This window comes from Canis lupus, chromosome 5, assembly GCF_048164855.1.
Source record: "Canis lupus baileyi chromosome 5, mCanLup2.hap1, whole genome shotgun sequence".
Classification (NCBI taxonomy): Eukaryota; Metazoa; Chordata; class Mammalia; order Carnivora; family Canidae; genus Canis; species Canis lupus.
Window position 1 is genome coordinate 80,340,135 of NC_132842.1, and position 68,263 is coordinate 80,408,397.

General features: G+C 58.1%; 2 protein-coding genes across 3 annotated transcripts in view; both read left to right on the forward strand.

Annotated features, from left to right (window-relative positions):
- Window positions 1-719: 719 nt before the first annotated feature.
- IFFO2 (intermediate filament family orphan 2) lies at window positions 720-45,063 on the forward strand. Of its 2 annotated transcripts, XM_072828099.1 has the most exons (9): window positions 720-1,399; window positions 34,016-34,076; window positions 35,317-35,412; window positions 36,627-36,767; window positions 38,026-38,165; window positions 42,084-42,204; window positions 42,316-42,408; window positions 43,246-43,376; window positions 44,606-45,063. In XM_072828099.1, exons 1-9 carry the CDS (start codon window positions 735-737, stop codon window positions 44,709-44,711), a joined length of 1,554 nt encoding a protein of 517 aa, XP_072684200.1. In that variant the 5' UTR covers window positions 720-734; the 3' UTR covers window positions 44,712-45,063. The 2 variants fall into 2 exon arrangements, with proteins under 2 accessions (XP_072684200.1, XP_072684202.1); XM_072828101.1 differs by lacking the exon at window positions 36,627-36,767 and having other exon boundaries at window positions 44,606-44,858.
- Window positions 45,064-52,332: 7,269 nt separating this feature from the next.
- ALDH4A1 (aldehyde dehydrogenase 4 family member A1) overlaps window positions 52,333-68,263 on the forward strand; it is a 24,049-nt gene continuing 8,118 nt past the window's right edge. The window contains exons 1-8 of the mRNA XM_072828102.1: window positions 52,333-52,490; window positions 61,120-61,213; window positions 61,787-61,879; window positions 63,315-63,362; window positions 64,178-64,333; window positions 65,321-65,470; window positions 65,700-65,774; window positions 66,706-66,893. Coding sequence (XP_072684203.1) covers window positions 52,426-52,490; window positions 61,120-61,213; window positions 61,787-61,879; window positions 63,315-63,362; window positions 64,178-64,333; window positions 65,321-65,470; window positions 65,700-65,774; window positions 66,706-66,893 — 869 coding nt within the window. The 5' untranslated portion in view covers window positions 52,333-52,425. The remainder of the gene's footprint in view (window positions 52,491-61,119; window positions 61,214-61,786; window positions 61,880-63,314; window positions 63,363-64,177; window positions 64,334-65,320; window positions 65,471-65,699; window positions 65,775-66,705; window positions 66,894-68,263) is intronic.

Consider the following 68,263-nt stretch of genomic DNA (forward strand, 5'->3'; position numbering starts at 1 on the left):
GCCAGGCGGGGGGCGGGGCCCGGCGCGGGAGGGGGCGTGGTCCGGCCGGGAGCTGGGCGGAGCCAGCGCTGCAGGCAGCCCGTCAACGCCGCCCGGGGCGCGCGGGGGGCGGAGCCACGGGCGCGGGGGCGGGGCCCGGCGCGGGAGGGGGCGTGGTCCGGCCGGGAGCTGGGCGGAGCCAGCGCTGCAGGCAGCCCGTCAACGCCGCCCGGGACGCGCGGGGGGCGGAGCCACGGGCGCGGGGGCGGGGCCCGGCGCTGCGGGCCGCGGGGGCGGGGCCTCGGGCTCGCGGAGCGCCGCAGAGGGAGGCGGGATGGGCGGGGCGAGGGCGGGGGCGGGGCCGGGGTCTGCAGTGGGCGGGGCCCGCCGCAGGGGCAGAGCCGCCGGGAGTCCTCTGCGCGCGGCTGCCGCGGCGCATCCACAGCGCCCCTGACAGCCCCGGCGCCGGGACCCGCGCCCCGCGCCCCGCGCCCGCGCCCGCGCCCCGCGCCGCCCCGCGCAGCCTTCCGGCCTCCCGCGCGGCCCGACTCCCGTCCCTCGCCTCGGCGCCCACACCCGGGGGCGGCCCGGCCCGCTGTCGCTGCGGGGGCCGCGTCTGGCGCGCATCTGGAACCGCCCGGCCGGCCGCCCTGGAGCCCGCGCCCGCCCTGGCCCGGCCGCGCCGGGAGCCCTGCCCCGAGCTGGAGCCGCACCTGGAGCCGCGGGCCCGGGGCCCTGAGCCGCGCAGCCGGCGCATGGTCAACTCGCTGCTGTTCGGGGAGATGGCCTTGGCCTTCGGCTGCCCGCCGGGCGGCGGCGGCGGGGGCTGCCCCGGCGGCGGCGGCGGCGGCGGCGGGGCCGGGCCGGGGCCGTCCCCGGTGACGGCGGCGCTGCGGGACGACCTGGGCTCCAACATCCACCTCCTCAAGGGGCTCAACGTGCGCTTCCGCTGCTTCCTGGCCAAGGTGCACGAGCTGGAGCGGCGCAACCGGCTGCTGGAGAAGCAGCTGGAGCAGCAGCAGAGCGAGCGCGAGCGGCGGCTGCGCTACAAGACCTTCTCCCGCGAGCAGGCCGTGCAGACCGGGCCCGAGCTGCTGCGGCCGGCGGCGCCCGGCGCGGGACTCGGCAGCGGCGGCGGAGCGGCGGCGGGCGCCAACGCCAACGCCGTGGCCCTGGGCGGCCTGCCCCCCGGCGGCGGCTCGCACCCGCAGCACTACGGCCGCCTGCCCGGGACCATCTGGAGCTACACGCAGGTGCGGCGCACGGGCGGCGGCGGCGTGGAGACCGTGCAGGGCCCCGGCGTGTCGTGGGTGCACCCCGACGGCGTGGGCGTGCAGATCGACACCATCACGCCCGAGATACGCGCGCTCTACAACGTGCTGGCCAAGGTGAAGCGCGAGCGCGACGAGTACAAGCGGAGGTGAGTGGGGACCCGCCCCTCCCCCTCCCCTCCCCTCCCCTCCCCCTCCCCCTGCAGCTCGCGGGGCGGGGAGGGGGCGTCCGGGTCCACGGAGGCCGCGGAGTCAGTCCGTGCGGCGGGAGGGGCCGGGGCGGCCAGCTGGTCCTAGCAGGTGGGCTGGAAGCCGTGTTTGCAGCGCGCCCTGCACACGCTCGGACAACTCACTTACTGGCTCCAAGGATGGGGCTGGGTGCCGACTACCGTAGGGGACACTTCGGCGCTGTCATTGGTCCGGGCCGGTTGTTTTCTGGGTGACATAATAAGCGAGCGCTGGTGTTTTATGTGATCTCATTTAGCGCTCACGCCAACGCAGCGTGTAAGGCCTTCTTATCCCCATTTTGTAGATGAGGAGACTGAGGCACGGGCGATGCCGCCGGGCTTGCCTAAGGGGGCTTGGCCGATAGTGGCAAAACCGGGATTTGAGCTAGTGAACTGAACCACTTTTGGCTAGTTCATCTTCCTCTCTAGGTATTTTCCCAAGGATGTAGGAGGCAGGCTCCCCTCCCTCCATGGGTGAAAAGAAAAAAAAAAAAAAACTTAACCAAACCAACCCCCCAGGCTTTAAAAAATATATATATATATTTTTTGGTCCCTTGAATTAAATGAGATCATGTGTTTGAAAATAGGTAGCTCTGTCCCTACCAGCTAGGGCCGGAGTCTACCATCTTGCTCCAGCTCTGCAAGGGTCCAGTTGGCAGGGTTGGATAACCAGACCTCCACCAGACTGGCCGCAAGCTTTTAAAAGCGCCTCTCTTCACCCCTCTTCTCCCCACCCCCTACTGTCATGAGCACCAACAGCCACAGCCCTAGAGGCTCACAGGAGGTGAGAACGTTGGTCTGGACACTGGATGTTGATTGGACCCAGACCACCATCTCTGGCTGGTGTGCGAGGCTGACTGCCTGCAGGACCGGCCTGCACATTCCTGCCTAGTCCCGATCCCCCAGATTCCCCAGCCGGGAAACCGACTTTGCTTCCTGCCTGCAGCCTGGCTGACGGGACTGATGGCTCAGCTTTCCAAGAAGAGGAGAGGGGTCTGTCTGTGTAGTCTCTCAGGCCCTGGTGGGGGCAGGGCCCTCTGCTGTCCCAGGCACGGGCAACTCTGCATTGGGAGCCTCCGCGGCTTCCGACTCTAGGGCTTGGAGGGTGTTGTGAGAAGCCTCCTTCTTTCCACTCCTTGAGTCCTGGTGCTCACATGAGCAAAGAAGTCCGGTCAGGGAACGTGAGGCGTGGATCTCCTTCATCACCTGCCGGGGAGATGGTCGAACCATTTGGAAGCCTGTTTGCTCACTGGAGAGAGATAGGAGTAAGAACATCTACCCCCCAGCTGCAGAAGGGGAGAGTAGGTTGGTGATGCTTTTGGGAAGGTATAGAGTAATCAGCTGATGTTATTAAAGGTGATAGGCATTGGCAGGCCAGCATGGACCAGAGGCCCGAGATGAGAGATGAGACGAGAGTCTGTCTCATGCAGGGTGGGCCTGGCTCTCTGGGGGGAGGTCTTACACCCCGCTGGGGACCAGCCACTCTCTTGGGCCCATCTTCTCTTGAGGCCTTGAGAATGGCCTGGTTCCCTGCCTTGGCGGTGGGGAGGCTACCTCTGTCTCTGTGGGCAGCTTCTCTGGGGTGGGGTAGGGGAACAGGCACTTGCTCTCGATGGTGAAACACAGAGGGATGGGCCCTTCTGTCTCCCAGTGTTGATCGTGTCGTCATGCCTCAGGCTTGTGCTGTGTTTGTTTTATTGTGTGTGCTTTTTGGACCTGGCTACTAAGGAGATGGAAAAACTGTGCCCAATCTCAGAGAGAGATAGGTTGACGTTGAGCAATGCTCTGTTCAAGTTGCACGCAGGGCGTGGGGTGTGATGTCAGCTTCTGGCGCTGGCCTGGAATGAGACGGGCACTGCTGGGGCAGGTGGAGTGTGGGTGCCTCTCCTCCCGCCCGCGGGGCTGCATGAAGCACCTTCCCTTCCTCCATATTTTGGTGAACTGGGGAGGTGCATCTTTTCTGAAGTTGATTCTGGGCTCAAGTTGGATTTTTCCAAAGCAAGTGACTCCCTTCTTTGGGACTCCGTTTCCCTATCTGTAAAGTGAGGGGTGAGTGGGCTAGCACTGTGCTCTTTGAAGCCCCAGGCTTCCTTGGAGAGGGTCTTGGAGTTCCTCAAATATTACGTAAGACTTAATATTTTAAATTATATTACAGTGTTAATGCGGTTATAAAAATGTGCTCACTTTTAAGTTCTTAATGTCAACTCATTGTTAATTGTTCACTTGTTAGTAGTTGGCCTCAAGTTAAAGCCACCCTCCTGTCTTCACTATTTGTCTGAAGAGTACTCTGAGATTGCAGAGCAAACCGCTAAAAACCCTTCCCATTTGTAGCTACTTATCTGTGTGAGTCAGGATTTTCCTGAAACTCTGCAGCCAAAACTGGAGATAGAATTAAACGGAATGTGGTACTGTCATCCATGGTCCCTGTTCTAAATGTTAATGAATCAAAAATAGCCTCATCAACTTTACTGATAGAATTCAGAATAAGTAACTGTTCTATTATGCGAATTTACAGTATAAATGTATACCAGTAACATTCTGTTTTTACTTGTTTCTGTATTTGGGTTTCTCATGAGAATTTCCTTTGGGAGGAAGGCAGGCATCTCAACAATTTAAGGGAAAAAATTTAAAAACCACTGGGCTAGATGATCTCAAAAGGTCTTCCCAGCCTTGAAAAAATACAATCTTGAGTTTGAGCTCCCAAGCCCACTTCTGGTCTCCTGTCCATAAGAGATGTCAGAGTCTGGAGGGATGGGACCACGGTGTTTGCTCGGGCTGTTGGCCACTGAAGGCTTTAGATCCTTTCCGGCTGTCTAGCACAGAGCCCCAAGCAGTGACCAGTGGAAGGGGTCTGTGCCAGGGAAGGAGAGCTTTGAGGGTTTCCTCCGGTTTACCTGGAGGAACTCACAGCCTTGGACACCCCCACTTGCTTCCCCAGAATGCAACCTGGTGCGCGGAGCTCTGAGTTCTCCAAGCTGGAGGCATTTCGGTTCTACCTCTGGGATTTGTGGCCTTATCCACGTACCTACCATCATCTGTATTACTACTTATGTAAAACTATTCTTCAGCAGCGTTTTTGAGGTGTAATTTGCATATCATCAAGTCCTCTTATTTTAAGCGCACAGTTCAGTGATTTTTTTTTTTTTTAAGTAAATCCACAGAGTTGTGCAACCATCACCACAATCCAGTTTTAGAAAAATTGCATCACCCCCAAAAAGAGCCTTCATGCCAGTTTGCAGTTAATCCCGATTCCCACCCCGGCCCAGGCAACCCTGATGTGCTTTGGGTTTCTATAGATTTGTGTTTTCTGGACACTTCATATAAATGCAGCTGTAGCGTATGTAGTCTTTTGTGTCTGCCTTCTTTCACTTAGATAATATTTTGGAGCTTCACCCATGTTGTAGCCTGTTTCCTTTAGATTGCCTACATTCCTTTAGATTGGTGACTATTCCACTGTGTGGACAGACCACATTTTGTTACCAGTTCACCTATGTAGTCAGTAGAATTAATTAATTAATTAATTTATTGTCAGTGGAATTTAAATGTGAAGAGTCACTCGTGTCCCCCCTCACATCCTCTCAAGTGCCATCAATGGCATAGGAACCATGCCTTGGAAACACCAACCCAAGGCAGAGCCCTTGGCCTGGGGCGCCTGGACCCTGGCTTTGGTTTCCCCTTGGTCCAACCAGCTCTGAGCTCTTGCCTGTGAGGGAAATGTGGTTACCCAAACTGTACTGTCGACAAGGTTGTCAAGCGTTGATTTGGAAACCAAAACAAACATCTCTGCCCTGTCACCATCCAGCACCACCAAAATGTCCTGTTCTGAGTTTGCAAGCTGGGGGCTTTTCGCTGGAGATACCCGCTGAGTCTATCTGAGCTTGAAACAAGTGGGGATTTCTCTGCATCGCATCCGAGACACTCAGACTCCTGGTCTGGCTCTGCTACTAGGTGCTGTGTGACCTCAGGCCGGTTGCTGCCCTCTCTGAGCCTTAGGTCCTCCACCGTTGCAGGAGGGGATTCCTTTTGGTGAGCCCTCCCAACTTGCCCTATACTTTTGTTCTGTGACTCAAGGGGGTCCAGGTCGAGGCTGTTCATCCTGCCTTGCGGACTGGCAGCCCTCCCCCTCTCCTGCCCCAGGCCCGGTGTGGTTTGGAACCGTCTGTCTGGGTTTCCCTCCCTCCCCCTTCAGGTTGCCAAGTGCTGTGCCCCTGACTTGAGTTGGCATGAAGGGCTTGGTTTGTTTTTCCCTGGTGGTTGGGTGATCAGAGCTTTGCTTGAGAGCCAGGAGGGAACATAGTGATCATTTAGCCTGATGGTTCCCACAGGGGCCTTTTGGAGCCTTGGGATCCAGAGCTGCGTGCCTTGGGGCAATTCTGGGGACAGGGCATGGGGGTGCCGAGCCCCTAGGATCTGGCCCCCATCAACCACAGCAACTCTATTTCCATGACTGTCAGATTGGTCTTCTGAGGAAGGTTCAGTTGGAAAACAGGGTGCTACAGTTTAGAAAACAAAGAAGAGAGGGAGAGAGAGAGAAATCGGTGATTCAGCTGAGTTACTTTCATTTTTGAGGTGGGGAAACTGAGGCCCAGAGGGAGCCGACTGACCCACAAAGCTGAGTTGCCAAGACCTTGCCTGCCATCGAAACCTTTCCCCACCACTCTGAGGTGATGCCCACATCCTCCGCCCTCGGCTGGGTTTTGGGAGAGTTTGCGCCTCCTTTTCGTGTGTCTGCCTTGAAGCATTTTTTAAAAAGCTACTTTCAGGGATGGGAGGGACTTTTGTCACAGCTATTTCTGAGCAGGAGCCGGAAGGGGCTGGGCTGGCGGCCTGAATGAAGGGCTCCAGAAAGGGCTGGTGGGTGAGCCAGCTGGAGTGTCCCCTGCCTTTCCCCATCACACCCTGGGAGGCCCCTGAGCAGGTGTGTGCCGGCCCCCGAGTGCCCCAAGGCTGGAAGAACTGCTCCGGAAAGCAGGCCGCAAGGCTTTTCGTTCCCTGCCTCTTGTGTTATTTCTGAAGCGGTCACCGGCACGGATTCTTCATTTCTCTTTTCCCTGGGAGGCAGCCTGGGATGCTGGGGAAAGGGTTCAAATCCCGGCTCTGCCGCTCTCTCGGGGAGACTGCGGGCAACTGCTTAACCCCTCCGAGCTGCCGGAGCCACCGCTTTCTGTAAAAGAGGGGGGATAACGTGGCTCCCCTAGCAATCGGGGAGGGCCGAATGAGCTCCTGTGATCAGGATCCGGGTGGGGTCCCCTCTCTGGCTCCCCCCCTCCCCACACACAATGTCTGTTCCCTCCGTTTCATAGGGCTTTCCTGGCACGGCGCTGGGCCGCCCAGCACATCCATTTCGGGACACATCGCAGCTCTGTGTGTCCCGTGGAAGGCGCCAGCGGTGGTGTCGGGGGCGGAGGGAAAAAGGGCGACTTCTTTGTCCAGCATCTAAGGAGGGTGTTCTTCCTACTTTTAGCGGTTGATTTGTGCCTCCGGAAATCTCTGACCACCGCCCGCCCCTTTCTTCCAGCCTCCGTTGAAAGAAACACACAAACCCCCTCCGGCGGCTCCTCGGCGGTGCTGGCATTCTCTTTGGGGACATATTTGGGAGGGATTTTCAGAGCCTCAAGCCAGAGGCTGGGAACGAGGTCCCAGAAAAGAAAGGGAAGCAGGAAGCCGGGAGACAGCTGACGCTGAAGATTCCTTCCCTGCGGAATGTGAGGCGGGGCTTTCGCCTTGGCCACCGGATGCAAGGCCCCTGCCCCCCCCTTGCACACACACGCACGCGCGCGCACACATGTGCACACGCACCCCCCGGGCTCCCACGCTCTCAGCCTCTCCAGGCCCGTGGCCCGCTCCCCCCGCACGTGTCGGTGTTTGAAGGACACAGAAGGGTAGACCGAGGATCTGAACTTGCTCTTTGCCGCAAGGAGATGCGTTGACTTCTAGGGGGATCGATCGCAACTGTGCCGTGCATCAGGGATACCGCAGGCTGTGGACTTTGCGTCGGGAGTCCGGGCTTTTGATCACACCGGGGAGGCCAAGCTGGGCTGGTGTTGTGTTGGTTTCCCCGGTTGTGGGTGGCTGATGGCCTGGGACAGGGTGGAGGTGCTGTTGTCCCCTCTGCTCGGGATCAGGACTTCGTCCACCAGGTGTGCCGGAGCCATCGCTACCTCTCGGGTCACGGCAGCCTGCACCGTGAATCTCAGTTGTCTGGGGTGTCTGCGCCCCCCCAGTGACTGTAAGCCCGTAGGGGCCGGCTCCCGGTCTGCAGAGCCCAGCCTGAGCCTGGCCAGAGTCCATGCTGAGCAAGCGTTTTGCAGGGAGGGAGGGCGCTGTGCCTGGCTGCTGGTGCTGGTAGGCCCCCAGTGCGGCTGGGGGATGTAAGGCACAGAGGACACAGATGGTCGACACAGGCTGCACATCTAGTGCAGGGAAGGGTGTGAGTTTGGAGGCCCGAGACCCACCCTCCAGGCCCCACATAGCAGTTCTGAAAAACTTGAATAACACCATCACTTGGTGTCAGATGCTGGGCTCCTGGAGCAGGAGTTAAAACCTGAGATTGGGTTACTCACTTTGTCTCTCTGGGTCTCAGTTTCCTCATCCGTGTCCCAAAGTTGTAGGCAGGGTAGATGGGCCCGGGCAGCCACGGCACTTTATAAACGGGGAAGTTCTAAAAGAGTTCCATGGCAAGATTTCACAGGGCAGAAGCGCAGGTCCCCTAAGGGGGGAGTGGTACGGGCTTCGGGAAATGGGCAGAAATCAAGAACCAGGCTGGAAGCTGGAGGGAGGGTGGTCCCTGCCTTTGTCAGCAGCGTCTGGGTGTCACGTAGCCTCTGGGCATTGCTGGTTGTGTGGTGCTTAGAGGATTCTGGGCCAGATGCGGAGCTGGGGAGGTTTTCTGAGGCTGCTCCCCGCCCGCCAGAGCAGTGTCCTCCCACCTCCAGTGGGCACGGGGCGTTCGGCTTCCTGGGCAGGATGTGGTTACTTGCCCTAGTTCCTGGTACAAGAGAGGGTAGTTGTCACCCAACAGTAAATCTGGCGAATGCCTCTGGTTCACCTGAGGGACTGTGGCCAGGCTGAGCCCCTGGCTGGTGACACGGGGCAGCTCGAGCCCTGTGGAGTCCCAGCTTGCCTGTGGTGTGATCTGAGCTTCTGCTTGCCCACCTGGAAATGGGGGTGGTGGGAAGATGGGCCTGCCCAGTGCCCTGTGAATCCTGTTCACCCTGTAACTTCATCAGAGTGGTCTGGAATCAGGACACCATTTAGTCTTGTGTACCTCTGTTTGTCACTCTCTAAAATGGGGATAAATTTTCTTAGGAGTTCTGCTTCCCAGGGTTGCTATAAAAATCATTTGAGGTAATGGAATGTGAAAGCATGTTGAAAAAGGCTTAACAATAAATGACTTCATAGCCACCATTGACTGAGCAACTACTATGTGCTGGGCTCTGTGATGACTTCTTTAAGTAAGTGAGAGTTAATTATCAGATATCCCCAAGAGGTGGGAATTAATTATGCCCATTTTACAGATGAGAGGTTCTTTTTTTTCTTTTCTTTTTTTTTTTTTTTTTTAAAGATTATTTATTTATTTGAGAAAGAGCAGGACAAGCAGACTCCATGCTCAGTGCAGAGCCCGACACGGGGCTCGGTCTCAGGATGCTGAGATCACAACCTGTGCCGAAACCAAGAATTGGATGCTTAACTAACCGAGCCACCCAGGCGCCCCGAGGTGAGAGGTTCTGAGGGGTGGAAGAAGTCTGCCCCAGATCTTGTGGCAAGTCCAGTCTGGGTCTCTAGACCCTGAGCTCAGTGTTCTTCCTGGGGGGAGACAAGCTGGCCAGGCCTCACGCCACCTGAGGGCTGCTGATGGCTGGTCCGGGGTGAGGACGCAGGCTGAGGCATGGGGTCCCCCCAGCGCCTGTCACAATATTGCCACGACGGGTGTAGAACAGGAGGCGGCTGCCACACTGGGAAGACTTCCTGCTATCGCTTGACAGTAATTATTTCTTGAGAAACCAGTGAGTCACTGGCAGTGGCAGGCAAATGAGCCTCCCGGGCCACTATAGAGGGCGGTTCAGCCCCCCTGCTCTTTGGAGGTGACCGTGGTGGGGGACCGGACTCGAGGTAGCAGAGAGTTCCTGGCCAGCCACAGAGGTTGGCACACGGAGCCTGGTGGGCCTGGCAGGGGGGAGGGACGGAGGGGGACAGCGAGCACGGATGATCACCTGTCTGGCACTTTGCACATGATCTGATCGCATGCAGCCCTGTGCCAACTCTGCAGATGGAAACCCAGGCTCAGCGCAGAGAAGTAACTTGCTCCAAGTCACACAGCCAAGCCGGGGCGACACGTGCGTCTCAGATTCTAAGTTAATGCTCCTTTGATTGTGCGCCGCACCCCCGGCACTCCCAGGGCAGCAGCCAAGGGTTCTCGTGAGCTTATAACAAGCAGGAAAGAGCAAAGGGCATTCTGGTGACCGGAGGGAAACTGGCCTTGGCCTTGGAGTTGGGTCTTCCGAGCTTGTGCTTTTGGTTGGTTCTGTGAACCTTGCCCGGGTACAGGGAACCTGTTACAGTCATTCTGTGCCTCCTCTCGGGGAAGATGAGCCTGCTGGGTGTGGATGTCTGAGAAGCTGAGGTTCTGTTCTGACAGTGGCTGAGCACGCTCCGTGTGCCAGGTCCCGTCCTGGGCACTGGGGGTGGAGCACACAAAGCCCCCCACCCCCACCCCCCCGCCCTCAGGAGCTCAGAGCCTGGGGACACAGGCAACTGTGACTGTGCCATGTGACAAGTACCTGCTCAGGTAGTACCTGTGCACCATAAGGACACAACAAATACTAATTAATTAATTAAACAGCTATTTATATAGCATTTACTCTTTGTCAAGCTGCATTTAAAGCCTCTTAGGGACGTTTGATTCATGTAACCTCCTAGTAACCCTGTGTTAGGTACTGTCGTCAGCCCGTGTTAGAGAATGAAACTGAGCCACAGAGGCTTTGACAGAACTCGGCCCGGACACGGCTAGCAGGTGGGAAGTGAAGATTTTAACCAGGAAGTCAGGCTCTGGATTCAGCCTTTTATGCTGTACCCGGGAAGGGACATGCCCACTGCAAGGAGCTTCCGTGCTCTGAGCCTCAGTTTTCTTTCTTTCCCTTTTTTTTTTAAAAAGATTTTATTTATTTATTTATTCATGAGACACACACAGAGAGAGGCAGAGACACAGGCAGAGGGAGGAGCAGGCTCCTCGCAGGGAGCCCGATGTGGCACCCAATCCCGGGACTGGGATCACGCCCCGAGCCAAAGGCAGACGCTCAACCGCTGAGCCACCCAGGCGTCCCTGAGCCTCAGTTTTCACTTCTGTGAAATGGCCAGAGTTCCTCTGACCTCACCGAGCTGTTTGCAAGATTAAATGCAGCGATGTCTATGGAAGCACTTTATAAACTATCGAGTGTTTTGCCCTTGGGGTCAAAATGATGAAGAAGCCTGGGTCCTGCCTACGCACACTGCTGTTTCCTCCCCAGCTTCCCTGGCAGCCTGGTGAGGTTCCTCAAAGCCCCGGGAGGTGTCCCGTCGTCGCCTTGCCTTTGCGTCCTAGCCGCCCCTGGATCCCGGGACAAGCCGTGATGGGATGTTGGACAGAACCCCGCAGAACCCGACGGCTTGCAGCAGAGCGTTTGTGTGCGAGCTGGAAGCTGGGAAAGGAAGAGGCTGAAGAGGGTTTCTGCTGCTTCTCAGCTGCGTGAACTTGAGAGCGTCTTTTGCGGCTCTGCGACATGGGGACAGTCCTCTGCGTGGGGGGCAGGGAGAGTGCATGGGGCAGCGGTGCTCAGACACTGGCAGCTGCCATCGTGTTACTAAGCGAGGCTGGGGGTTCTGGGGAGAAGAGCAGGGCTGAGGGTCCCCGCTTGGGCAGGACCCCCCCGCCCCCCCCCAGGCTGCGCTGGCTGGGGGCTGCCTCGGGGCTCTCCCTGAGATGCTGGCTCAGTGCGCTCCGGCCTGCGTGCTCTGACTTCGGGATGTGCCGGTTCACACAGCCCCCCGCTCATCTGCTGCTCGAGGGGGACGCCCCCGCAGTGGAGACACTGCCTTCCGCCCTCTTAACTGGCCATTTTTATTACTTGGGTTATTTAAGACGGTACTTGGCTCGCTGCCGCCGGTCGCCGTCTTGGGGGAGGGGAAGAGCTGCTGGTCTAAGTGGACCTTGTGAAATTCCCCGGCAGACAGGCTCCTCTCAGGGCAGGGTCGGTGCATCTTCCCAGGGCCCGTCCGTGCCTCCTTTCTGCGCCCGGCCTGCTGTGGTCATGGGCAGAAGGCCATGCTGGGGGCGGGGGATGGGGGGATGGGGGGTGGGGAGGCACTGACCGGAATAGCTTTGGGGGAAGCTTGTTGCAAAGTCAGACCGCAGGACCAGAGGGCCTTGGAGCTCTGGGTGGGACCCTGCAGTGCTCACAACCCAAGGGTTCCGAAAGGTGCTTGAGCCAGCTTGGGGCCAGTCAAGGAAGGCTTCCTGGAGGAGATGTCACCTGGGTTGTGTTCGGGAGATCTAGTAAGAGTGCAAGAGAAGGGAAAGGTGCTCCAGGTAGAGAGAGCAGCTTGTGCAAAGGCCTGGAGGCGAGGTTGCCGTGCCAGTGAGCAGTCCAGAGCCCGCTGCTTGGGCAGGACCTTGCCTGCCTGTCATTCCTCTTCCCCTTCTCGTCCTCCCTCCCTCCTGCCTTCTTGGCTCTCTTTGTTCTGCTTTGCTGCCTCTCATCCCCGCTCCTCTCCCTCTTCCCCTTGTCTCTTGTTTTGGTCTTCACTTGCTGTGCTGGTTCTTACCTCCCCATCCTCTGTGTGAGGCGGGTCCTGTTCCCGTGCCTCTCCCCACGCGATGCCAGGCCTCTGTGGGGGGCTCTTTGTCTGCTGCCGGGGCTTTGTGAGCCTGTGTGTGCACACACGTGTGTCTCGGAGCCTCGGTCTACACCCTGTGGACTCGGAGCCTTGGGGTCAGAACCCTGCCTTTGGCCACCCCAGGCCCTTTGTACTACCCCTCGTATATCACAGAGGGGGGCAGGAGAGGCTCCTGCAGCGAGCGATGGCTGTTGGGTCTTGTAGGTCAGTGTTGTCGCAGGAGACCTCAGCCCCCCACTCCCGGTGCCCATCAAAGAGGAGCCTGGGATCAGACGCGGGTAGGAGCATGGGGGCCAGGAGGCTCAGCTGCTCCCCTTACCTCCCAGGTCTGCTGCCCTGCCCATCCCTCTGCTCCCTCACACCTGTGACTCCATCTCACCCAGGCGGTGTGAGGCCTCTCAGGTCGCTCAGTCCATCCGCCTGCTTCCAGGCAGCCTCCTGCCCCCATCACTGCACATGACTAGACGTGCCTTTGTCTTTTGAAAAAGCACCTTCTGAGAGCTCATCCCTCAGTGTTTTATATAGTTTTCTCTCCACCCCCACTCACATCCCCATGACCATGTTCAGATGAGAACGCTGAGGCTCAGAGAAGGAGAGCTGCTCCTTTGAGGTCACACAGCAGAGTTGGGTTTGAAACCCTGGAAGTCATTTAAGAAGGGGGTTTTGAAAACTCCTGGAGGCTGGGGCTCTTGGGGTGAAGAAGTCTCAGAGCCAGAGACCGAGCCCGCCCCTGAGCCAGCATCTGGGTCCTGGTGCTGCTGCTGAGCCTCTGTCAGCCTAGGAAGGGACATCGACATCGGAGGACGCAGTGGGCTTGTCTCCTTAGAACAAAAGGAGGGCACCTTGGCTTGTCTCCTTAGAACACAAGGCACTGCCCTGGCCTCAGCCCGGCGGTCTCGGGCCATTCACTGACCGACTACCCATCTTGTGTAGATGGGATGATGAGACCCCCAGCGCTGTCGATAAGCCTCGCCCAAGAAGGGCTCTTCCCATCCTCTTTTCTCTGGGCTGGGCCCTGGAGTGGGGAGGTCAGAGAACTTTGCCTTACGCACTGGGGTTGTGTGAACCGGAAAGCCGGGTCCCCCAACCCCACGGAGATCCCTGGGCCGGAGATGTGGCGGACAAATAGTTCTTTTGCGTGCGTACAGTTTTATATGGAGACCCCTAATATCCTGTTGCGATTGGTTTTCTATTTGTCTTTAGAGAAAACACTGACCGTTCAAACGGCCAGACTTATCCAAGTTGGGGAAACTGAGGCCCCAGCTCAGCAGGCTACAGGCAGAGCCGGGATTCACCTGATGGCAAGTTCAGGGGATCCCCCCGCCCCCGACTCGTAGGCTGTTCCTTTCTGTGCCTTGCGGCATGATAGATCCACAGGCTTCCGCTCAGGTGGGGGCTCTGAGTCTGACTTGAGACCATCCTGAGCCGCAGGTCTCTCATCTGTAGAGTGGGGATGACATCCTGAGCTCATCCTGAGCTTCAGTAATGGAGCTCCAGTGAAATAGTGCCTGCCGGGTGCAGAGTGACGCGCTGACCCCCAGCTGATACTGCTCTGTCCCTTCTGGCCTGGTCTTCCCAGGCCCCAGACCCCATAAGTAAGGACTGCCTACTTCCTCCCCGCTTCTGGCTACAGACCGGCCTTTTGTGTTCAGGGCACTTCCTCTCCCCAGCAAAGCCTCCCGCCTGACCAGCAAGGAGGAGGTCACATCCCCTCTCCTCCCCAGCAGATTGTCAGCGCAGGGTCACTGGTGGGGCAGGACCTAGCCGTCCAAGGCTGTCCTGCACAATGTGTTGCCTGGAGCCTGCGGCTTCCAGTGGCCTTGTCGGATAGGGGAGAGTGTCTCAGTTTCTGTCGCCCAGACTGGACGGGGGGGCGGGGGGAGCTCTAGGTCCCAGACTTCTTGTATGTGACCTCCAGCCTCAGGAGGTCACATCCCTGGCCTGAGGTCTCACCATGAGGCAAGGGCAGAGCTGGGATTTGAACCTGAGTCCGGCAGATTCTTCTGGACTGTTTCCCGCCACACTCACAGGCTCAGTCTTCCAGTCTGGGCAATGGGCTGCGCGTTCTTAGCCCTGGCCCCTGGGGTGAGATGGAGGAGCTAGAAGATAGAGATTTAAATCCCCCTTGGCCTCTCGGCAGCCGGGGTGGGGGGCAGATAGATGTGTCACAGGAGGATGGCTTCTGGGTTCTGGTCCAGCCCACAGATTGCCTCTGTGAGGCCTTGTGGGTAAAGTGCGAGCTCCCAGACCTTGGCAGCGAGGTGACGTCGAAGGCCGTGTTAGCATTGTTTTTCCAGGGTTGACGTCAGGGCAGCTGGTTTAGAGTTTCGTCTCTTGGACAAAGGCTGCTTTGTAGCTTCTGCCTGTGTGAGCCCAGGCACATCACCCCCCCAAGGTGGGAAAGGAGACGGAGGGGATTGCGGGGCCCGGGCAGAGAAGCCCTGGCAGGCGCGGCCCACCCTTGGCTCCTCCAAGAAGGAAGCCAGGATCCCATGATCCCAGAGCGCTCATCGCACAGTTTCCCTAGAGCATCTCTGGTGCCCAGTGAGGTTCGCAACTTCATGGACGTGTCCTCTTGAAATCCCAGCGCTCTGGGAGGGGGACTGTGGTCATGCCCGTTGTACAGATGAGGACACGGAGTCTCGGCGTGGGGAGTGACTTGCTGCTTGTAATAGCTAGAAAGGGGCAGAGCTGGGATGGGAACTCGGGTCTCTCTGGCTTTAAGGATCACCGTCGGGGGACGCCTGGGTGGTTTGGCAGTTGAGCGTCTCCGCCTTTGGCTCGGGTCATGGTCCCGGGGTCCTGGGATGGAGTCCTGCCTCGGGCTCCTCACGGGGAGCCTGCTTCTCCCCCTGCCTGTGTCTCTGCCTCTCTCTTTCTCTGTGTCTCATGAATAAATAAATAAAATATAAAAATAAATAAATAAAAGATCACGGCCGGGTTCTGCCGCTGTTGGGCCTCATTTCAAACCCAGCTTTGGAAGTGCACTTCAGAAAGCCAAGGTGCCCTGGAGGATGGCTGGAGCAGATGAGTCTCATGGCTTTGGGGGTCCAGAGCTCCTGTCCTCAGGATTCAGGGCTGAGCCACCCTGATTCATGCCACTGTTCCTGGAGCATGTGTTGCATGTTCAAGTAGGCACGGGCAGGTGTGTGCACATGTATGTAGAAAATAGAGAAGGGGACTGGATGCTGAGGCTCTGTGGTTGTGGGAAAGCGAGCCGAGGAGGTCCTGTGGGCAAGTGTAAGGCATCATCCTGGGGGATGCCTAGGACCTTCTGCTCTTCCTTTTTAGGAATTACCCCACTTAATTATGCAGCCATCTCCCCATCCCTCCATCCATCCATCCATCCATCCATCCATCCATCCGTTTGCAGGGCCCCTGGACTCAGGCCTTGTGCTTGGGCCCCCGGCGGTGATGCTGCATGCACCAGAAAGGCAGGCTCTTGTTCCTAGCCAGCTTGCCGAATGACTAGTGGTAAATCAGAGCTGCAAGAGGCTTGGCAGATGTTTAGTTTCTCCCCCGACGCACACTTGAGAGAGGGGCAGGGACTTGCCCAAGGTTGCACAGCAGCTTGGTGGCCGAGCTAGGTCTCACAGCCAGGTCTGTGCTCCCCCCGCAACGCCCAGCCCCTCTCTTCCCTCTGAGGCCCCCACTCCTGGGTGGGCAGCCCTCTCGCCCAGCCCTGTCTCCTCGCCTGTTTTGATGTGTTCTTGGGCTTTTCTGGAGACCCCTGCAGCCTCTGTCCTGAAAGACACCCGAAGACTCCTGCTGGATCCCTGTGTAGGTAGGTCCCGGGCTGGAGCTGAGCTTGGCTGTGCTTTGCCCAGTGAGGACACCTCGTCTGGAACACCAGGTTGGCAGGGCACCCGAGTGCAGAGATTCTGAGGCCCTGCTTTACTTCTCCTTGTGGACACCAGCTTGCTACCCCCAGGGGTCTCCAGAGGTCACCCATTCCCCCCTTGCCTTGAGGTTTGGAACCTTTGCAGATCCTACTTAGAGATCTTACTGCCTAGGGAGGACATTCCAGAACCTTCCCCTGGAAGTGCCTCGTAGCTCTTTCCTGGTCTCTGGCCATAATCCCATATGCTGCATTCCATGGGTAGGGGAATGGGTGGGCATCAACCACCTGGAGAAGAGGGCACCACACCCTGCCTCCCCCGCCCCCCCCGGGGGCTATACGTTTACCCTCTTCCCTCCTAAGGTCCCTCTTGACTCATGCACGCTTGTTAGGGCATGCTCTTTGTGTAGGAAGGATCTGGCTGGTCCCTTTGGGATCCCACCAGTTCCTGGGAGGGTGGCACATGCCCCCTCCCGGAGTCCTGGAACTCTCGGAGCTGGAAGGGATCACCCTGGCTCCACCTTTCCTCATGTGGAAACTGAGGCCCAGAGAGGTTGAGCAACATGTCTAAGGCCATTCAGCCAGCCTGGTGGGGTGGGGTCTCCTCTTTCACAGGGCAGTGCTGATTCTGGGGTTTAGGCCAGGGAGTGGGTTTTCTAGCCTGATAAAGGTGGCTGGTGGCCTTCTAGCCTGGCAGTCCCTGCCCCACATGTGTCCTGGGAGCCAGGCAGCTGTTTCCACTCGGTTCCACAGGGCTCCCCGGCCAGGAATCAGTGCCCTCCCCTGCTTGCCCTTTGGGTTGGCACATTCCTGGCGGTCCGGGACTGCCCTCAGGGCCCGGCAGCGGCACCTCCTCCACTCCCACCTGTCCCAGGGCTCCCTCTCACCCCACTGCCTCCCTGATTCCCTTTTGGCCTCAGGGAGGCCGCTCACCTCCCAGGTTGGAGGGCAGGGAGCCTGAGTGCACAACGGTGACTGAGTTGCCGAGGGGACTCGGACGCCTGTGGCCGGGACAAGAAGGGGTTAAGCAGTCTGCCTGCTGGGGCTGGACACCCAGCTGGTGTCCTGGCCCCTCAGGCCGACCAGGCCATCTGGCTTGACAGACGCCACACCGTGTTCCATCTGTCCCAAGGCAAAGTCACCAGGAGGAGGCCCGCCTGCTGCCTTTGTGGGCTTGCACGGATGGGCGTGGACTCGGCTGTCTGTCCCCTAGGAAAGGGCCCACTCCCGGCAGGCTGCCCTGGGGGTGGCTGGCCTACGGGTTTCCCAGAGGCAAGAGGAGGGAGAGCCGGGATGGTCAGAGCTGCCTTGTACAGACGGTCCAGAGAGGTGCTGGGATGGCCCCGGGGTCACACAGTGAGTTAGTGCGGGTGAGCGGCAGGACTTGCACCCAGGCCCCCTCGCTGCTCTACCCCATGGTCTCAGCTCCTGAGCTGATTCACCCAGTAAGTACCAGTTGAGGGCCTACTATCTGCCCGGGTACTTAGAGAGTCTGGATCCCAGACAGCACCCCCATCCCGGGATGGGGGAGGGAGCCCAGAGGATGAACCATCTGCAGGGAAGAATGGGATGTCTCAGCCGAGCCTCGGACCCTGGACCTGGAGCCACCCCCAGCAGCTGGAAGTGGGGCCCACTCACTAAGATGCTGCTTGGTGTTCCCAATCTTGTATGATTCCCACAACCTGGGAGGTGGGAACTGCTGCTACCTCCCACTTCAGGGATGAGAAAACCAAGACTCAGAGGTAAAGACTCTTCTACTAGGTCACCAGCTTGGAAGTGGCTGAGTCTCTCTGTCTGATGTCGAAGTGTTTTGAGATAAGGGGCAGGGAAGCCGTGTGAAGGGCCTCATCCCTTCCCCCACACTGCTCCTTCTTGTCCCTCCGTCTTGGGCTGTCTCCGTTCCAGCTTCTTGCTCAGTCTGGGCCTGGGGTTGTGTGGCTGGGTGGGTGGGGGGGGAGCAAATCTCAGGGAGAAGAGAGGCCCTCATTGGGTCTGAGCTGAGAAGAGAAGCCGTGCAGGTTCCTTGGCAGGGTGGGGGTGGTGACCCTTTGCCTCCTCCTTGGCTGGGCACCCGGCAGCATCTGAGCAGTGCTTGGGGGACCCCCTTTGGGGGATCACTGGTCTCTAAAGGGCTCCCTGCCCACTGGAGGGCTCTGGAGGCTGAGCCAGGCCTGTGGGAACCTCGCTTCAGGGGCTGCACAGTCAGGGCCAAGCTGGGCCCAGCCTGGCAGGTCAGTGTGGGAGCCCCAGCACCTTGCCCTTGGGGCTTGGGGGTGATGCAAATCAGGGTCCATTCTGACCCCTGGGAGACTGCGGTACATACCTGCTGACCTCCTCCCTCCTGTTCTGAGGCCAGCTGGCATGGAGAAGGGAGCCCAGGCTGTGAGATGGTAGAGACTGTGTTCTAATCCAGTATTTGCCATGCCATCAGGACAGCAGGGGCAGGTGAGTGTGAGCTTGGGCGCCGGAGTAGACCCCCTGCGTTCGTGTCCTGGCTCTACCACTTTTGAACTCTGTGACTTTGCACAAGTCACTTCCCCTCCCTGGGCCTCAGTTTCCTCATCTGTAAAATGGGCAGAATAATAAGCACCCACCTCCTAAGCCTGTTGGGAGGCCTGACCATCGCAAGCTACCACTTTATGATGTGAGCTGTTTTAATTATGTGACCTTGGACAAGTCACCTCTCTGTGAGGCTCAGTTTCCCCTATCAGCAGAAATGAGAGGCTCCAGTAAGGTCTCTGCCGGAGGCTCTCCTGTCATAGCAGGTCCTCTAGGTGTCGGGTCCATTTCAACCCACTCTGTCCGTGGGAAGGATGCCCCAGCCCTGGGATGGGTGAGAGGGACACTGTGTGCGTGTGTATGTGGGGGTGTCCCAGTGCCCTCCTCACTGGCTGGGCCCTCATGATGATGGGAGGCTGGTATTAAGCAATGAGTCTGTCCCCTTGAGCTGTGTTTAGTCACTAATCCCTTTCTTGGTGCAGACGATGGCACACTAATCACCTGTCCAGCCAGGCTTGGAGCTGCCCCGGCCAGTTGTGACAATTAGGATGCTGTACGCACGGACAGTGTCTTCCCAGCCATCCGCAGTTGCACAAGCCCCACATGTAACAGGCTTCCTGGGCCCGTGTCGTTCTTCCCTCCTTCCTCCCTGGCAATTGTTCCGTGTGTTCCTCCCCTTACTCTGGCATGGCAGGAAGCATCCAGGCTCTGGGTTCCAGTCCCTGCTCTGCTGCAGCGTGGCTGTGTGTGACCTTGGGCATGGCATTTCATCGCTCTGAGCTTTAGACTTCCCATTGACAAATGCTTCAGAGCATCCCCTTCTGACATCTTGGGATCCCACGTTCTGAGATTTTTGTTTTCCACACATGGACTCTACTGTGCTTGCCTATCTTTGTATAACCCAGGTGGGGGTCATTCTCCCCCATTTCATGGATCAGGTGACCAAAGCTTGGGGAGAGCACTTGCTCAAGGCTGCAAAGCCTTGGTTTTGTTTTGTTTTGTTTTGTTTTATTTTATTTTATTTATTGTATTGTATTATTTTATTTTATTTCATTTTACTTTATTTTATTTTATTTTATTTTATTTTATTTATTTTTAAAAGATTTGCTTATTTATTCATGAGAGACACAGGCAGAGGGAAAAGCAGGTTCCCTGCAGGGAATCTGCTGCAGGACTCGATTCCAGGACTCTGGGATCATGACCTGAGCTGAAGGCAGATGCTCAACCACTGAGCCACCCAGGTGTCCCCAGAGCCTTGGTTTAAATCCAGGGTGGGGTGTGTGCCAACTCCTGTCCGGCGGGCTCTCCTTGGCTTCCTCCCCTTCTTTGTGCAGGCTGTAGATGTTAAGGGTAACCTGGACTCGGAGGCTGCATGCCCAGGGCTGCTGGGGTGCACAAGCGCTCCCAGGGAGTGATGTGGCTTCCATGGGAGATTACACGGAGCTGCAGACCCACAGTGCCTTGCGCTTACCTGCGGGGGGGCACAGTTGCTCGGAATAAACAACGGGAGACCCAAAGTGCACATTAGATTTCCAAAATAGCCTGGGGAGTTGCTGTTTTTCCTCAAAGCTGTAAACAGAGCTCTGGGTGGGGCCTCCCCGGCCTCCTGGGCACAGACCCTCTCGAGCCTCCTGCTTTTCGGCCTGGGTGCCCAGAACCCCCGCTGGCTTCTGGACTCGAGCAGCAGCAGGGGCTCCAGTGCTGCTAAGGGTGCCCGATGCTGGGGAGGGTGGTGGGGTGGAGCAGCATCTCTGGGGGCTTGGCCCGGCCTGAGCAGGAGGGCAAAGTCCTGTGGGTAGAGCGCTGTGAGTTCACCTTGCTGTCATCTGTCCCACAGAGGGTAGGCTCAGGTGACCAGGTGAAAGAAGAGGATAGTAGCAGAGCTGGCAGGTCGGGGGAACTGAGGCTGATGGGGAGAGGCAGGCAGGAGGTCATGCCTGAGGCCACACAGTAAATCAGTGCTGTACTGACTCCAGATGGGGTGTCCCAAGAAAGGCCCTGGAGGTGACACAGTCAGTATACCCTTTATCCAGGAAACGTTTTGGTGCCTACTGTGTCCCAGGCTCTGTGCTGGGCTCCAGAGTTGGGGTTGGGAACAAGAGATGGGCCTGATCTTTTGAGAGTTAAGGAGAGGGAGACCCAAAAGTGAACGGATAACCTGAGTAGCAAGTGGCTGGGGCTTTTGGAGCACAGAAGTAGGGCACTTGACCTTGACCAAGGAGTCAGCAAAGTCTTCCTGGAGGAGGGAGCATATAAGCTCGGTACTGAGGTTGGTATAAGATGAGGAGGAGAAGGGAGGGAGAGGTGACAAAGGGGGCAGCTAGAACAGAGCCCTCCAGGCAGGGTGTACAGCACGTGCACAGGCATCGGAGGTGTGAGGCGGCTTGGCACACCTGGGGCAGAACGTGCCACGGGGGACGCTGTTTTATCTTGCCCCATGCTAGCACAAGGCTCATCACACACTGGGTGGAAAACCTCCACCCTTTCGGAAGAGAGGAATCGGGCCCATTTCTCCGATGGACCTGAGCTCCCCACACTTTGCTCCCTGGGGAGGGCAGAGTGCTACCCTAATGATGGTGAGGAAGGGCCGTATTTATGGCGGGGTCTTCCCCTATCAGCCTTTTGATTACTAGGGAAACTGAGGCCCCAAGCCGTGTCGCTGCAGGAACTGGGGCGGGGACCCAGGGGCCCTGCTCTTCCTCGGCTCCCTGAGCACCTGTCCCAGCTCCAGCAGCAGCTGAGCACACACAGCACCCTAGAGGGGCACACAAGCCGTTTCTCAGTCTGCCCCCTTGGCCCCAGGGCTCACTCCACCGAGATAACTGGGCAAGATGCACAGACAGGTGTGTGCCAGGATGATGTCCGCAGCGTTGTGTCTGTGTCCCAGACTGCTGGGACTTGGGAATGACAGTGCAGGACCCGGTCGATCAGTGGGGCCACAGCCACCTGCCGCGTGACCCGCCCAGAAGGATGCCTGCTGTACATTAAGTGGAAAAAGCATGCTTGAGCGCCACATACGATCGGATCCCATTTTCACTTTGAAAAGCTACGCTTTCATAAGAAAGCCCTGGCAAGGATGTGCAGCTAAGTAAGGGTGAAGAGGGTTCTCTCGGGGAGGGGGGACTGGGTGGGGCTTTGTTTTGTCTCACTTACCCGACGTCTTTCTCTTCCTTGTGTAATCCTCGTGAAGTGCGCGTGCAGCCTGCCGCAAAGGGAGAGGCAGCAGGCATTTTTGTCTTTTTAAAGCTTAAACGATTTTGATTTTTTGACTGCTGGACACACGACCTCATTCACAATCTAAAAGATACAGGAGAGGAAGTTCCCGCACAGGCTAAGACACGGATGAGCCTCGAGGCCATTGCACTAAGTGCAATATGCAAGTCACAAGCAGACAAATACCGTGCGGTTCCCCTTCCGTGAGGTCCCTAGGGTAGTCCCCTGCTCAGAGACAAAGTAGAAAGGTGGGTGCCAGGGGCCAGAGGAGGAGGGCACGGGGAGCTCGTGTTCAACGGGCTCAGAGCTTGTTGGGCAAGGTGAAGGGTTCCAGAGGTGGATGGTGGTGATGATCGCACAACAGCATGTGTGCACTTAATGCCACTGCACTGGACACGTAAAAACGGTGATGGTGGTAAACTTCGTATTGTATCGTGACTTAAAGACACAGCAAGGGGCAGAGTGACCAGCCTCCCTCCCACCCCTGTTCCCCCCCCACCCCCGCCACGTGGTTCCCTCTGTTTTCCAGGTGGTTGGTGCTTCCTGGTTTCCTCCCTCCTGTCCCTGGGTCCCCTCCATCCGTGGACAGTGCAGAGATGCCTCCTGGCTCTGATGGCCCAGGAGGAGCGGCCTCTTCCATCCCCGCTTCCAGGGCACGAGGCAGCCCAGACCTTCCTGCCCTGTGGGTCGAGGGATTGAGAACCTGAGGGTGAGGGAGCCAGAGATGCTGCTGGAGAGCCCCTCTCTGGGGGGAGGGGGATACTCTCATTCCACCCCCTCGCCCCCCTAGCCCTTGGCTCCCAGAGTGGGGCACCTGGGAAGTGTTTGCTGAAACTGTCGTGGGGGGAAGAAGGTGGTATCCAAGCCCACAGATAGACGGAGCTGGGCTGCAGTGGATGCTGTGGGGCTGCTGGGCTCTGTGACCCTGAGACAGCCATTCCCTGGGGCGTCCTTGGGCCGGGTCTTTATGTCAGTGCCGGGATGCGCCGCTGGATTGGACACCAGACAGATGAAACAGTCGTCCTGTGTCTTTGTTTGATGGCTCTGTGTGTTACCAGGCATTGATAGCGAGGGTTCGGTTTGGCATCCAGGTATCCTGTCTGGCGCCCCAGGACCCTGGCCAGTTCCCTTAGTGAACTGCCACCCCAAGCCGAGCCACCCATTCTCCATGGCGGGAAGACCACATCCCATGGCTCATCATAGCTTCCATCAGTTGAGCGTTTACTAGGACCTGGGCTCTACTAAGTACTTCTCGCATCCAGACTCGATACGCCAGCCCCACAAGGTAGGGGCTTCCATTTGCACCCACCTTAGAGCTGGGAACCTGGAGCTTTGCTCAGAGGCACACATCTGCCCTTCCTAGCATCCCAGTCTGGCGAAGGAAAGTGCCTGGGGGCCTGATGACACTACAGCCTTCCCCTGGCCATGGTTTCCGTAGAGCTGCAGGGCCAGAAGGCACAGACCACAGATGAAGAGACTGAGACCCAGGGAATGCTCAGGGCTAGTTCATAGCAGCAGGACAGGGCAGGGAAGCAGAGCCTCCATTTATCCAGAGCTTGCATATATCCTCTCCTTCACGGACTAGAGAGCCCCGAAGTGGGTCCTTCATGATCCCCGTGTCACACTGTCCAAAGAGGGAGGCTCAGAGGCAGGAAATCATTTGCCCAGAAGCCTGTGGCCGGTCATGTTGGGATTTGAACCCATTATCCGTCTGACTCCAAAGCCAGTGCCTCTTTTGCTGGTCGTGCGCTAGTCGTCGGGGTGGGTGGGTGGTGGGGCCGCCCGCGGATTGGACGCGGCTGCTGGAGGTGGAATGCTAAGGCCTTTCTCCACCTGGGTTCCAGGGTCTCAGAAGTGAGTAAAGCGGGCAAAATAAATACCCTGGCTGAGCAGCTCTTTTCCAAATCAATGACCGAGACCCCCGCGAGTCCACATCTGTGCATCTGACTCCGGGATGGGAATCCGGGCGTGTTGGAGGGCATGGTGGAGAGTGGGATTTATGGAGCTGGTAAGACACATTTGCCCCTGAGAGACTGCTCAGCCGGGAAGGTCACATGGACTGGGCTGGACCTGGAGCCAGGCATTGCACCTGGACCTCTCTTTGCTCCTCGGTGAAGTGGGCATGAGAACCCCTGGCTCACAGAGCTAAGGTGGGAGAACAGTGACTAAACCAGCACATATTATGCATTTTCCAGTCAATGCACTTAACATTCCCTTCTCCTAAGAGAGCAGGTGTGATGGGAGAGGCAGAGAAGTGACAGTTTACAGCTCCCTGGATGCCATGAGGAAGGCGTGTGCCAGGACGGGAAACCCCTGATGGGTGAGTAGTGACTCACCCTGGGGATGTCAGGAAGGGCTCCCTGGAGGAGAGGATGAAGGTGCAGGAAGCCTGGAAGAGGTTGGAGATGGTGCCCCTGAAGCCTCATTGTGGCCTATGATTTGGGATGCAGGTTCCTCCTTGCCATGAGATGCCCTTTGAGTGACTTTCCGTCACTCAAGTGGTCTGGTTTGTTGGGGGGTAGGGCCCACTCAGGTGTGGCTTCCAGCAGCGCACAGGCTGCTGCCCAGCATGCAGCTCTGGATTACAGGCATGCAGAGCCGCCAGGTCTCTCTCTGTAGGTGTTTCAATATGTGGCGCCAAAGCGGGAGTGGCGCTGGAATCCGGGTGAATGTGGACACTGGGTAACCGGAGCAGGTGACTCATAGAAACAGTCGAAACCTCAGATCGGCACGGGGGCAGGTGACCAGGGGCTTCTCTGAGCCATGAGAATGCCTTGTGCCTGCTGGGTGGTGTCTTGAGACTAGTTGGGCTCTGGCTGCCAGGACCTCTCCTGCCTCGGTTTCTTCTGCTGTCAGGGGGCCGTTGTCAGGTCAGACAAAGGGCTGAGCCCATGCCCATTCCTCCATATCTGGGGGCATGGAGGGCAGAAGCAGGGAATCGGCTGGGTCTTGTGGGCAGCGGAATTGGCAGTGCCAGCATCCAGCTTCTTTCCCTCTGCTACACCCACCCCCGTGTGTCCCGGTCACCCAGCCAGGTGATGGTGGCATTGAGCTCATCATCATCATCATCATCATCATCATCATCAACGTGATTATTGTGGCAGCATAGTGGTTCTGGAGTCAGGTAGTCCTGGGTTCAAGTCTGGCACCTGCAGTGTGGTCCAGGACCACTCTCTCAGTCTCTGGACCTCTCTGATCATCTGTCATTGGGAGGTGATAAGGATGAGGATGGTGACACTTGAGTGGTGGCCCTTTTCTAGGCACCTGTCATACATGAGTCCGTTGAATGGTTGCACAAAACCCTATGAGGTGGGTGGTTTTACCGAGGCTCAGAGAAGGTCGGTAGCTTGCTCCAGGATGGATAGCCGGGGTTTGATCCTAAGACCCTCCAGAGCCCCTGCCCTTCTCCCTGCTGCACACACTGGTTTGAGCTCCAAGACTGACATCCAAGCTGCCTTGAGACCTCGTGGTTTATCAGATTGCTTTGTGGTCAGTGTCAGGCTTTTGAGGCTTTTGCCCCGGGACCATAGAAATTCTTTTCTGTCCTGGCTGTTTGGGCTCTTAAAATTTATCTAGGGGGATACCATTGCACCAAGAATGGGACAGTGATGCTGGAGGAGGGAAGGGACTTGCCCAAGGTCACACAGCAAGTTAAGGACAGAGACAAGACCCGCCGCAAGGCTGCTGCTATGTTGCCTGAGGAAGTGTGGGCCTGGGGAAGGGGATGCAGCTGAGGGCTCGCCAGCCTGTCCCTGCCACCTCTCTCAAGACCTGGTGGCTCCCATGGAGAGCCCCAGAGGCCAGCCAGCTGCCCGTGGCCACCGAGGAACAAGGAGGGAGAATCACCTCCGCACTGGGAAAGCCACGGGCAGCTGAATGGCAGTCGTAGCTCTCGCAGTTGCTTCCAGATCCCCGGGGTCGGTGGCTGGGGCCCTACCGCCCTGTGTCTCCCTCCCCTTTCCCGCCGGGCGAGCGCAGGCAGGGCGACACCAGTTACAGGGCTGCCTGTGTCCCTTCACTTGAGCTCACTGTGTCCGTCCGACCCCAACCGTGTACCCACAAAGTGGGACTGCCACTCCCACGTCACGGCGGGGGACACTGAGACGCCTAGGTAGCGGGGAGCGGGCTCCCAGGAATCCCAGAGTAGCAGGTGGCTCAGGCAGTTGCCTGCCCTTCTTGGCAGGGTTGGTCGAGACTCCCTGCATCTCTGATGCTGTGAGGCCCGGGCCGCTCGTGGCAAGCCCTGCCCGCTGGGCTGCCTGGACGGGGCCGCCCTTTCAGGGTGCAAGCAGGCCCGTGGGTGCGTGCATGTGTGCGTGCGTGGGGGTGCGGCATGCGGGGGAGGGGTATGCACCTGGTATGGGGCTGCCCGACCGCGGCCCACCCCAGCTGCGGGCCTGTGCTGCGCCTTCCCGGGCCATTACTGCCCGCCCCTAATGGGATCGGCTGCCCTGGTTAAGTGTACACATTAAATTAATACCTCCTCCATGGAAACAATCAGTTGGCATTTAATTTGTGTTTCCTTCGGAGAGTGGAGTGCAGCTGGGCAGCCGGGCAGCTGATGGGCACGGCTGCACGGGGTCCCTTCCCTGGGGTCAGGGGCTGGGTGCAGGCGGGAGCACCGAGTGCCCCGGGGAGGAGCACGGTGAGCGGCCCGGCGGCAGTGCCAGGAGGCACCTGCGACAGCGGGGACTCGGGGCTCGGGAGCGCGGGGGGCCTCTCAGCTGGCAAGTGCGGGCACCAGCCTTCCTTCTGCTGGAGGGAGGAGGTGCTCACGGTAAACCACGGGAGAGGAGCAAGGCAGGATGGAGGAGGGCCCCCCTCAGAGGGCTGGGTCCAGGTTCTGTCTCCCCGGCCCCGCCGGCTCCCACTGCCTTTCCCGCTCATCGGTGGTTCTTTTCTGCCGCAAGTGGTAATTGCTTGTGATAGGGGACAAGGGGGTGCTGGGGCCTGGGACGTTGACCTGTTGTGACATTGGAGCTCTCGAGGGGGCTCCGCGGAAGCTAAGAGGGTGATGGGCTCTGGGTCTCCATCTGTAAGGTGGGCTCCCTCGAAGAGGCCACTCTGATCTGCCCGTGGGCTCTGGGGAGACTGGCTTTGGCCCAAAGGTCTCCCTGGGTCTGTGCATGGGCCGGGCCACCTCGTTCCCCAGCTCGGATATTAGTCTGGACCCCCTGCTCTGCAGTGTGGCCAGGGCAGGACACTGTTCCCCACCCCCCGTCCGTGTGGGAGGGTGAGCAGTGCCTTGTGCATCTGCGAGTGGGGCTTACACAGGAGCTGGAGGAACTGGGGGAGACAGGTGGGCAGGGTGGCCCTGCATGCCGCTGGCCTTCTCGGCAGCCTGCACCCAGCTGCGCTGCAATGGGGTGAGCTCCCTGTCCTTTCGGGTGGGAACTGTTCTCTGTCACCTGCCCTCCACCGGAGGCCAGGCCCAGGCTTGGCCCAGAATGCAGTATTGCACTGCCAGCTCCAGCCTAGCCTCACCTGAGCCTGCTTCCCATCACCTGAGTGAGTCAGCCAGGGTGTGTCAGCTGCCTACCTTCCCTGGAAAGGTGTGGACCATTCCTGTGGCATCCTCCCAGCTCAGAGGTCTGGGCGCCAGGGCCAGCCGAGGCATTCCACCGCTCACGTTGACCTGCCTCACATTTATGGTCTGCTCCGTGGGGAGGGCGGGATGGGATGGGATGTTTTCACCCATACATTCCACCCACCTTATGTAGTGCTCACAGCCACCCTCCAAAGGGGTGGAGAGCTTCCCATCCCAGAGATAAGGAAACTGAGGCCGGAGAGGGTGATTGTGTTGCCCAAGGTCACACAGCTGGAAAGTGGCCGAGGCAGGATGCAAACCTAGTCTTTTGCCGCCTAGGCGCCCCCAGGACTTTCTCCCCAGCAGCCCCATGGGCCATCCCTGAAGCCTTAATTGTTTTTCTGGGGCTGTACCCACTTTCCTCTGGAGCTGGAGCCCCAGACCTCTTTCTCTGACGACACAGGAAGTGAAAAATCTGTGAGTCAGTCCCTCTGCTAGTGACTTCAGCCTGGCTTTCCGCCCCCCAGCAGGCCGGCTTTGTGGGCCCCTTTCCTGAGGCTCTGTGTGTCATCTGGAGCTGATGGGGGCGGAGAGACACTGGCTGGGGGCTGGGGGGTGGGGGTGGGGGAGGCTGGCCGGGAAGCTGCCCACCCCCTCCCCCAGGGGCCTGCCAGACTTCTCCTCGGTCCATCCTGTGGTTGTGGCTCCTCTGGAATGCGGGGAGGCCACATCTGGCTGGGGCGGGTGCCGTCACCCCCCTTCCTGGCCCCTGGCCTCACACGTGTTCTCCTTCTGCTAAGGTGGCGGCTGAGGCTCCGCTGCAGAGTCATTAGGTAGGGTCATTTCCTCTCCTTGCCCTCTTTGTCCTCGCATCCCTGCCTCCCCTCACCAGCCCGAGGGCAGTGGCAAGTGGGAGGGGGAAGCTTTCTCCTTCTCCCTGCCCCCCCTTCCTGCCCCGGTGGTCCCTCCCCCTGGCCTTCCTCTCCTTGGAGTGGGGGAGCTGAGCGGAAGGCCCGTGCTGGGAACTCCGCTCCTGGGAGCCCCTGGACCGGGGTGGTGTAGGCGGAGAATGTTCCAGGCAGAAGGGGTGAGCAGGAGGGCTGAGGAGTGCTTGCAGCTCGGATTCACTCACTCACTCACTCACTCATTCAACAAATCCATGTGGCTCTTCAGCTCCTTGCCAAGTGTGGGTGGGTTCTAGGTGCAGGAGTAGGGCAGTGAGCGTAGTAAGGGTAATTGTAACCCGTTCTCTCTGCTGACTTGTATGATGGTGCCCCTCCTCTGAGCCTCTTGTCCCACCGAGAACAGGCACGTCACCCATGTTTCCTTCATGCCCCGTCAGGCCAGGGCACGGGGTGCCTGAGACCTCTGAGATGGGTGCTGGAGGGCTTTCCACGCTGCCCGCACACACATCCAAGTTCCTGATTTGTGGACTCCCAAGTCTGAGTCCCGGCCCGTCCCTTGCGTTGGCGCGGAGGCCCTCCAGGACTGCCCTTGCCCTTGCCCTTGCCCGCTACGCCATCCAGCTGCCGTGCTGTGGGTCATGCTGGGCTGCACCCCGGGGGCCTCCGGGCTGCCCTGTGTCAGTCCCTTCCTCATCGGGATCTTGATTTCCTGTTCAGTTCCAGGCTCTAGGCAGTGGGAGGGTTTGAGCACAGGCCACTGGAGGAATTGGGGTGATGAGTTGCAGGCGCAGGAGGCTGGGCTGGGGCTAAGGATAATGCAGTCTGAGGTCCAGCCCCATCAGAGCTGAGGGCTGCTCACATGACTTTCAGAGAGTATGGAAGCAGGATGTGTTCTTGAGTGTCCCTGGAGGGTGTTGGGGCCACACTCTGTCTCCTGTGTAGGCGGGGAGACCCAGGCTCTGAGAGGAGGCAGGTGCTTGGGGAGTCCATTCCCTGTGTGACCTCGGGCCTCAGTTTCCCTATCTGCGCCCTCAGCGGTGGGGACTGGGTGAACTCTGGCCCCTTTCAGCCTTCACTCCGGCGAGATTCTCCGAGTAAAGGTGTGAAATAGACACCACCCCACCTTCCTAGTTGTGGGATCTTGGGTAATGGTCCTGGCCTTCAGATAATCATGTACCTAGAGGGGACCGTGAGGTTGTTTGAGGTTGTGCACGGGAAGCTCCTAGAAAGGGTGCCTGGCACGTGTGCGTGCTCGGTCCATGCTAGCTGCTCCGTGGGGTTACTACCCTCCTCCTCTGTCATTGTCTGCGGGGCCTGCTGCAGAGGCCGCTGTGGACAGCCCTCAGAGGAGCTGGCTCTTGGAGACTGCTGTCCCAAGGGTGTCTGCAGGGTGGGGAGGGAGAGGCTGCAGGGGGCGAGAGCAGGTTCCCCCGTGTGGTTGGGATACAGCTGGCGCTTGGGCTGGGCCCCAAGCTCTTTCTGGAGGTGGAGAAGATGGAGCAGTCTATCCGTATCCTCCACGTGGCGGCTGGCTCCTTGGGTGAGAGCCATGCGTGAGAGCAAGCAGCCTGGGAGGCGGGGACCCCGAGGCCCGGCTCCCTGGAACCAGAGCTCAAGGAGGGAATAGAACTGAAGTGGCCATGAGGCCTGGGGAAGAGATGGCCTTGGAGACAGTGGAGAGAATGACTAGGGTTTTAGGAGGAGCGGGGGAGGGGGATTGGGTGACATCTGAGCCTCTGTGTCCTCATCTGCACAGTGGGGACAATCTTCAGGGTAAGGCTAAGTGGTACTTTCTCTCTTACGTGTATGTGAAGGCCTAACACGGTGAGCAGCACCTAGAAAGTGACCAATAATCATGCCTCCTCTCCCTTCTCTTCTCCAGCATCTTAAGGATGAAAAGCTGGAAGTTTCACATCAAGGTGGGCAGAGGTGGCCGGGGTGACTCAGGCCGCCTTCGCCCTGGCTGCAGTTCTCTCTGTGCTCTGGGCCTTCATTTCCTCGCCTGTAAAACGGGGCGTGAGTTTGCATCACAGGCTGCAGCGTGAGCGCCTCTGCTCAGTGGCGGGGCCTGGTGTGAGAGCCGGTAAAGGCTCACAGGACACAGTGGGGACCAGTCCTTGGCCCCTAGGAGCCCCGAGGAGGCCTGTTCCCTTCTCAGGGCCAGTGGCCTCCCGGCTGCCTGCCTTTGCTTATGCAGGTGCCTCTGCTCCAAACACCCATCCTTACTGAAACCTTATTCCTGTGAGCAGATCTAGGGCAGGGGAGGGGACTGTGCCCAGGACACGGGTGTGGAAATGTAAGCGACCACATCTCGGGTTGGCTGCAAGCTTCCTCCTGGGCAGCGCTGCAGCGAATGCGGGACGTCCGGGGCCCCTTAAGCAGCACATCGCCGGTGTCCTTCTGAAACCCCAGGCAGCAGAGCAGCTGAAGGGCAAAGCTTTTTTGCACCGTCAACGCTGGCACCGGCAGAGCCAGCTTTTCCCACCGCGGCTGGGAGGTGCGGCGGTGTGGGCAGCGGATTTGGTCTGGCAGGCCAGCTGCCGTGGACACGCGGGGGTCTGTCCTAGGTCTTCTGGGAGCAGGCCTGCCGCCTGCCTACCCAGCCCGGCTTTGGAAATGAAAAGGCCCGTGAAATCATTGCTGCAATGCTCATCTGTCGGGACACAGCTTAGAAACACCAGTGAGACTCGGGGCAGCTCAAAGTGCTGTCCAGGGTGTGTGTGTGTGTGTGTGTGTGTGTGTGTGTGTGTGAAGCTCATTAGGAATGCAGCTGTCCGCCCCACCCAGACCTGCCTGAATCCAGGCAAGACCCCCAAGGCATTGCCTTGCAACATCACAGCTGGAGACTTGCTGCTTTAGAGCAGGGGTGGCACTTGAGTCCTGTCCCTGCCCACTAGCTGTGTGGCCTTAGACACATTACCTCACCTCTCTGAATTCCAGCTCCTGCATCCGCAGGATGGATTTAGGGAAAAATCCTCTCCCCAAGCAGGTTAAGGATAATTCACATGAAAGCCCGTGAGCTGTGTGCGAGGCGCTGAGCTCGGGGTGTGGGACGCAGACCGTGCTGGCCCGTCAGTGGTTGTGGCTCCTGCTGTGGTCTGGAGACCCAAAGGCATGGCTCGTGTTCATGCTCGGGGTTCACTCGGGGCATGTCTCTTTCCTTCTCTGGGCCTCGGTTTCCCCTTCTGTACAACGGGTCTGCTGACCCCACATCAAAAGGTTGCTCGCAAGGAAAGTGAGAGGGGCCAGGGCTCATCTCCAGGAGCCCATCTGGGAAGTGGGTGCATGTGGTGCGGGGCCCCTGGGTGCACACACCTTCGCCCCTCACCGCTCCCTTCTCTGGTGCTCCTGCTGCTGCTGCTGCTGCTGCAGAGGCATCCTACAGCCCTTTCCTGTACCTGCTCTGCTCGGCGGCTTGGAACGGAGTCCCCTGCCCTGCTCAGAGCAGCAGGGCCAGGAGAGACGATTCAGGGCAGACCTGGGTTCTGGGCCCTGGAACCCCCCCCTCCAAGCCCCATGCTGCTGGGCAGCTTTCGGGCAGCCTGGGAGCTTCTCCCTACCTGGAGTCCTACTTCCCACGGCGGGCCTGGGGCTGGACTCCTGGCCTTGCCCCTGACATCCCAGGTGACCTCAGGTAAATTCCCTGTATGCTCTGGATCTCAGTTTCCTTATCTGTAGAGTGGGGGTGCTCAGTGAGATGGTCGGGTCGGGGTTCGACCCTTGGGTCCTCTCACTGACTGGACCGTCCTTAGCTTCCTTTGTGTCCTTCGTTCCTGGCAGGAGCCCCAACCCCCTGCCTGCCCACTACCAGACCCTGGAGCCCACGGCAGATCTAGGCCTGGCTGCCAAAGCCAGGGGAGCTGGTATAGACCAGAGGAAACGAGGGAGTAGGGGGGTGTGTGGGGCAGAGGAGGATTTTTCCTCTGTGTGTGCAAACAGTATCCGTTTTCTCTTGTTTCCAAAAGCCAGTGACGTAACGCACCCTTCATCCATTCCTCCCTTCTGGCCTATTTTTAGCTGGCCCCGACAGCATCCTAAAAGGCTTCCAGACTTGCCTGCTCTGAGGCCATGTAGGGAGGCGGCCCTAGGGTGAGGAGAGAGAGAGAAGCTCATCTCTCTGTCTCAGGATGCGGGGAGGGAACGAACCTGCCCCAGGCTTCCTCTGGGGAGGGAGGGGAGCTGGGTGGGGAGTCCGGGGAGGGCTCTGATGGATCCTGGGTCTGTGGGGAGCCTGGCAGGGTTGCAAGTGCTCAGTCTGGAGCCTCCAGCCTGGGTTTGAGTCCTGGCTCCACCTGTCCCCACCCTGACCTTGGGCCCCTGACTTCATGCCTTGCTTTCTGCATCTGTGACATGGGCTAACAGCATAGCTGTGCTGGAGGGTTGTTAGGAGGATTGAATTATGTCATGCAGAACGGTGCCTGGTGTTGTTACGGTGATGATGATGATTTTTTTTTAAAGACATTTATTTGAAAGAGAGAGTGAGAGAGAAGGGCGCCCAGGTGGTTCAGTGAGTTAAGCCTTAAGTGTCTGCCTTCAGCTCAGGTCATCTCCCGGGGTCCTGGGATCAAGCTCTGCATCAGGCTGTCTACTCAGCTGGGAGCCTGCTTCTCTCTCCACTCCGCCCCTGCTTGGGCACACACACTCTCTCTCTCAAATAAATAAATAAAATCTTAAAAAAAAAAAAATGAAAGAGAGAGAGAGGGAGGTGGGGATGGAGGGAAGCGGCAGAGGGAGAGAGAGAATCTCAAGCAAGCTCCCTGCTGAGTGCGGAGCTCTACGTGCGGCTCGATCTCACGACCCCGAGATTATGACCTGAGCCAAAATCAAGAGTCGGACGCTTCACTGACTGAGCCACCCAGACAGCCCTGGTGATTATGATTAACATCCCATTCTACCTCCAGTTAACACTGGGGGTGCACCGTGAGCTGCTGTGTGCCTCCTGCCCTTCATCCTTTCCTGTCCAGCTTTAACCAATGTGTGCTCCAATGAAGACAATACACAGAAGGCCCTGGAACAGGGCCTGGCACATAATAAGCGCTGACTAAGTGAGAGCTATATTTATTGTTTTTGTTTTAATGTAATAAAACAGACCGGGGTTTGGATTCCAGCCCCACCCACTAAGCTAGCTGTGTGACTCTGGGTAAGACATTTAACCTCTCTCAGCCTCAGTTTGCTTATCTGTGAGACAGGGATAATAGCTGTGTGGGAGATTTCTTCGCTGATGAGGGTTGCTGTAGGACAAAAAGACTCCAGCGATCACAATGATCAGCACAATAGAAGTTTCTTCCGTGTGGTGCAAAGAGTCCGAGCGCGGTGCCAGCTATGGCCTGGCCTCTGAGTGCCAGGCTCCCTACCGTGGGATGCTGCAAGAGCCGCATTTGCACGGCACTTTACAGTTGGTGTGAAGGGGCGGTGGTGGTCCACCCTGCTGCCTTCATCTCCCCGTGGTCAGTGCTCATGCCTGGAACCCGGCACTTGGCTCTACCACCTGATTATATGGTTATGTGTCAGCCTGGCTGTCCCCCTCCCCTAGACCGGGAGCTCCTGGAGGGCAGGCAGGGATCGATTCACTGCTGCACCTGGCTTGCCTAGCCTGGGGACAGGCCCAGGGTGGGCGCTGGCATTGTGTCTGAGGGGTACGGGGAGGCCACCCTCTCACCACCTGTCCTTCTTGGTTCTTGCAGGTGGGAGGAGGAGCTTGCCAAGCGCATGAACCTGCAGACCATGGTGGACACGCTGCAGGAGGTGAGCACCTCAGAGGTCCCGACCAAGAGGGGCTTGTGGGAACCACATGGGTAAGGGGCACAGTCTCCACAGGGCAAAGTCAGAGGCCACTCCCAGGTCAGCCCCTGCACTGTGCAGCCTCCTGCTGCTTCAGTCCCTCCTCCATGGAGCCACGAGGCCTCTTCCTTGCCCCCTGCTTCGGACCTAGGAAGGGGCTGGCACAATGTTGCAAAAATGCTCAGGGACGGAAGTTGGGAAGCCTGGGTCCAAGTTCCAGTGCTGACCCCTGCGTGCTGGGTGATGGTCCCCTGACTCTTTCCCACCCGCTATTATTCCCCACCAAGTTCAGGACTGGATGGTCTTGAGCTGCCCTACCCCCAGCTTGCGGGACCCAACTTGGGGTGGAACACCTTGGAGAGGGTGGGGGGCCTCTCACCTGGGTGGGTGAGAATATCCTCTTGGGGTCCTGGCTCAGGAGCTCTGTGTCTGGGCTCCGCTTCCCATGCACCGGGTACCCTGGGCAGCAAGCTTTACCTTCTCGGCCTCTGAATAGCGACCCCACGAGAAGGCAAGGGAAAGTTCTTCCAAACATTTAAAAAAATTGCCTTCCAATATTTAAGACACTGATCTTCTAAGAGATAGAATAAAATAATGTCAATATGTAGAAGGAAAAGGATGAATGTCTGTCCCCCCCCTTTGTTTTATAACAGAAATTTTTTTTTTTTTATTTACAAACATGACACATTCATGGTCAAATACTTGGAAAATTCAGAAAAGTACAGAGAAGAAACTAAAACTCTCACTTCCATCTACCCCTGCATAGTCCACAAATTGCCGGGTGACCTATTGGTCTTTTCTGTGCAAAGACACACCTACTGTACATGAGTGTGTCTGGTTGGGTTGACACACGTAGCGTTGCCATTTTTGAGATGGGAGATGGTCATCTATTGGCGATTTTTTTCACATGGACCAACCTCATATTTTAACCTGCTGGAATCACTTGTTGTATTAACCTGCTTTTTGTTTCTTCACATCTTTTGGGCATTTTTCCATAGAATAAATATTCCTTTGAGTCATGTTTTAAGTTGAGTGGTGCCCTGCTTCGTACTGGGCTCAACGGGAAGCCGGGCCGGGGTGAGGTCCTCGGCACCCTTTCCTCAGCACGCAGGGGTCTGGCCTGGTTGGACATCAGGTGTCCAGCCCCTCCTCCCCCTCAGGGTGCCTGGTCCCCTAAGCCCTCCCCCATCTCTGTCCTCCCTAGGCGGCGCAGGAGGCTGAAGCCATCCAGGAGGAGATGAACGAGAAGATCGAGCGGCTCAAGGCCGAGCTGGTGGTGTTTAAGGGGCTCATGAGTGACGTAAGTGCCACCGGCCGCCGCCCCAGGCGTCATGACACCCTTCACACCCATCATGCAAAATGCTTCTTTCACTCCGAGGCTCCAGAGCTCGGCTTCTAGTTAGAGTCCTGGCTGGCTGCGTTTGCCCGTAAGGATGACGGATGCATCGGAGACCAGCCCCCACCCCCACCCCCCACCCCCTTCCGCTTCCCTTGGTCTGAGTAGAGCTGCATTAATCTGCTGCTTAACCCATCCCGCCCTCCCCGGGGCTCCCCACGGTCTGTTTGTGTTCGCACCGACTCGTCCCAGCTCGCCACTCTCGAGGGCGGGTGCTGGCCGTGGGGCTCGCTGTCTGGGGGCGCTGGAGGGCCCGGTGGCAGCTGGAAGGAGGCCCCTAGGTCTGGGCTGTGTCCGCCCGAGAGGCTCCCCAGGCCAGCGGCCTGCAGCAGGGTTGCTTTGTAAAGTTGGGGACGGCCCGCGTATGCCTCCTTTCGAAGACTGGAACCCCTCTTTCTGAGTGACTGTGGGTACAGGGAGCTGTCGGCCACCGGAGCCTCCTTCCTGCTGGGGACCCGCGTTTCCTGCCACCTTCGGGCAGCGGGCAGCATGCAGGGGGGCCGCCAGAAAGGAGAAGGAGCCCACTGGCGGGTGACTCGGCCTGGTGTGGCTTCTGGTCCTGAGGGCCGTGGAGCCGGGTGTGGCTGGAAGCCTCCGGGGGCCCCAGGTGGAGTTCCACCTGACTTGCCCTCATTGGGGTCCTCGGGGACCCCCCTCGTCTTCGGTGATGCCCCTGCTGTCCGCCACGGGTGGAATCCTGGGGTGAGGGCACCCCGTGGCAGGCCCTCTGTGTGGGGGACACGTGGGGCACGCGGGGTGGGAGAGAAGGGAAGGAAGTCTTTCAACAGTGGGAGTTCTTTCTTTTTCCTTTGCTCTGACAAGATGAACACCGCACTGTGTCTGTCGTGAGGTTGCCTTCCAGCCCTTAGGGAGGCTGGCAAACAGGGTCTCACATGGTCCACTCAGCGCCAAGGCCTGTAGCTCCCGCCACCTCTCCAGCCCCCCAACCTGAGCAGCGCTGGCCCCGCCCGCCCCGCCCCCCAGAAGCTCCAGGCCCCCCTCGGACTCCGGGCTGTGCACCCCGCTGCCCAGCAGGAGCCTCGGAGCGACTCCCCGCCCCGCCCCCCAGGCTGGCTCCCGCCCTCGCTCACGTAACCCCCCTGCTGTCCTCCCTGCAGCCCATGACAGACCTGGACACAAAGATCCAAGAAAAGGCCATGAAGGTGGACATGGACATCTGTCGCCGGATCGATATCACGGCCAAGCTGTGCGATGTCGCACAGCAACGGAACTCGGAAGACGTGTCCAAGATCTTCCAGGTGAATAGGGTCACCCTGCTCACCAGCCGCCACTCCCCGCTGCCACCGCCCCCTCCCAGAGTGCCCGGCCTCCCCCTGCATGGCCAGGCGCTCCTCCCCTCACGTCCCGCCCACTCCCCTTCCCCCAGAGCTAGCCTTTGCCCCAACTCCGGCTTCCCCAGGACAACCTAGAATCAGGGACTCGCCGACTCTAGGCTCGTCAGGCTGCGTCTTCCAGGCTGAGTGCTTCATCCTGTGGCCGAGGAGGACACCCGCCTGGGGGTGGGGGGTAACATGATGGGCTGGGGGTGGGGGGGAAGACAGAGCTGGGACTGGAACTCAGGTGTCCTGACCCTCAGGGGCCGATCCACAGGCCCCGCCGGGTGCCATCGCCAAGGTTGGGAGTCGTGGCCCGGCGGTGGGAGCCCCAGAATTCTTCAGAGGAGCTGTTGGCCTCTGTTTTTCCGTCCCACTGAAGAGTGTCCCAGTACCCACCCCCGGCTCTCAGTGAGCAAGTGTGTGTCCCGGGAGAAGGCCATGGGGCAGTTGGCACCGGTGGGTTGTCCTCCAGGGAGGGCTGGGGGCTAGTCCAGCGGCCCGAAGGGCCCGTGTCATTCTCTAAAGGCTGCTTCTGGAATATCGGGTCGTGGTTTGGCTTTTGCTTGAGCCCAGGGCAGTCTAGTGTGTTGTCGCTTTGTGTGACCTTGGGCGTGGCGGGAGAGATCACGGGCTCTCCACCTCTGTGTGGTCTTGCTGCCCCTCTGCTGAGAAGCAGGGTCGACCATTCCAGGCCTTGTTTGGTTTGCTCGCGTTTTGTCTGCTTGGAGTGGAGGAAGCTTGGTGAACCTCGGGCTGCCTGCCCATCGCCTTTGCATGTGAGCGAGAGGGCTCTGAAGCATGGAGCCCTCTGGGCCTCGGTGAGGGCTTCTCCATCTCTCTGGCTGGCTCTAAGACATCCCAGGCGACTCTGTGCCCCGGTTTGGCCCACTCCTCTCCCCAGATCATGGGGCTGCTGCTCTGGTGAAGGGCAGAGCTGAGCCGGCCCAACCACCGGGGGAGGGAAGGGTCCAGGCTGTCTATCCTCTGTCCTGCATGTGTCCCGCCTCACGCTTCCTGCTAACGCCGCCTGCTTCTTAGAGGAGCTCTGCATCTTTCCCGGCAGTGGCTGCCCCAGCCACGCTCCATCCATCCCGTGGGATGCCGTCTCCCTTCCCAGCCCACCCTCCCTCCCAGCAGGGCCTCCCACTCACTCACCTCCATCTCTTCCTTTCCGGGTCAGGTGGTCCCCAAAAAGAAAGAGCGTAAGGTGGCTTCGGACGATGACATCTCCGAGCAGGACGGGGAAGTGAACCGGTTCTCGGACGACGAGGTCGGCTCCATGAACATCACAGACGAGATGAAGCGCATGTTTAACCAGCTGTGAGTATCTCTGCTGTCCCGGACCCCCCGCTTCCTGGGGCTCCACTCCTTTTCCCCAGATTGCTGGGGCTTGGGTGGCAAACCGGTGGCCTGAGCTGAAAGTCGCCTGCACATGTGCTTTCTCTGGCCAGCGTGGTGTTCTGAAAGAATGTGCGTTTATTCTCAATGTTTATAATTTGGGGAGTTTTACATTTTCAGAAGAGGCTAAAGGGTAGTGGTGGTCCTGTCGGATCTAGCCTTACACTCCCCCCAGTTGTCCTTGGGGTGGGATCGCTGAGCTGGTCCACACACCAGGGCCCACCAAGCTGGCCGGGGGAGGGCCCCCGACATCCACTGAGCATCCTCCGTCTGCAGGGTGCTTTACAGATGTGATGGTCAACTGAGGACGTTGGAGCCTTACACCCCCCTTTTTTTTTTTTTTAAGATTTTATTTATTTATTCATTTCACACCTCTTTTGTACGTGAGGATGCTGAGACTCCCGGAAGGGAAGCCGCTTGGCCAGGACGGCTCCCCTGATACAAGCAGAACTGAGGTTCAGAGCCAGGCCTATGTGTCGCCTGTGTCCTGTCACTGAGATGCTGTGGGCTAGTGGCAGAGAGGGGGCTGTTTGTGGTCAGTGGGGGGCTGGAGCCGCCCCGTACCAGCTCATGCATGTCCGCCCACTCCAGGTTCAGTGATGGCACAGAAGTAGCTTAAAATTTGCCATAGTGGGAAGTGGGCAAGTACGTGCCCCTAGGGCTCCCCTCCCTGCCCTTCCCTTGCCAAGAGCCGGTTTATTACAACCTCACTGGAGGTAGTTGCCCGGGGCAGGGAGGCCCTGTAGCCTTGGCCTCTCTGGTGCCATAATCTCAACGTGGATCCATCTTTGACTCTAATCCACCTAGTGCCCTAAAGGTGGGTAGGGGAGGGGACAGGAGGGTGGAGCTGAGGGCCTGGAGACAAAAGAGTTGGGTTGGGACAGGGTCTCTGGGACCCATATTTGTTTCCTCCTGCCCCTCTGGCTTGTTCTTGCCTGTTCTCTCGCCGGAGCCCCTTGCAGTTGGGGCACCTGAGCCCTGAGAACTCAGCTTTCCCCGAGACTCTGAGTTTCTGACAACAGGGCTACGATTGAGCTCTTGGTTGGCTCTGAGGAGCCATCACAAAGCCCCACAGAACCCCTCCAGGGTGGGGATCGGGGGCTCGCCTTTCAGCAGGTGCCTCTGACATCGTACTGGGTTTAGTACAGGACACAGGTCTCCCCTGATGCTTCCTGCAGAGCTCTGAGGCTGGCTTAGCATTACAGAGACCAAAGACCACTCGGCCCAGCCCCTTCACATTCAGATGGGGAAACTGAGATTAAGAGGGATGTCTAGGAGTTGGAGCAGAGCCCCTGACTCGCGGCTGAGTGCTTTGTCCCCCACTAGCTGTCTTTTTGCTCAGAAGACAGTCCCCCTTTGCTCTCTCTGCAAACCATCCCTGCCCTGGTCCCTTTGCTGCTGAGCCAGGTGACTCTTAGGGCCACAGGAGTCAGACCCGGGCAGGGATGGGTTTGTGTGACTCTTCCTTGTGCTTGTCGTTCCCTGGAAACAACTGAGGTGGCCCTGTGTTTTGGGGGCTTGCTGTTGGAGCGTGACAAAGAGACTCCTGATTCCATCTTTTGATATCCCTAGTAAAAGTCGTACTCTCCTCTTTGGGCGACGAGAGGGGCTTTGGAAGAGAGCCCTTGGCTGGATCCAGAGTTTCTGAACGTGGTGCCGGGCATGCCTGAGCCCAAGGCGGGGTTGTCCACCCCACAGACCCAGGCTGGGCTCATTTGGGCGAATTAAAGGGCTTCTCTGAAGAAATTGTCCCGTTTTTAGAGAGTCACCAAGGGCTAGTTAGGCTACCTGGGAATGGGGCGAGCTGAAAGGAACAGTCCCAAGAGCCAGGTCTGGGGACTCCACCTGCAGCACTACTGTTGTATTGTGGGGCCCAGTACAAAAATGGGTGCCTGGTGTTGACAGGTTTGAACTAGGTTCAGTATCCAATCAGATCTATCAGATTTTAAAGTTACCTTGGTTTAAAAAAAAAAAAAAAAAAAAAAAAAATATATATATATATATATATATATATATATATATATATATATATATATAAAATATCTCCTCTGATTGCCCCTCCACCCTTGCAGCTCCAGCCAAGGCCATGCTGACCCCCCTGGGCAGGGCCCTGGCCCCCTCCCACCATCTTCTCCGCTGGCTCTGCACCGGCCGAGACCCAAGCCAGAGGCTGCCCCCGGCGAGTTCCACTGAAGTCTTTGAATCATGTGCCCCGTGTCAGGGCTGTTTTGTTGTGATCAAAATCTGTTGCTTGGGCTTCAGACCAAGGAGAAGGGGAGGAATTTGCTACTCTGCCTGCGCGCTGGCCAGCTCCTGAGCCCGCCCTCCCGATCTTCCGACTCCTTCCTCTTGCCCGTCTCCCTGTCCTTTCTGGCTCCCTGTTCCGCAGCTGGGGTTTTCCTTCAGATCCCAGACGCTAGAAAGGAAGTGAAGTCAGCGGTTGGGTATGTCTTGCGGCGACGGTGGACCCCAGGGGCTAATCTGGAGCCAGGCTGGGCCAGCAGCGCCTTGTTCTGCAGCGCTGGTCCCGCGCTGGCCCCGGGGCTCACGGAGCCGCCCAGAGGCTGTGCCAGGAAGCCGCTTTCAGTGGGGGACCTGGCTCCAGGTCAGCTCCAGGAAGCTTTTAACCAGAAATTCTTGGGCCCTGACCCGTGGCCCCCAGCCTGACCCATCGTGGGAAGGTCGGGAGCACTGCCCTGGATGACCAGGGGGGAGTTGATGGAGAGCCCTGGGACCCACATTCTCCTCTATGGCTGATTCGATGGATCAAATGATTTAACCCCTCAGATGTCAGCCTTCCCATCTCCTCGAGTTCCCCTTCAGCTGGGGGAACCAGGGCAGCCCCAGAAACCCCTCAGTCCCAGGCAGGCCGTATAGGGCCTGTTTTGTTTATATAGTTTCAGAGACCAGGGAAGCCCTGACATCACTCAGGCTTTGAATTCAAGCCCGATTTCCAGCACGTATTGGTCTAGAAGTCCCCCTAATCCCTTCGACCTTCAGTTCCTTGCCTGTAAAATGGGAATAATCAATAACCTCATCTCATAAGGATGTTGGGATGAGGGAATGAAATGCAGTTTAGTATATGCTTAGCAGCCAGTCCCGCATGCCCAGCACATAATGGGTGTTTGGTGTGTTTTACTGGGGAGGAGAGTGCTGCAGGAGACACCTGGTTTTCTGCTCCAGGTTCTGTTACTGGCTAGCAGTGTGACTTTGGACAAGTGGGTCATTCTTTCTGAGCTGCAGCTTCCTCCCCTGTAAAATGGGAATGATATCAACCTTTCCGTGTTTGTGGAGATTATATAAATCGCCTCTTGCAAAGTAGGAGCTCCAGAAATGAGCTGTCACGTGAAAGCAGACAGCTACCAGGTTGGACTTGAGGGACACCTGGGTGGCTCAGTGGACGAGCATCTGCCCTCAGCCCAGGGTGTGATCCCGGGGTCCTGGGACCCAGTCCCACGTCGGGCTCCCTGCATGGAGCCTGCTTCTCCCTCTGCCTGTGTCTCTGCCTCTCTCTGTCTCTCATGAATAAATAAGTAAAATCTTTAAAAAAAGAAAAAGAAAAAGGTTGGACATGAGAATATCGTTAGTCTCCACTGATGAAAGCCTGGTGTCTTTACAAATATGTATTTTAAATGGTACAAGGAATAGGTCACTACTTTCTGCATTTTAAAAGAGTCAAACGCCCCCGGAGAAGGTGTGTGTCCCCTATGGCCAGCAGAACTGTTGGGGCCGGCCGCCTTGCAGGAGCGTGCCCGTCGGGGCGGTGCCCCTTTCTTTCCCTGATCCTGGCCTCTGGAGCCCGGCTCCCGGTCAGCCCTGCCCTCTGCTGTCATCCCACAGGCGGGAGACCTTTGATTTTGACGACGACTGTGACAGCCTGACGTGGGAAGAGAATGAAGACACACTGCTGCTCTGGGAGGACTTCACCAACTGCAACCCAACCATCGACCTGCAGGGCGAGGTGAGCTCCCCACCTGGCTGCCCAGAGGCCAGCCAGCTCTCCCCTGTCCCCGCTCACTCCCGGCAGCCCACACCACCCGGCTCATTCGTCCCCTTTGCTCTGTGTCCCCAGCAAGAGGAAAATTTGGGCAACTTGATCCATGAAACAGAATCCTTCTTCAAGACGAGAGACAAGGAGTACCAGGAAACCATTGGCCAGATCGAGGTGAGGGCGCAGGCTCCCGTGAAGTGGGGTCTCGATGGCAGTTGAGGGGGCCGGGGGCTGGTGGGGGAGGGGGGCATCCACAAGGTCATGAGTTGGAGGCTTGCGGTTCACTGGCTGGCGTTGGGTGGGTCGTACCCCTCCTACAGCCTCGATTTTCTCAGGTTGAAAATACATATCATGGGGGTAGTGATCCCTGTCTGTCCCAGAGAGGTTTTTTTTTTTTTTCCTTCTAAGTTATTCAGTGGAGACGGTGATCCCAAATAATGAGAGAAGATGTGTGAGTGACATGGAGTGATGCTAGGCACTGAGCAAGCCTCCCTGGTACCCACATGCCCGCTGTACATGCCTAAAGGTAGCTAGGTGCCTCCAGCCCACACAGTGGACACCGTGCGCCCCGTTAGGCAGAGGAAGAGATGAGATTGAAGGAGACCCAAGTGGCTTTTCCAGGGGCCTCCAGTTGGGGAGCAGCCTTCAAGCCTTCAAGCTGGCCAGCTCCTTCCCTGGGGGATGTGGCATTGGTAGAGGAGAAGAGGCAGAAAGATGACGGAGACCTGACAACTTTCCTAAGCAAGGCCTAGCCAGTGGTGTGGGAATGCCAGGCGGGGCGGAATTGGCAGGCTGAGTGGAAGCTGCCCCTTTGGAGGCTCAGCAACTGTCTCCCTTTCACTGGAAGCAGTTCTGCAGGCCAGGGGGTCAGCATGTGGAGGAGGGCGGAGGGCGTGGTGTCCCTGGGTGGCTTTGGCACCGCCACCACGGAGGATGCGCGGAGGAAGTGGCCGAGGGTTCCCACGTGACGGTGACTTGGCCTCACCTTTATCCTGCATTGGGTCCTTTCAGCTGGAGCTGGCCACAGCCAAGAGCGACATGAACCGACACTTGCATGAGTACATGGAGATGTGCAGCATGAAACGTGGCCTGGACGTGCAGATGGAGACCTGCCGTCGGCTCATCAAAGGCTCTGCAGACAGGTACCCACCCCCGTCCTCCCGGGGCATTCAGTTGTTGTGTCCCTGGGGGGAGTTTGTGGGGCTGCAACCTGCAGCCTGGCCCATTTCACCTGCCCATCCGTCCATCCGTCCATCCGTCCGTCATGCACCCATCCATGCACCCAGTGGGTATCAGCCACCCACTGTGTGCTGGATCACCGACGTGTCTGATTTCACGTGACTCCCCCAGCGGCCCTGCCCCCACTGATTCAACAGCTACTTGTCATGTCGAAGGCCTGCTTTGTGCCAGGCTGTGGGGACAGTGATGAACGGAACCGCCACAGCCCTCTCGGGCTCATGCCCCACGTTCTGCCGAATTGCCGGGTGGAGGAGGGGCGTGGGGCACTCGTCTCCACCACTGCTGATGGGGCTCAGAGGTGTCCACGGGAAGCAGTTTCCTTCCTTTCCCGTCTTCCCACCAGGGGGTCTGTCTCCCGGAGACTGACATGCATCAGGCCCCTCGTATTTGCCAGAAAACGCCAAAACAGAGACAGAGCCCCCCTGCCTTCAAGGGACACACAGCCTTTCTGGGAGAGACAGATATGCCAACAATAAAATGAGAAGATACACGTAGGAAGCTGGGCACAAAGCACAAATATGTTCCTTTTATCCTGTCTGTGGTTCAGGCTATAGAAGAGGGAGACGCAGCTCAGTGGAAGCTGTGGGGGTGAGGGGGAGGGCTTAGCTCTGTCGTACCTTAAACTCAACTGTTTCCATAGAACCTACTGTCGTCCCCTCTGTGTTCAGACGGAGGAGCAGGTTAAACAGCTTGCCCGTGGCCACCCCCGGCTCTTCAGTGATGGGGCCAGAATCCCAACCCAGTACTGTTAGCCATTGTCCTGTGTGGCCTCCCTTTGAGCTCTGAGTTCATTGGGGTTTGCTGAGCACCTACTATGTGCCCAGACCTGTGTTAGGTGGCTAAGAGAGTAAGAACCCAGCTGGATCTGTGGGTCCTGCTCCCAGGGAGCTCTCAGCACCTGAAGCAATGAGAGGCAGCACAGGGGATCCCCCAGAGGTCTCGAGGGCCGCATTCAGCTCGCGAGCCTAGCCGATTCCAGGGAAAGCAGAGCGAGGACAGGGTCTCCGGGCCCGGGATACCGCTCTGGGGTTAGATTTCAAACAAGCGGCGGCTCCGTCTTTCCTGCCCCTTGGATCCGTCAGGAGTCCCCGGGCTGCCCTCCCAATGACCCCCGTTTTCCCGTGCCTTCCAGGAACTCACCGTCCCCCAGCTCCGTGGCCAGCAGTGACTCAGGAAGTACAGACGAGATCCAGGATGAGTTTGAGCGGGAGGCGGACGTGGAGCCCATGGTCAGCTGATGATGGAGGCCCCCGTGCGGGCTGGTCTCGGTGATGGGGCCTCTGCTTCCTCTCCCCGCGGGGCCGGGAAGGCTCCTCGGAGTGGGGGTCCGGTCCTCACCACACAGACTCCCTCTGCCCTCCCTTGGCTGGAGGCCCCAGGGGACCGCTGCTTCCTCCCTTCCACCCCACCACCAACCAGTGCCCCTTCTCCATCCACCCACCCACCCACCACCCACCCAAGGAATGGTGCTGTCAATTTCTATCGTTCTCCACATTACAAATGTAGACTTCTGTCCGGACGATGCAGTGTTAACTGTGCCTTTTCCCTTAAGCTGAGCCACTTTGAGCTCCAAAGAATTCTTCCTAGCAGGTGTTTTTATACAAAACTCTAAGGTGAGGGCGGGGCCCCTGGCGTGGGATCATGTGGATGTCTACCCTCCCACCTGCTCCTCTGATTGGCCATGAGCTCTGCCCTCCCCGCCTCTGCCTGGCCAGTGCTGACCTTGGGGTGGTCCACTACCCCCCACCACCCGCACCCCAGGAAGGAGCTGTTTGCCTGTGCAACCTTTCCAGGCCTGGGCGGTGTGTGTGTGGGGTTACCCCGACCCCCACCCCCCACCCCAAGTGTTTTTTTACTTACTTACTGACTGAGAGAAAAGATGGAAGGAGGGAGGGCAGACAAAATTTTATTTTCTTTTTTGGATCGAGTGGCGAAGCGGAGGGACAAGGCACCGTGGGGGAAAGTGGAATCTCACTGTGTTTAAACTACTATGCAAAAAAAAAAAAACACAAAAAAACAAAAAAACAAAAAAAACAACCCACAAAACAAACAAACAAAAAAAGCAGCTTGCCTTATATCATTGTGTAAGGTCGGCCCTCGGCCCAGACTCCTGGTGTTGCCCTGGAGCTGGGAGGGAGGCCGAGGCAGCCCCCCGAGGGTGAGCACCCGCTGGAAGGGGGCCGTTTGTCAAGGTCGATGGTGAGGCTGGGGGTGGGGGAAGCCTGCAAGGCCATGGCTCACCGGACTGCTTGCTTTCTGGGGACCTCTGTGCGGTGGGAGGGGTCTTTTAGTGCCCTGATGACTTGATGTTTCTTTCTCTCCCTTCCCAGCCAGTGATAAGGGGCTAGAGATCTGTAATTTCTCTGTGAGAAAGTCTGAAGGGGGCTAGGCCTGGCGTCCACCCCCTCCACAGCAGAGCTGGGTTCCCACTGCCTGCCGCCGTCTTCATGGGGTCGCCCACCGTTGGGCCACTGGCAGGCCCTGGAGAGGGAAGGGGAGCCATGGGGGGCAGCGAGGGCCGGCGGATCAGAGGTGTGGCAGGAGCCGAGCTGGAGTGAGAGCCATCCTTTGTTCTCATGGACACATGCAAGCCTGTTTCCATTACTTCACTTGATTGACCGACCAGTGGGGAGTTCATCTGAGCCAGTATCTCCCCAAGACTTAGGTGGGCCTGTGTCACAAGGCACTGGGTTGAGGCCACCTGCCAAATCTCAGCTTGGAGCTAGCCGAGCGGGTTTTGCTTTTTTTTTTTTTTTTTTTTTAATGATTTTTTTCTGTACCCACTCCTGTGGGTGGGATTGCCCATTTTTGTTTCTTGACTGGCCCAGGAGCGCCCCCTGGAGGTCAAAGAAGGGACACGTGCCCGAGGACCAGAACTTCCCATAACTTCCCACCTCCTGCTCTCCTGCGGAAGGCAGAGGATGGGGGGCTCTGGCTTTCCATCAGATTGCAGCCCCCTGTCTTTCTTCCTCAGGGTACCAGCGACCTGTAAGGGCCTTCTCTCTCTTCCGTTTCCCCACCTGTTTTGCAGTCTTAAGACCATTGTACATAATATTCATATTATATATATATAATACGATGTGTATATTATATATATATAGTATCCATATATATATATATATGGAGAGAGAGCGTGCGTGTGTTAGTGACTGTATGTGATTTTTATTTATCAGCACTTGGTGGCCTTTATTGTGAGTTTGTTTCCTTTTTATTTCTGGTGGTGGTGTTGAGGGAACCTGCTGGTTCCCTGTGGCAGTCTGGCAGCCAGACAGTCCCTGGGCAGGTACGTGGAGGGACGGTGGCTTCAGAGGAGAGCCAGCCCCTTCCCCTCCTCCTCACTGACCCTTCTTCTAAAGGTTACAGGGTTCAAACGTAGCTGACTATTCTTGTCATTAGCGTTATTGTTGTTTTCGTTTTAGTTTCATTTTAACCAAAGGTGATCAGAGCCAGTCGGGCTTGGACCTCAGCTGCTGGAAAGATTTTCCGTTTCTGGGAGGAACCCCTCGGGCTTCCTCTGTCCAGGGCTGGGGGGGAGGGTGTGATTGAAGGTGTGGTGTGGGAGGCAGAGCAGAGGCCGGCCCCGGGGTGGTTCTCAAGGTGGTGGGGAGGGTGACAGACCTATCTTTAGTGTTAAGACATAAGGCGACAGTGTAAGTATTGGGGGGGGGGGTAATAACCCAGGTGACCGTGGCAGTCGGTGTCCGGTGGTATTATTTATGCTTCCCCCTTCGTGTACATAGGATGTTTGTCTCGGGGACTAGGGTGCTCTAGTTTGTCCAGGGAGTCTGGAAGTGGCAGGAGCCAGATGGACGCTGGCCATGCAGCCCCTTCCTGCTGCTTTCCTATAGCTGTGCTCCCCTGGGGAGCAGGGATTTGGGGCAGGTGGATGGGCGTGCAGCAGACCTGCCTCCTGGGCAGGGGCTAGTGGCGGGAGGCGGGGAGCCCAGGTCTGGGCCTGGCTGCCTTTCTCCCCACCAAGTTCTTTTTTTTGAGTTTGTTGCCAGTGGGCCCTGCTTGTGCCCTCGCCATGAGCCCACAGCTTGCCAAGAAAGCCCCCAACGCTCGCTGGGGCAGCACCAGGTCCAGTTGGGAAGAACTGGTCCGTCCTTTGTAAAGCTGTAAATACTCAAATTTCTATTTCTAAGCCCAGTGTCATATTGACATTGGTATTTTAAGGTCGTTCTCAGATGGGCTCTCCTGCGCTGCCCTCTCTCACTCTCCTATTTTGGGGGGGATTTTATAAAAAGAGAGGATTGGGGAGAGGCAGGGAGAAGTAGCTTCCTTTCACCTCCCTGGTTGTGGATCACACACACGCGCACGCACGCACGCGCGCACGCACCTCTGAGGCTCCAAACGGGAAAAAAAAATCATTGGCAAGTGAACACCTCTTGTTTTCTTGTAGCAATATACCTTGAGGTCTCCGAAGGGCCAGCCCATTGCGGACTGAGCTCTGACCTACAGAGAAGCAAACCACTTTGGCTTGGAATGGGGGAGAGGGTGTGGGGTGGCAGGTACTGTATGGTGTAACTTAAGCTAAATGTAATCTATTTATAAAGCAAGAGATTCTCATCTATTTTTATGAAAGGAAAGGGTTTTTAAATCTAGGGTAGGCAGTTACGGTAGCCCCGCGTTCTCCTGTGAACAAGATGCATGTTGCTGCTGGACTGAATATAACCAGTGCCCCTCCCGTCCCCCTGGCCTCACTGCCAGGTCACCTGCACCCATGAGCGGCTTCGGCAGAGCCTAGGTCCCACCTCACCCCACTTTCTTGTTCCTCCACCACCACCCCCCCCAGCTCCTTGGTCCTTGAAAGTCTTTGATGGGGGGGGTAACTCGGGGGAGTGGGTGGGTGGTGAGGGATTCAGAATCAAGGTCGGGGAGGGGGGTGGAGGATGGGAGATGGGGCACCGGGTGGGGGATGAGCTCTGCTTCAGAGGGTGGGCTCTGGTCTGCCAAGATCCATTTCCGAGTTAGCTGTGTCTGGGGGAGGCTGAGAAGCAGCGGACTGTGGGTGGCCATGAGACTGTTGGTTCAGGGAGTATGCGGCTCCCTTGGGGCCTGGGCCCTACAGGGTCCCAGGCTGCGGGGTCCCAGGCTGTCAGGCAGCTGGAGCAGGAATGGGAGTGCTCCAGGAGACGCCCATCACCCAGCCCCAGCTGTGCTTGCTCCAGGCCGAGGTCCGGGCTGCAGCCCTTGGTGTGCTCCTCCAGGGCCTGGGGCAGGGACTGGGCACCTGGGGCTTCCTCAGACCCGGGTTGACCATCTCGGCACACCGAGCTCTGGTTCTAGAAGGGCATCCTCCTGGCACGGGGGAGTCTGGGGGCAGCTGGGTGGGTATGGGTCAAGGCAAATTCTCTCTGAAAGGGAGCTTCCCTTTGGGTGGAGGATTTCCAGGTTCGGGGTGGCCTGTGTGTTAGTCTTGGGCGAATCCCCCACCATTCCCACTGCCCGGCCCTCAAAGAAACGAAGCCAGGCACCATCCCCACCCCCAGCAAGACCCCTTCGTGGACATTTTAGCATCTACCTGATTTTTAGCCCCATCCAGGGAGACTTTGTATCCCGCAGTCCCATCCCACCCCACTGTTGCTGTTTGTCTGCCCATTGGGTCTAGTGTCAAGGGGAAAGGGGGAGGGTTTATACTCATTGAAAGACTACTGATCCTACCGGAAACCAACCTGTTTACTGTACTGTTGTAAATATCATGCCCTTTATATCCTGTATATTGGCTTCTTTTAAATAAAGTGAAATGTCTTAGAATTGGTGGTGCTGCTTTCTTCTTTTCTTCTTTTTTTTCCTTTTTAATTGAGGATAAAATTGTGAAGGGCGGGGAGGGGCAAGGGGACTGAGGCATAGACACGGAAACAAAATAATCAGCCAGTTTGTGATACAATAGGGACATTTCAGGGCAGCCCCGGGTGGCTCAGTGGTTTAGCGCCGCCTTCAGCCCAGGGTGTGATCTTGGAGACCGGGGATCGAATACATAAATAAACTCTTTAAAGAAAATAGGGACATTTCACAACCCCTGTTATATTGGCCCCTCACAACGAAATCTTTGGAAGTCCATAAAGCAGGATTTATTATTGTACACGCTTTACAGGAGGGGAAGAGTGGGCCGGAGATCCCAGGCCGAGGAACTGGCATCGCCTGGTTTGCAGTTGAGGTCTGCTGATCATAAAGGCGCCCCTGCCCGGGTTTGTTTAACTTCCTTTCTCAGCCCCAGGAGGGGCTGCCTCGGGGACTCTGGATTTGACACTGTTCTTGTTTTCTTCTTGTTAATGGCCAAACTCGGGGAGACACTGCTTCCTGTGAGCTGCCCTGCCCTCCCCACTGGGGTTGCTTTGAAGGATTCAGAGAGACGGGCACCAATTCTAGTCTGTCTTCACCATCTTTAAGACTTGTGGTTAACGGAACTTCCTTTTCTCCCCACTCTTTAGATTTCCCGAAGTGTCTTTAAAGGGTGTGACCTGGAGAAAGAGGAGTAGCATGAAATAATGGGAGCGTTACCCCTCTTCTGTAGACATGGATAAACTGAGACCCAGGGAAGGGAGCTATTTTACCAATGTCCTAGGGAGGAACCACAATCAGCATCAGCACTCTGACTCCCCACCAGGTTCTCCTTTAGCATTGGAGGAAATAGAAACATTTTTTTTTTCCGGAAGAGTGTTTGAAACTCTTCAGCAGCAATTTAAATGGAATGAATCCAGAGGAGCCTGCCATCAGGAAGACTTCAGAATCTGATTTTTTTTTTTTAAAAGGAACTTCATCTTTTTTTTTATAAAAAGATTTTATTTATTTTATTTTATTTATTCATGAGAGACAGAGAGAGAGAGAGAGAGAGAGGCAGGGACACAGGCAGAGGGAGAAACAGGCTCCATGCAGGAAGCCTGACACGGGACTTGATCCCGGGACTCCAAGATCACACCCTGGGCTGAAGGCGGCGCTAAACCACTGAGCCACCTGGGCTGCCCTGATTTTTTTTTTTTTTTTTTTAAGATTTATTTATTTGACAGAGAGTGAACACCACGGGTGGGCAAGGGCCCAGAGGGACAGAGTCTCAAGCAGACTCTGTGCAGAGCGGGGAGCCTGATGTGAGGCTCCATCTCACCACCCTGAGGTCAGGACGTGAGCTGAAACTAAGAGTTGGTCGCTTAACCAACTGAGCCATCTGGGTGCCCCCAGAATCTGAATTTTAAATAAACCTTTCATGGAAACAACTTTTCCAAAAGAAAACCAAAATTTTCATTGAGGGGTTGGCCGGGGTGGGGAGGGATGGGGGTGGAATGGGGCGCAGGGACAACCGGTTCCAGTGTCGCAGGATTTCTTTTCCTCCGGTGCTCCCCGGTTCTTGGTCAGAATGAAGAGATAGGGGATCCCTGGGTGGCGCAGCGGTTTGGCGCCTGCCTTTGGCCCAGGGCGCGATCCTGGAGACCCAGGATCGAATCCCACATGGGGCTCCCGGTGCATGGAGCCTGCTTCTCCCTCTGCCTGTGTCTCTGCCTCTCTCTCTCTCTCTCTGTGTGACTATCATAAATAAATAAAAAAAAAATTAAAAAAAAAAAAAAAAAAAAAAAAAAAAAAAAAGAATGAAGAGATAGGCCGGACAGAGTGGTGGGCAGCAAAGCAAGGCTAACCTGAGCAACAGTCAAGTTGATTGAATGATGGCGCACAAAGCTCCCAAAGAGGGAGGGGCCCTGAGACGGTTGCAGATTTGGAATTTAGATCTGGAGGTTTTATGGGCTTATTGGCCAGCTGTTTTAATCTAATCAACCCTCGCTGAGCCTGTCATCTAATCAGTGTTTTGTCATCGATGCATCACATGGGAAAGGGTGGAAGGCTTCTTCCAGGGTGGGTGTTCCACCCTTTCAAGGGTGGTTTCCTCTTGGGGGAGGAGGGAGCTTGCCCCTGCCTGCCTTTCTTTTTTATTTTATTTTATTTCATTTTATTATTTTATTTTATATTTTATTTTATTATTTTATTTATTTATTTAATTTATTATTTTATTTATTTTTATTTTTATTTATTTTATTTTATTTATTTATTTTATTATTTTATTTATTTATTTGTTTATTTATTTAATTTATTATTTAATTTATTTTTATTTATTTTATTTTATTTATTTTATGTTATTATTTATTTTATGTTATTTTATTCTATTTTATGTTATTATTATTATTATTTTATGTTTTATATTTTATTATTTTTTCCCTGCCTGCCTTTCTTCCAAGCATCCTCCATCACCAGGTCCCCTAGCTTTGCGGAAGGTAAGCATGGACCGGCTGGGTTTCATCGCTCACTGATCGTAATCGGGACGCAGGCCGATTGATCCAAGCGCCAGGCCTGCAGGTGGGGGCAGGCTGGGTGCCCACCGGCGGGAGGCTAGAGGCAGGGCCTGCGGGCTCCGAGGCACCGGGCTGCAGCCCCGGGCGGAGTGCGGCGCGCACCTGGCCGAGGGCAGCCGGGGCGGGCGGATGCTCAGCGCACCTGACGCACCGACCCTCGGTCCTCCCGCGGCTCCTCCCACGTGTCCCCCTCCGGCTCTCTCATTGGCTCTCTCCGCCACACGGCCGCCCATCCGATTGGCCCGCAGGGTCCGAGGCGTCTCTCTGATTGGCCGAGGAGGCTCACGCCCCTTTGAGGCCGGCGGGGCCATACCATAAAAGACGGGGGGGGGAAGCGTGTAACTGTCATTGCCTCCCTTTAAAGCCGCCTTGTTCCGTGTCGCCTGCAGGCCTCTCAGGTGCCCTCACCCTGGAGCTATCGTACGAACAGAGGCCAGGCACGGAGGCGCTTCGGGGGATCCCGACTCGGAGGACGGCCGCGTGACTCGCCCCCCCGCCTGCCCAGGTGGTGCGCTCCGGGCGGGGCTCCGCCTCCTGGCCGCGCCCGGGGCTCCCAGTGCGCGAACCGCCGGGGGGTCGCAGGGTCGGTGCTCGGCCCCGTGCAGCGCTCGACATGCTGCTGCCGCTGCCGCCCGCGCTCCGCCGTGCCCTGCTGGCGCGGCCCTGGAGGGACCCCGGGTGAGTGCGCCCTGGGCCTGCGGCAGGTGGAGGGGGCGCCCCTGCCGGGTGCCCCGCCGCGATCCCGAGGGCTCCCCGCGGGGGCCGCTTCCCCCACCCCCTGCCGCTCATCCAGGCCCTCCTCCCCGCGGAGCCCCCTCCTCATCTCCTTCCTCCCGGCTCCCACGCTCGGAAAGTGCCCCCGCGGAGCCCCCCCGCCCCGAGCCGGGCTCCCCAACCTCGGGCTCACATTCAGGACCCGACGCGGGGCTCCCCGGGGCTCCTCTCTCCTTTCTGCAGGGACTTCCACCTCCCTCTTTCCTCTCCGACCCCCCCCCCCCTTTCCGAGATAAGTACGGGGCAGAAGAGGGCCCCTTCCGTCGGGCCGGCGGGGTGCTTCTACCGTGCCAGACGCCGGGCTCGGGCACTGGGTCCCGCCCCCGCGGTGACCGAGGGAGACCCTGCGCGCAGGCCTTGCACAGCGGCTCACGCGCAGCCCCCGGGCTTACTAGTCGCGATCGTCGTTTATCCCGCTCGTTCAAACTGCGGTGGATGGTGCAACTCAGAGGTGAAGAAGCCAGGGTGTAGCTCCAGGGTGCACCTGCCCTGCAAACGCCCGTGCTGTGGAGCTGGGTTCCCGGACCCTCGCCCGCTCAGTGGCACATGTTCTTGGAGCTCTTCTGGGCTAGGTGCGGGAGGTGGGCAGGGCACAGACCCCGGCCGGGAGAGGCTCGGCCTGGCGGACTGGGTGATGGAGGTGGGCAGGGCACAGACCCCATCCCGGAGAGGCTCGGCCTGGCGGACTGGGTGACGGAGGTGGGCAGGGCACAGACCCCATCCCGGAGAGGCTCGGCCTGGCGGACTGGGTGATGGAGGTGGGCAGGGCACAGACCCCATCCCGGAGAGGCTCGGCCTGGCGGACTGGGTGACGGAGGTGGGCAGGGCACAGACCCCATCCCGGAGAGGCTCGGCCTGGCGGACTGGGTGATGGAGGTGGGCAGGGCACAGACCCCATCCCGGAGAGGCTCGGCCTGGCGGACTGGGTGACGGAGGTGGGCAGGGCACAGACCCCTTCCCAGAGAGGCTTGGGTCTGGCCGACTGGGTGATGGAAGTGGGCAGGGCACAGACCCTGTCCCAGAGAGGCTCGGCCTGGCGGACTGGGTGGTGGAGGTGGGCCTCCCTTTCAGGGCTGGGCAGCCCCCGCTCCCAGTTCGAGTTTTGTTTGCCTGACCCCTGGGACTTGTGACCAGACCATCTAGGTATCCACTGCTGAGCCCTGCCCTGAGTTAATCAGTTTCCCAAGGGATGGTACGGGGGAGGGGCCGGTGCCCTGGGCATGGGTCAGTGTCCTTTGTGAGTGGGGGCTTGATAGGTAAGGGCACAGGAGGAGCACAGCGGGGGAGGACTCCTCTCCCAAGCCAAGGTTGGGGGCCAGACTTGCCACCCCTCCAGCGTGGTCCCTTTTGCCAGCTTCTCCCTGCACTGATACTCCCCCCCCCTCCCGCCCCCCATGGGGGAGGAAGCCCCGTAGATTCATGCGCTGACTGAGTACCTACCATGTGGGATACTGGAAGAGAGGGGTACCCGGGGGACTTACAGGTGGATAGGGCCTTCAGAGAGTTTTCAGTTCAAGGGCAGGCGGTGGGTACTTAGCCATAAAAACCTCCAATATCTGGTAGAAAGCAATCTCTATTCTAAAAAAAAAAGCTTGTGATAGCAATAATATTTATCAAGCAATCAAGAACCACAGACCTGGCTCTGTGCTGATAAGCACTATATTATCCCCATTTTTGCAGATGGGAAACTTAGCTGCCAGTGAAGGCAAATGAAGAGCTAGAATCACAGTCAGACTCCAGCTTCGTGCTCTTAATTACAGAGCCTCCGGAGCGGAGCCAAAGCGTTTTTTTGCAACCAGATCTGAAGGCTCAGGTTACCTCTTTTGATAGAGCAGCTGGCCCGATGCCCTAGACAGAGTTTCTCAACCTTGGCACTATTAACATTCTGAGCCTGGCTAATCCTGTGTTGTGGGGGCCGTCCCGTGCATTGTAGAATGTTTAGCAGCTTTCCTGGCCTCTCCTCGCTAGACTCCATTAGCACCCCACAGTTTGTGACAATATAAAAATGCCAGACACTGCGGAAAGTCTCCTGGGCCAAATTGCTCCTAGTTGAGAGCCACTGCTCTAGAAAAGCAGGTTTGATGTTTGGCTACTTTTTCATTTATTCAACAAATATTTAAGATTCACGGATACATATGCTTAAAAAAAAAAAAAAACCAACCAACAGTATTTAATGGTGGGCTCACCCGCAAATGCTTTTTTTGTCGTTTACTTTTTTATTTCATAGACTTGTCTATCTTACTGCCCCCCACGGCCTCATACCTTTTATGTGCATTATTATTTTTTTTTTTTATGATAGTCACAGAGAGAGAAAGAGAGAGGCAGAGACACAGGCAGAGGGAGAAGCAGGCTCCATGCACCGGGAGCCCGACGTGGGATTCGATCCCGGGTCTCCAGGATCGCGCCCTGGGCCAAAGGCAGGCGCCAAACCGCTGCGCCACCCAGGGATCCCTTTTATGTGCATTATTTTACTGAGCTCCTCAGCAACCTATGATGTAGGCGTCGCTGTTCCCATTTCAGGGATTAAACGATGGAGACCCTTGGAAATTGAGGAAGACTTGTCTGAGGCCTTAAGCTAGTAAACATCAGGCCCGCAGTTGACTGCCTCCTGTCTTTGGCCCTGATCTCCTGCTTTTTTCTCTACTTCATTGACTTTATCAGGGGTGTCCTCGGTTATGTCCCTGCAAATTCTTGGAAAGAGCCCAGATCCATGTTTGTATTTATATATAGATTTAATAAGCAGAAGAACTAGCCCTGGCACATAGTAGGCTTATACTGGAAGTGAATTGTTCTCTATTACTAGTTTTTACACCAGACCTTGCTGGGTACCAGAGGATTAGAGATGATGTGACTAATTGAGTGAAGGAACAACTAGACTCTAAAGTGACCCTAGTCCTGGCTTCAGAGGCTGTTAGAGCCCCTACTTGGACTGCAGTTGTCACTAGCATACCTCAAGCACCTGCTGCTGGTCCCCAGCCCCTGGCCTGGCGCATAGTAGGTGCTGACCACTGGCTGTTGGAATGGCCCAGAGGACAGCACGGGCTGGATTCTGGCTCCACCTCTTAGCAGCCCTGTGGCCCTGGGCGGGCTATGCAACCTCTGTGTGCTGCCTCATGTTCCCGTGTGGTGGATAAAGACAGTGGCAGCCACCCCGGGGGACTGTCCTGGCGAGGAAATGAATTCACACTCAGAAACCACTTTGAAGAGTTTCAGCACCTAGACAGTGTTGCTTTATGTATTATTTTGATCCTCTTCCCCACCCATGGGCTGTCCTGGGTGATCGCCCTGGATCAGGAATATCCAGGTCCCAGGAGCACAGAGTAGAGGCAGGTGTGGAACTCAGATGCCCCCGGTGCTTTCCCTTCATCCTCATTAATTACCCGGATGCAAACCCCTTTCTGTTGGGGTTGACCTCGCTCACCGCAGAGAAGGGCGCAGACACCTGCCCATCCTGGGGGTTTCTTACCCACTCTAGATCTTTCCTTTCCTGGCAGGGACCTCAGGGAGCGGCCAGCCCTAGGCTGAGCCCTCAGAGCCCGTGGACAGCAAGCCACCACCCACCTCTTTGGTGAGCTGGGAAATGTTGAGCCCGAGGGAGGACCAACCTGTCACCACAGCCCCGCTGCTCAGGGGTCTCTGAGTGCCTGCAGGTGCTTCTGCCGTAGGAAGACCTGGGTTCAGGTCTGTGGGGCTGTGCCCCGGAGCCATGCGTGAGCACAGAAATCTCAGAAGTCCATTTTCTCATATGTAATACTACTAATAATAATCCTGGCACCTTCCTCATGCATTCGTAGCTGGATTCAGGAGATAACCACTTAGCGTAGTGCCATGTGTGTCGTAAGCGCTTAATAAATACTCCTTGATGTTTCCGGGGCAGTAAAGTGGAAACAGCTCGGCCTGGGCCTGATGCCGCTCCCTTCTGGACCTGCCCAGGGCCCCGCACTTTCTCTCGGCTCACCGCCCCTTATCTCAGAGATTAGGAGGATTGGCCTTATCAGGTCCCATATAACAGCTAGGAAAATCTGGAAGCTGAATGAAGCAAGGGTGTTTCCTTTCTCCTCCTCTCCTTGGCCTCAGTCACCACTCACCACTAACCTCGGCCACTAGGGACCTGCAGCCAGCCCCATGTGTGAGCAGAAGGGCACTGGCTTGGGAGTCCAGTCCTGGGAGCCTGGTGGTGCTGACATTTGGGTGTTCATTATCTCCCCCACCCCCACTTTTTTCTTTTTTTCTTTTTTCACCCCCACTTTTTTCTTGATGAGTCTCATGAAAGGTGTATCAGTGTGTTCTTTGTTTTGTTTTGTTTTTTAGAATTTTATTAGAGAGAAGGTGTACGAGGATGAGGGGGGAGGGGTAGAGGGCGAAGCAGACTCCCAACCAAGCAGGGAGCCAGACTTAGAACATGATCCTGGGACTCTGGGGTTATGACCTGAGCCGAAGGCAACCGACTGAGCCACCCAGGTGTCCCATGTTCTTTGTTTTAAAAGGCATTTCTTGGGACGCCTGGGTGGCTCAGCAGTTGGGTGGCTGCCTTTGGCTCGGGTCGTGGTCCTGGGATCTGGGATCGAGTCCTGCATTGGGCTCCTGCGGGGAGCCTGCTTCTCCCTCTGCCTGTGTCTCTGCCTCGCATGAATAAATAGATAAATCTTTAAAAAAAAAAAAAAAAAAAAGCATTTCTCACATGCTCCGGTGCACCAGATGGTGTGTCTGGTAGTGAGCAGAATGTTTGCAGGCCGTAGGGGGTCGCTGATGGCCTGTTGGGAGCACAGACAGGCACAGCTCCATGATGAGCAGCGTCAGTGACAAGAACATGGGGCTCTGAGATGACTTGATGCCCCCCCCACCCTGCCGTCCAGGCGCTGGAGGGTAGCATCCCAAGCAGAGGTGACTCCGAAAAGACCCAGGTGGCCGGATTGCAGCAGACTGAGTGGGCGGGCTGAGGCGGGGGTGATGGAAAATGAGCCTGGAGCCCTCAGTAAGGATTCCGATTTTTTGTTGTGGAAGAAATGAGAAGCCGCCAAGTAGGCAGATTTCATTGTCCTTATCTGAGTAGTCTCTGTGTCCTTGAGACGTGGAATAAACGTATGCTGACGACTGAGGCATGCAGTCCTGCCTCCCCGGGCCTCGCAGATCCTCCCAGAGGCTCCAGGTTCTGTGAGGGACTCTTCTCTGCCTTCCCCCTGGAGCCGAGGGAAAGGTGTTCATGTTCACCCCACATGGCCCATGAGCCAAAATAAAAGGGGGGGGGATTGCTTTTGTCAGGCGTCCTTGGATCATTTTTGGCTGCTCTGACTCAGGATGATCTTTGAATTCTGTTCCCTACATTCGGACTGTTGGGCAGCCAGGCCGGGGCTTGGAGACTTTCCAGGCGTAGAGGAAGCCAATGCGGGATGTGAGCCTGTGGTCCCAGTGGACCTCTGCCCTGGGGGAGGTGGAGAGAGGCCTGCAGGGTTTCTGTTTCTGCCTGGGAGGCAGCAGGTTCAGGAGGGCTGGTAGCTGTTATATTTTAAGCTGGGTGGAATGTGGTGCTAAGCTGATTCCAGCGCTAGTTGTTGAGCACCCGGGCTAGCCCCTGATCGTTGTGACCTGAGGGTGTCTGAGAACCAATTTGCCTTTTTTTTTTTTGCCTTTTTTTTTTTTAAAGTAAGCTCTATGTCCAATGTGGTGGGTGAACTCACGACCCTGAGATCGAGAGTTGCATGCTCTACCCACTGAGCCAGGCGCTGAGTCAGGCGCTCCTGGTGCAGTAACGTTCTAGAAGACAGTTTTCTTAGACATACAGAGCAGGAGGGGTGAGGAAAGACAAGCACCTCGAACCCCGCCATGCCCCTGCAGGGCACACCGTACCACCCGCATTCTTCAGGTGGGCACTCCGAGGCCTGCCGATTTTATAGCAACGGGCTGAGGTCTCGGAGGAGGTGTGCTTTCTGCACGTCCTGGGAGCTAGGGTCCGGGCTCGGGTTGGGGCGCGCACCTCCAGGCTCCTAGCCCACACCCCCTCTCTGCGACACCCTCCTGGCTGCCAGAGGAGATGGTGGTATCTGATTTACTGATTGGGGGTGGTGTGCTGCTGGAACCTTCCAGACGGCCCTGGGGGCACACACACACCGCCTCTGCTTTCTGGGCTGGGGTTAAGGCTTGTGGCCTGGACCTTGGCAGCCTCTCTGTTCTTCCCCACACCGTCTGGAGGGGGTCGGTGTGAACTTTAATTTACGGGGCGTACCTACAGCTCTGTGTTACCATCTCCTCAGCTCTCCAGCGAAAGGCCTGGTGGGGGGCTGGCCTAGCCCCACGTTTCTGCCCTTGGTTAGGGGAAGGGTGAGGCCTGAGGAATGGGGCTGGCCTCCTCGGGTGTGCTGGGTGCTGCCTGGGAGGTGTGTTGGGGTGGGGGGGGGCGGTAAGGCCCAGCTCACTCTGCCGTTCGTTAGACAAGATCTTGGGCAACCAGGCCCTGCCTTCCTCCCTCCTGGACCGCCCAGGCCCCTCTCAGCGCTTCCTGTCAAGCTTCCTGCTCTGGGCCTTTATCCTTGCACTCCCCTGGGCTTGGAGTGCTCTTCTTTGCCCTTCTCAGATCCCAGGTCACCCTCAGACGACACCTCCCCCGAGAGGCCTGCCCTGATGACCCTGGCTGGAACAGCCCTGCCCTTGCCCTGACTCATTGTCACAAGCCCTCTGTCCTAACTGTGTTTATTTCTTGCCCGTGGCCCCCACTGGAGGTTAGCTGCTTGTGATAGATGATTGGAAGAAAGGCAGGCGGGGACAAAGCCCTTGCCCTAAGAGGAAACCAGCCTCGGAAGGACTTTATGCCACTCCGGAGGGAGCCCTCTACCCTTTCCCATGTGATTGATAGATGCCAAAAAGCTGATTGGATGGCAGGCTCAGGGAGGGTCCATCAGATTAAAACAGGCGGCCAACCAGCCCATAAAACCCCCGGATTTAGAAACTCTGGTGGCAACCCTGTCAGGTCCCCTCCCTCTTCTGGAGCTTTGTACAGTTCAGTGAACTTTGCTTTACTATTGCTCAATAAACCTTGTTTTGCTGCCCACCACTCTGTCCTGCCTACCTCTTTACTCTTCCGAGTGGTGTGCGAGAAGCTCGGGACACCGAAGAAAAAGAAATCCTGCCCCATATGCGGCCCGAGGCCTTGCTGTCTTGGTCTCCAGTGTTTAGAGCAGCGCCAGAGACTTTGCAGGTGCCCAAGAGCCTTGTAGAATGAAGGACCAGTCCTCACGGCTCCTGGCTTTGTGTCCTTCCTCCAGGCCTTCCAGGCTGGGTCCGTAGGTCTCCAGACCCCTTCCCAGGGAGGAGGGATAAAAAATGCCCCCAGCACTCACAGCCCAGGTGACACTGGCACCTGGAGGACTCCCCCAGCTGGGGCTCCAGCTCTGGAACGAATGGCTTCACGTCCTGGCTCTTACCCGGCTGCCCCCCACCCACCCAACTGCCTTGCTGTCTGCAGACGTGAGGGGCCGTGGTCACCAGTTTGTCACCAGCCAGTGAGGTCATAAGGTTCAAGACCGAACAGGGTTTCCAGGACGAGGAGTTCTGGAGGAGCCTGGAGTCAGGCCCTGAGCCCCTAAGCCAGCCCCTGCTGTGGCTGCGAGCTGAGGGGGGCACTTCTCCAAGGTCACGGCCCACACATCTCGGATGTTCTTGCCTCCCCGGATGTTCTTGCCTCCCCGGAGCTCAGCTCTGGTTACCAAGGGAATCCCAGCAGGGGCCGAGCTCTGGAAGCTGCCCTTTCAGCCCGGAGGCAGCAGTAACTTGGGGCTGGGTGGGAGAAGGGCTGCATCGTGGAGAAGTGAAGGGAGAGTCCATCCCCTCCAAGGACAGAACGCTTAGAAGTGGTTTTGCGCTGATTGAATTTAAATACCAAACAGCCATGTGGGTTCGTGTGGTGGTTCTCGCTTAGAGAGGTAGAAACGGGCCCTGGGGAGGCAGATCATGGGTCCAAGGATGCACAGTGGCAGGCCTGGGACTGGAACCTGGGTTTTGTTTGTTTATTTATTTTTAAAGATTTTATTTATTTATTTATTTTAAATTTTATTTATTTATTAATGAGAGACAGAGGGAGAGGCAGAGACACAGGCAGAGGGAGAAGCAGGCTCCATGCAGGGAGCCTGATGCGGGACTCGATCCTGGGACCCTGGGATCACGCCCTGGGCTGAAGGCAGATGCTTAACCACTGAGCCCCCAGGCGTCCCTATTTATTTATTCATGAGAGACACAGAGATTGAGAGGCAGAGGCAGAGGGAGAAGCAGGCTCCATGCAGGGAGCCTGACATGGGACTCAATCCCGGGTCTCCAGGATCTCGCCCTGGACTGAAGGCGGCCCTAAACCGCTGAGCCCCCTGGGCTGCTGAACTTGGGTTTTGGATCTCAGGGCCAGTTCTGTACTTGCTCCGATTTCAGGATTCTAGGCCAACCCAGAACCATCGACCCCCCCCCACCCCCACTGTTGGAGGTGGAGGGCCTCGGTCTGGCGGCGGCCACTGCTGACCTGTGTGCCTCTGTTCCCGCCCTTGTACCCCAGGCTGTGGTGGAAGCACACCTCTTCCCTGAAGGTGGCCAATGAGCCAGTCTTGGCATTCACGCAGGGCAGCCCCGAGCGAGATGCGCTCCAGAAGGTAACGGGGCGGTGGGGGCACCCAGTGGGGGAGGGCGTGGAGGGAGGGAGGACAGCCTTGAGCAGCCCCCAGGACCCCTCTCTGGGCCTCCGGCCACCACCCCCAAGGCACCTGCCCCCCTGCCCGCCCCCAGCCTTGGAAGGAACACGGCTCTGGGACAGCCAGCCGTGTGTCCAGAGGATGGGAGAGGCTGGAGGCAGCGGGGGTGCAAGCCAGGCCCCTGGGGGGCTCGGGCCAGGTCAGGGCTTGTCAGCCCACGGATGTTTTATGCTGAAGAACGTTGTCCCGTTAATTGCCAATATTGTAAGAATCATGTGATGTCACATACCTTTCACATACGGTTTTCTGTTCTGTTTATGACGGGAAGACCTGGCAATGCTGGCCTCGCCTGCCCGCAGGACAGGACGGTGACAGCGGGCGGGGGCTGAAGCCTGCTGCCCCCTGAGCAGAGCAGATGCCCTCTGACCTCAGGGCCCCTTCCTGGCCATCTGCATTTGCAGGCTCTGCACCGGGGTTTCAGGTGGGCCAGAGAAGGGGAGGAGGTGCCCATCTGCCCCGTTGTCCCCTCTGCAGGCTTTGAAGGACCTCAAGGGCCGGACGGAAGCCATCCCCTGTGTGGTGGGGGATGAGGAGGTGTGGACCTTGGACGTGCAGTACCAGGTGTCGGTGAGTCCGGCGGGCAGGCGAGTGGGCGGGCAGCGGGCAGGGCTCGCTTCTCCCCGAATCCGGGGTCCTTCTCTCAGGCAACAGATAAGCGTGCAACACACGGGGGTCTCTGCCTCCCGGGGGGGATCGTGGTCCGTTCCCAGATTTTGAATTCTGTGCGCCGATACAAAACCTCCAAAAGCAGTCGTCTTGGGGGTATTGTCCTGAAAGATCCCACGTCACGCCTGCCCAGAGGGGGTTAAGACAATGACTGCACCTGCTTCGGCATCTCGTTAGGAGAGTGGGAACCACTGGCCACCTAGAGCGTGGGGAGAAAGGACAGAATGTCAGAATCCAGGGCGCTCCTTCCCCAGAGAGGCCAGTCGCAGAGCCCTGCAACTGCTGCTCCAGCGGGAGGACAAGCCACATGGGGCCCGGGGAGAAATTCCTCCCGAGGGCGTGGGAAGGACATGCACGAGTGACCAGCGGGGCCCCCACAGGAGTCTCAGTCTCGCGCACAGGGGTTTCATGGGGCCGCGGCGAGCAGGCCAAGGACGTCCTCAGAGCCCAGCGCCTGGGGATGCCAGCGCTCGCCCTGCGGGTCTGCTCCCGGGGCAGCTCTTCCGTCCGGAGTTCGGGGTTCCAGCTGGACACCCGCAGCTTCCCTTCCAAACCTAACGACGGGAAGCTTTCACATACGGATTCAAATGTCCGGCTCCTCTGGGTGGTGGGGACGTGTGGCCGCACGAGGCGGACGTTCCTGCAAGGCTCCGTGTGCCTGAGCACGTCCGCGGGCTGCCCTCTGGGGTCCTCGTTCCCTGCCACCCTGGCGTATGGTGCCGGCTGTCTCCGCTCGCCGCCCTTGCCCCCCATGCCCCCCTGGGCCCAGCTGGAGAACGGCCTGCCTGCGTGTCCCTCAGGCCCCCTGCCTAAGTGCTTCCCTGGGCAGGGCTTTTGCAAGACTCGGGACAGCAGGTGCCAGGGGCCTGTGGTCCACGGTGACAGTGAAGGGGTGGCACCTGCTCCAGTGCCTCGCCCCTCCGTCAGTTCCGGGACGGCCCCTATCCTCATGTGGACGCAGGGGTTCCCCATTTCCCATAAGAGGAGGCTTGGAAAGGGGAGCTCACTTTACGTATAGCCCCCAGCTAGTAGGCGGCAGAGCTGGGCCAGGAACCCGTGTCTGCGTGACCATAAAGTGCACACTTTCTCTGAAAGACTGTGCGGTGCGTGCCTTTCTCTGGGACCGTGAACCTTCCAGAGCAGGAACTGTCTTATTTACCGAGCAGCAGGTGTTCTGTAACCCTTCAGTCAGAGAGATCGATGTGGGATCTGGAGGAGAGAGGGCGGGTGTGCGGAGGACTCTTACCTGGAAGGCGAGCTCTGAGCCCGGCCACCTCCCCACCTGTCCCGGCCCCTCCCTCCTGGGCAATGACCTCACTCTTCTCTCGCCTTGCAGCCCTTCAACCATGGACACAAGGTGGCCAAGTTCTGCTATGCGGACAAGGTAAGTCCCCGGTGACTTTGGGTTGGGGCGCTGCCCCTCTTGCCCTGCTGGCTGCTGACATGGAGGTGGATGCCAGATGCTGCTTCTCTCTCTGGCCACGGGGTGGGGGTGGAGTCTGTCACAAGGCCAGGCCCGCCAGGGTTAATTCGAGCTGGATGAGAGCTGCGTGGGCCAGGGCTGACATCCCCTGACATGCCTATGGCCGCGAGGCAGCCCGGTATCCAAGGGGAGTCGATTCTGCAAGGCTGAGTCAGGGACGTTGGAAACACCATGGATGCAAAGCCAGACGGAGAATCGGCATCATGGAGAGTCAGCGAGAGGGGTGGGGTGCCCTGTGGCAGGGGGTCTGGGAGCTGGCCTCATGTGGCAACGAGGGCCGTTGGCACCAGGGGTGCTGGCGGCAGATGGATGTCTCAGGCTGCGGTTCTGGCCTGGCAGGGGCAAGGCCAGGCACCTGACCTGGAGGGCTGGAGGCTCTAGCTGGTGGGTTGGGAGCCCCAGGAATAAGGTGAGGCCCTGCTGAGACCACACGAGCAAGCAGAGCTGGTCTAACGGCTGAGGGAGTCGGTGCCAAGTCCCTGGCATGCTGACCCACGTGGCAGGTCCCTCAGACCTCCAGACGGCAGCAGGGGGCTCAGGGCCTGGGGTGGACCAGCAGGTGATGGGGTGCTGTGTTTGTAACTCTGTGTGGGCAGCACTGGGGCCACAGGGAGCCTGGGGCCCTGGGTGGAGAGTGGCCTCCAGTCTCCCTCGGGCACTCCTCTGGGCCCCTTCGTGCCGTGGGAGACAGCCCTGCGCCTTTCCCTCCTCGTTAGGCCCTACTCAACAGAGCCATCGAGGCCTCTTTGGCCGCCAGGAAAGAGTGGGACCTGAAGCCCGTTGCAGACCGGGCCCAGATCTTCCTGAAGGCGGCCGACATGCTGAGTGGGCCTCGCAGGGCAGAGGTCCTAGCCAAGACCATGGTGGGACAGGTGAGGTACCTGAGGGCACAGTCGGGGGTGCAGGGGAGGCCGTCATAACCCCCCATTGAGCAGACATCAGCTGGGCTGCTTCTGGTGCCAGGACGTGCCCTGCGTGCTGGAGACCAAGAGATGTCCTCGGGGCCCCGTGCTGTCCTCCAGGCTGTGGGCTTTCTCACACCTCCAGCGGGCTGCGGCGGGTTGAACGCTTCGAGCTCCAGCCCAGATATCACCTCCTCTGTGAGGCTTCCAGAATCTTCTCTCTCCGAAAGGATTCGCGCGGCCCCGTGCTCCTGCAGCCTGCTGTTTGCTTGTCAGTTGTGGCTCACATCCTGTTGGGTGTAATGAGGTCCTGTGTGTGTGTGTGTGTGTGTGTGTGTGTGTGTGACCTCTTTACCAGCTTTTTGGAGAAACTGATCCTATCTTAGCTATTCTCCATCTTCAGGGCCTTGCAGCACGTCTCCCCGGAGTCCTGTGCCCCTGATACATGGTTTACCTTTTCAGCTGAACGCATGTTGAGTCGGGGGGTGACAGCAGCAGCTCAAAGGGGGGAAGGCAGCCGAGAGAGGAGGGGGCTTGCCCGGCACGGGCCAGCTCTCCCTCCTGTGCTGAGGGCCCCCTGTGCCCCCCGGAGGTGGTGCCACAGCTCCTTACCGGCTGAGAGCCTCGTGATTCTCAGCAGCCCCCGGGGTGGTTGTGCGCCCCAGTGTCCCCGGGGAGCCACACACACACTCTCCACGGTTAACTAAAGACTCAGGAGCTCGTAGGAAGCGTGGCCAGGGTATCATAGCTGCTGGCGCTCCAGGTCCCAGGCAGGGTGACTGCTGCCAGTGACCCTGTGGGCCAAGGAGGGGCTACCCTGATCTGGGGGTTCCCACGGCCCGGAGCCCCCGACCCCCACCCCGTCCCCTCTCATCCCTGTGGGCGCACGGTCGGTGTTGGACCGGGGCCAACGGGAGGCCCGTCTCCGCGCTGACCCCCGGGCTGTCCTGTGCGCAGGGCAAGACGGTGATCCAAGCGGAGATTGACGCGGCGGCGGAGCTCATCGACTTCCTCCGGTTCAACGCCAAGTTTGCCGTGGAGCTAGAGGGGCAGCAGCCGCTCAGTGTGCCGCCCAGCACCAACAGCGTCGTGTACCGGGGGCTGGAGGTACCCACAGGGGCGGCGGGAGGGTGGGCAGGGGCCGCCCAGCATCAACAGCGTCGTGTACCAGGGGCTGGAGGTACCCACAGGGGCGGCGGGAGGGTGGGCAGGGGCTGCCCAGCACCAGCAGCGTCGTGTACCGGGGGCTGGAGGTACCCACAGGGGCGGTGGCGGGGAGGGCAGGGGCCTGCGGGAGCCTTGAGCTTGGCCTCACCGCCCCCCTCCCCGTCCCCAGGGCTTCGTGGCGGCTATCTCCCCCTTTAACTTCACGGCGATCGGCGGCAACCTGGCGGGGGCCCCGGCCCTGATGGTAAGAGGATGGCCTTGATGGTGAGATCGGGGCAGGGGCGTGGGCAGGGGGTGGGGGACGTGCAGCCCTCGCTCCTGCCTCGGCCAATGACGGGGGCCTGGCTGTGGGCGCTGCCCAGAAGGCAGAGGCAGTGCGGCCCATGGAAAGGCTTTGGGGCCTGAGACTGGTTTGGTCCCAGCTTTGCGCTGTGCTGGGGGACCCCCAGGTGAGCCCCCAAACTCCTCTGAGGGGGTTTCATCCTCTTCCAAGCAGAGATCTAGCGAAGCTCCCGGTAGGGGGCTGTGAGCAGCGAGGGCAGCCTCGTGGGGGACACGCGTGGGGGGCGCGTCTGGCCGGTGCAGGCTTCGTCCACTGCCCTCGTCAGGGCGCAGGTGGCCGCTGCGCCCTCCTGAGCTCCCGCCCAGTGGGGGTCATGCGGCTTAGCCTTGCCCTTGGAGGGGCAGCAGGGGGAGGGGGAGGGTGGCAGGGCCCTGAGCCCCACATGGGGCCGCTGGCTGCTCCCGAGGGTGCTCCTGCCCAGGGCTGTCCTTGCACGTCTGTGCGACAGCCGTGCCCACGCCCAGGTGTCCACGTGTCCTCACCCAGGACACGTGCAGAGAGAGCTCTGCAAGCACTTGCCTGGCCTTGCCCAGCGAGCGCCCGTCAACACGGAAACACGCAGAACGGACCTGCCCGAGGGGTGCTGGCCCCGCCAGTTGGTACAGGCTTCCAGAAGGGCCTGGCCAGGGTGTGGGAGCAGGGGGGCAGGGTGCGGTCTCACTGGCTAGGGTTTTCAGAGCGCAGTGCCCGGCGCCTGGAGCAGGAGGGGACGTTCCAGCCTCAAAGGGCCTGGGGGTTCCACGTGAGAGATGGCTGTGCCTCAGGAGGGGGTGGCAGTCGGGGGAGCCAGCGGCCCCGGGCCTTGTGAGTCATCACCATGCCTCCTGGACAGGGCAACGTGGTCCTGTGGAAGCCCAGCGACACGGCCATGCTGGCCAGCTATGCCGTCTACCGTGTCTTCCGGGAGGCTGGCCTGCCCCCCAATATCATCCAGTTTGTGCCGGCTGACGGGCCCACGTTTGGCGACACCGTCACCAGCTCCGAGCACCTCTGCGGCATCAACTTCACAGGCAGCGTGCCGTAAGTCCCTGGGGTGGGTGTGGCGGGGGGCACGGGGACGTTCGCCAGGTACCCACCTCATGACCTCGGTGCAGGAGCTGGAGGTCGGGCGCTGGCCATACCCCCCCCCACTCGCTGCGTGGCCACGGGTGGCCCACGCCTCCTCTCTGGGCCTCCGTTTCTTGACCCGTTCAACAGCAATGATGGTCCCTGCTTCCCAGAGCAATTGTGAGGGTCCGGTGAGTTCACAGGGGAGGACCTTCCCGGGCTGGAAGCAGCCTAGACATTTGGTGATATTGATTTTGATGCCACTTCTGGGAAAGGCACGAGGGAGCTTGGAAGGACTCCGAGGAGGAGAGTCGGGAAGGCTTCTTGGAGGAGGTGGTATCTAGGCAGAGGAGCTAGCCAGGCAGGGAGGCGGTGGGGCAGGTGCTGCAGGGGAGGGAACAGGACACACGGGGTCCCAAGGCTGAAGCTCCTGTGCTCGGGGAGCTGGTGGTGGTTCCGTGTGGCTGGAGTGTGGGCAGGAGGTGGTTCCTTCGTGCCCCCCATTCAGTAATGAGCAGGTGTATGTCCCGTGAGCATGTGGACAAGTCTTGCCCCTTGTGGGGGTTTAGTCCCATGACTGTAAGGCCCTGTGAGGCCACGGGGGTGTCTGGGCCTTATCCCCAAGGGGTCGGGAGCAGGGTATGGATGAAGTGGTTTTGTTTCAAGCAGAGATTGCAGACGGAGGCTCTCTAGTTGGACCTGGCGGGGGGGGAGGCTCTGTCTTCTTTGACTCCTAATTGAGATGAACCAACCTTGTACGGTTGGGGACAGTTTTGTGCAAAGATTTTGAGATTTGTGCAATCTTTTTGAGATTTCAGGCTGTTTTTGAGAACCTGCCCCACTCTAGGCCTGCATGTCCACGTGGCACCACTGGCTGGGGGGCGGGGGGAGTGCGCTCTGGTCCTGGCCCACCCTCACCTGGCCCTGGGCCTCTGCATACCTGGTCACTTGCCTGGCCTGCCCCCCTGAACCCCCGGGCTCGAGGCTTCTGTCCCAGGTGATCGCTCTGACTGCTGTGTGCACGAGTCACAGGGGCCAGAGGCAGGAGACCCGTGGGGAGGCTGTCCACATCTGGGACGGGCCAGCAGAGGCCTGAACCGGGGTAGAGACGGTGGGAATGGATTCGAGTGAGCAAGTGGCAGGGAGACGCGATCACCGGGCCGTGGGGTTGGATCAGTGGCTGGGGGCGGGGGGGCGTCGGTGGGGAAGTCCAGGCTCTGGGCAGGAGGGGGCCCAGAGGGCAAGAAGGTAGACACCCGGAAGGCGTGGGTGAAAGTGACAAGTCACATGCCGGTCACTTGGAGTTGGAGGTTCCCGAGGGTCGTCGGGATGGCGGTGTCGGG

Excerpts from the sequence above, each read along its gene's own strand:
- IFFO2 (XM_072828099.1), top strand. The coding sequence starts at position 735 with ATGGTCAACTCGCTGCTGTTCGGGGAGATGGCCTTGGCCTTCGGCTGC. Across the intron at positions 36,768-38,025 it reads ACGTGTCCAAGATCTTCCAG|GTGGTCCCCAAAAAGAAAGA; the intron begins GTGAATAGGGTC and ends TTTCCGGGTCAG. Across the intron at positions 38,166-42,083 it reads AAGCGCATGTTTAACCAGCT|GCGGGAGACCTTTGATTTTG; the intron begins GTGAGTATCTCT and ends GTCATCCCACAG.